Raw genomic sequence first — 71,688 nt, 5'->3', positions numbered from 1 at the left:
CTATCATAAAACCTATGTGTATATGTAAAAATAGAAAGAATAAAACACTCTTCCTTCCAGAGGCTCACAAATCAGAAGCCTTTTAGTAATATAAAGTAATTATACCTTAGAATGCTTTTCAAAGGCACAAAAAAACATGAATTCCAAGTCCATTTTATAGACTTTAAGAAATATAGTACCCCTGGCTTTTCCTCTAGCATCTTTCAAACTTGCACCTGGGTTTATAGGCAGTGAAGGGGACCAGTTGTTAAGAATTTACTTTCTTCAAGTGGAAGAGGCCAGAAATCCATGAACTGAGTGGAGATGAGCAGCAGAAAGCACCAGTTCAGCTGGCCAGTGGAGAGGGGTCCCCATGGAGCCTCCTAGCCTGGGCCGCTTCGCTCAGGCTCCTGCTGCCTGTCCAGAGCTCCAGACTCCCAGTGGACAGCAGGCTGCCCTCTGGCTTGTTGGTTCTGCACACCTCCTCCCAGGTATCTTCAGCAAGGTTCACAGGCTGCATCACCCACAGGTCTGTCATCAGCTTCTCCTAGGTGGTGCGCTGCTCAGGGGCAGCCTGCAACAGCCCAGACACAAGGCTCATGAGTTCTTGGGACACCAGGTATGGGGGATGGATGGCGGCCTCCATGGTCTCCTCCACCTCACAAAAAGGGGTTCTCCTCAAAGATCAGCATGTACAGGGTAACACCCAGAGACCACATCTGCTGCTCTGGCCCTCTGTAGACCCAGCAAGATGAACATCATCTTCACTTTGCACAGAAGAGCAGTGCCGAGATAGCTCTTTCTTGATTGAGAAACAATAATAACTCATGTAGCTCTCAGGTTCACAGCTATTTTGTGATCACCCTCAACAATAAGGTCATCAGGAGGTTATACATAAACTGTACTTGTAGTCTTATTAGTTAGAGGAGTCAATGGACTATTTTGGTTTAATCTACTGTGTTTTCTTTTCTTTTTTCTTTTTTTGCTTGTTTTTTTGGGTTTTTTGTTTGTTTTTTTGGTACCTCAGATTGAACTCGGGACCTTGCGTTTGTGAGGCAGGAGGCAGAACCACTGAGCTAAATCCCTAGCTCTACTGTGTTTTCTTACAAGTTACCTTGAAGAAGGAAAACTAACGTTGTATTGGTAATGAAAGATGAAAAGAAAGAATATAGGTACTGGATTTCTTATGCAGGTATACAGAAGAAGTTAAGATAGGACTGAGACTGCTATTCTTAGGTCTGCTTGCAATGTACTATGGTTTGAATGATGGTATCCCCTCCAATCTCCAAGCTGAAACTTAATTCCCTCTTGCCTTTCCTCCTTTCTGCCATGTGAACACTGTTCCCTCTGAAGGATGCAGCAACAAGGCACCATCACAGAAGCAGAAAGCAGCCCTTACCAGACACACAACCAGCCAGAGCCTTCATTTTGAACTCCCCCACCTCCAGTACAGCGATAAATAAATTTCTATTGTTTATAAATTACCCAGTCTGCGATATTCTGGTATAGCAACACAAATGGCCTAAGAAATAAGGTTAGCCTTTGATTGGTGTCTGGGTACCTGGATTTGGGGAGGATTTCCACACTTTCTTGATAAGTTACTTACAATGCCTAAGCTATTTGTACAATGTGGTTGATGCTGAATACCAGTTGTCCTTTGGGGAGTCTAGAATTTTAGAATGAGCTTAACAGAGGTTGCCTAAGTCACCATTTCCTAAAAAGAACCTAGGTCACTAAGACTCTGCTGAGATTCCCTGGTAGATATTTTTCACAGATTTTTTTTTTTTTTGTACCAGGGATCAAACTCGGGACCTTGCGCTTGCGAGGCAGGCTGCGGAACCACTGAGCTAAGTCCCCGGCCCAGATTTTTACAATCTAATGCTGAACTAACTTAGTAAATCATGTGTAACAGGCATAGGACTCTTGCAACCTTGCACCTGATTTTCCCCAGACTACATCCAATGAGCATTTTCCCTTTGCTAGTTTACTTTGTATCCTTTCACTCTAATATCATTATAGTGAGATATCAGTCATGAGTATGAAAAAATAGGGTGTCTTGAGTCCTCTTTGTGAATGACAGAATGTAGAGGTGGTCTTGGGAACAACTCATGCACCATGCAAATTGAGACAGCATGAACCTTAATAGGTACTGAGCATTATGCAAAGAGATGCTCCCGAAAATCAAGTGGGGGAACTGGTCTCCCGACTAGATGTAACTGATCGAGTAAAGCTCTTTATTCAACTACACTGAAAATATCACAATCATGTCTAAGTCATATGAAATGACATCCAAACCCACTTTGTCCTTACTGGCTCCACATTCCAGGGAAGGCCCACTGCTATTATGCTATGCTATGTCCTCTCCTTACTCATACCTTTCCTTCAGGGATCTTATTCTGGAATCCCTCCACAACATATGGATCTCCATTTTGTTTCTATTTCCAGGATATGCCTTCTCCCTGTTATGGATTGTAGCATGCCTTAACTGCAAAAATAGAGTTGTTCATACTCATCAATTTATCTGCATAGCCAAACAACCAGAAAATTATGTGCATTTGCGCAATTAGCTTCCACAGCACATTATTTAATTCTGGGATCTCCTGTCCCACATAACAATATGAAATGATCATATTTTGAGGCTCTACTTGTAAGGGATTATTTGGTACTTTTTCAAATACTATTGTACATAATTTATTGCTTTAATAACACTGTTCAATACAAAGCCAAAACAATTAATGAAATTACAAAATGGAAAAACTACCACAAAGTGCTCGTTGCTAAAGAAAATTAGTAAGGAAGAGTATCTCTTTACCCATTATCTTATGCATGTATACACATATAGACATATACTCACGAAGATTTAAGTTTGGATCTGCTACAAAAGCTACAATTTATGATCTTACAAAGCTCACATTATAGATATTTTCCATTTCTCCTGACATTATAGATATTTTCCATCATTTGAATGGCTTCAGATTAATAACATAGGAAATATATATATTTATTCATCAATTTCCTACAGATGAACACATGCTTCAACTTAAAAACAGTGAGATCACTGATATGTTGTTACATAATTTTTGGTATTTTAATTTCATAATAAAATTCTCCAGTTATATGATTTCCAGATCAAAAAGATGTACAATCTATGTTCTGATATATACTTTCTAAAACTGTGTTTTATTGCTACCAAGAAGGAAAAGTATGTGAATGTTGATTTTGCTTCAATGATAAACTTCATAAAATCATAAAATTTCCATAAGATATTTTGTTATTTACTTCATGGGTGTGGCGTAAGACTATGGTGTAGCACTTTCCTGAGAAGTTTTGATAAGAGAATGCTACAGTAATTGGAAAGCAATCATTTCAAAAAGTCTGTGTAGAAATTCAGAGAATTAGAAATCAATAATAAATCAAAGTCAATAAAGAAAATCTTGCCTTGGGTAACTACCTCTGACACTTCCAAACTGTGACATTAAGCCCCTTCCTCAATATTGGTGAATAAAATTCAGTTGTGCAATATTCAGTAACCTATAATTGTAAGGTAAATGAACATTCATTTGGCACTATCTAAAAATAACAGAGGATCGTTCAACTTATAATATATAAAACCCTTGGAAAACCAGGCATCCTCCAACTACTAAGAACCTAACCTGAGGGCAGAGGCTGGAAGTGGACAGCAGTCAACTGCAATAGGGTGATATCACATCAACATCAAGGGATGCAGCATTAAGTGGTTTTCTGCATGTTAACAAATATTCATTTTCCTGAATAATTTTATTTTGCAAGTTTCCACCTCTATCACTTTCAAGTTTTGTGCATCTTCTCCTTTTGACTCATTTAATAAACAAGTACTGAGCATATCAACAAGAACTTGTCAACGTTGACTGTACAGATTTGGCTGCAAAGTTCCTGCCCTACAGAGCTAACACACAGCAGACAGGAATTCTGGAATGTCTGTCACAGTACTTTTGCTGAAGGCCTGTTATAACTCAGTTTCTTTCTAGATCCTGTCTTAAGTGACGTATGACCAATGTTAAATTTCAGACAGTGCCACTTGGAAGGGTTCTCAGCTGTGTGGGGATTATTGAGCTGTTGCTTAAACACTGATTTAAGTAAATTAGATATTTTCTGTCCTATAAAACCTGATGACTATGAGAATTCAGGTGAGACCTGAGCTTTTCAAAGATATCACTTTGTACCACTTCCTTCTTCTGATGAGTCTCTAATGTTCTTACCGCTCTTATCACTTTCACAGTATATCACTAACATGAGTTTTGTGATGGCTTTCAAGATTTGCTCTCCAGCTGAAGGTCTTAGCACATATCTCACACGTGTAAGGTTTCTCCCTGTGTGAACTTGCCTGGGATACTGGAGCCATGAAGACTGACTGAAGACTACAACACACATCACATTTATATGGTTTCTTTTTTAAAAATTAACTTTATTGGTACATTTTAGGTATACATTATGATCATATTCATCATTGGGAATTTGTACCTGTATGAGATATATCTTAATTCTTGTTTTTTCCCATTCCCCTTCCCTCCCTTCCACCTCTCCACCGCTCCCTATATACAAAAGCTTTGTTTTTGTTTTTTCTAGGATTAGAAGTCCCATTTGACCCAGCTATTCCCCTGCTGGGTATCTTCCCAAAAGAATTAAAAGCATCATACCACAGTGATATATGTGCACCCATGTTTATAGCGGCACAGTTTGTAATAGCTAAAGCTTGGAAACAGCCCAAATGCCCATCAACTAGTGACTGGATAAAGAAGATGTGGTTTTTTTCTAAAATGGAGTACTATTCAGACATAAAGAATGATAAACTAGAGACATTTATAGCTAAATGGATGCATATCAAGGCCATACTCTTAAGTCAAATAAATAAGACACACATGTGTAAATACTGAATTGTCTCTCTGGTGTGAGAAACTGAAAGTGTAAATGAGGACCAAAATGTATAATAGATAATGTGAAATAGAAAGCAAAGGTTCAAAGGGGAAGGGGAAGTGGGGGTGGTAGGGGAAAGGAAAGAAGGGAAAGAAAAAAAAATGAGGAAAAAAAAGAAAAAAAATATATAAGAAAAGAAGGAAAAAAACCTTTATATGGTTTTTCTCCAGTGTGGACCCTCTATTGCACTTGGAAACAAACTGCAAATGAAGCCCTTACAACACACTTTACATACATATGGTTTCTCTCCAGTAGGAGTTCTCCAATGGGCCTGAAACTGTGAAGGCCGAATAAAGCATTTACCACATTCTTCACACTTATAACATTTCTCTCCTGTATGGACCCTCTGATGCATATGAAGATTTGAGCTATGAGTGAAATGCTTCCTACAGTCCTCACATTTTATGGTTTCTACCCTGGGTGGATCGTGCTGAGCTAAGGCAGAAGCTCTTGCCACATATATTACATTTGGACACTTTCTCCCCTGTGTGGAGTCTCTAATGCTCCTGCAGCTGTGAATCATGAATGAAGGCCTGCCCACATTCTTCACAATCACAATTGTAAGGTTTCTCAATGGACAGTCAGTGTCGATCTATGAATGAAGTTTTCCCACACTGGTCACATTTGAATGGTTTCTCTACAGTATGGACTTTCAGATGAGTTTGCAGGCAAGAGTTCTGACTGAATCCCTTACCACACTTATAATACTTGTAGCATTTCTCTCCCTGGTGAACATAAATGGGTTCAACTCGGTTTGCAACAAGAATTGTGGAAAGAATCAAGTTCATGAACCCAGGTACCACTGTACATTTTTGTTCTTTAATCTGCTAAATTTCTGGGAATTTGTTAGAGCAGGCACAGGAAATACAGTGTCCTTTGCAGGTATGAGAAACAGCAGAAAGACAGGGTGTCTGGAAAAGACTGAGCAAGAAAGACAAGATGTAGTCAAGAAGGCAAGATACCAGAACTCAGGGGTCTCTAAAAGCCATATAAAGGGTTTTTTTAACTTTGAGAAAAATAAGAAGTTATTAAAGGCTTTCAGCAGAGGAATGGAAATTGGATGCACATTTCCAAAGGATCACTTTGACTGTGATATGGTGAATAGGATTTAAATCCTAGGGGTAAGCACACAGGAGCCAGTATGAAGACTACTGCAATAATTCAGGAAAGAGACTTGGCAATTTGGAAGCATGAGACAGCAAAAGGGTGGTAAGAAAATAAACAGGTGGACAATCCAGGAGTGGTGTCACACACCTGTAATTCCAGCACTCTGGTAGGCTAAGGCAGGAGGATTGTTTCAGCCCAACCTGGTAAACTTAGCAATATTTTGTCTCAAAATAAAAAAGATGGGGGACCGTGGAATGTAGCTCAGTGTGAAAGTAGCAAGAGTCAGCTGGGGTGAAAAGAAAGCATGAACAGTTATGCCCTGATCAGTTCTACCTGAGGTGGTTGGACTATCTCTTTGAAAACAGAGTGGGAAAAGATATAGGATGAAGATAAATAGACTTTTATAATCATTTTCCAATTGTAGACTATAAAACTTAAGGGAGCTTTGAAATCAATTTAAAAACTTATAATAAGCATCTAGAAGAAAGAACTTGAGTACAAAGTATCGGAGCATTATGACTAGCAGGAAAAAGTGTGTATGAAGTCACTCATGTACATCACATGCATATAGAAAGTGTTTGACCTTACTATGATGCAAAATGCATTTTTCATGTTCATAACTTTGGTTAGGATATTACTAAGTCCTGAATTAAAGTTTTCAAAGGAAAAGTCAACTTCTAATGGTTGCATACTCAAACTTGAACATCCAAGGATACAAAGGCACTCCTGGGCACTGACATTCCATTATGGAGGGCGCCTCAGTAATGTCCTCACCCACGGAGAGCAGGTTCCTGAAGTTCTCCGGCATCATGTCTCGGTACAGCTTCCTCTGGGCAAAGTCCAGCAGCCCACCTCCTCCTCACTGAAGACCACAGCCACGTCCTTGAAGGTCACTGTCTCCTACCACATCAAACACATATAATTTCAATCATATGACCAATGCTTACTGGGAGACAGGTAGCACTGAGCAGACAGAGAGGATGAGTGGGGAGTTGCTCTGGATTTTGAGAGACTTCGGTAGGCTCACAGACTCCACTCACTCTGTCTGTGTGACACATTGATTTTCCTGAGCTTCACTAGAAGTGTAGTGATGAAAATCTTTAATCTTTAAGTCTTCCATCTTTACTCTGCACACTCACTGGTACTAATAAGCAACCCTCTAGAACTCTCAATGCACATTGGGGGCTACATATATTTAGGTTTCAGTGAATCTTACCAACTGCTCCAGCAGCATTTAGTGTTTTAGTCCTAACAACGTTTGATAATGCCCATTGTTCTTTTTCAAAAAGAACCCTACATGCAATCACTTTTCTCTAGTGTCTGCCAAATTAATGAGCTACGGTAACTCCAGGATAGTTTTCAGGATAGCCTTGAACCAGTTCAGTCCTATCGTTTTCTTAAATGTACTTCTCACAAGTAACCATAGAATGTCCAGGAAGGCAATATCCTGAGATACTGCTGAAGCAGCCTGGGCTTTGTTCCTGTCCCTCTTGTGGATACGACATTTGGAGGTAGGGAGGAACTTCCCCGTAGTCATGACAACACTGACATATATAACCAAGGCAAACTGCATTTTGGGGTGTCTCAGTTGTGGTGCAAGTGGGGCACGAGCCATCAAATGTCTACCCACCCCAGGTAGCTTATTTGGGGGTTGGGAGACCAGCTCAATGAGTCCTTGGCTTCTTTTGTCCCTTCCGGCCATCTTTTTTCTGAACTCACTATGTAACCCAGACTGACCTCGAACTTGCAGCAATCTTCCTGCCTCAGCCTCCTGAGTGATGGGATTACAGCCATGCACCACCATGCCATCCTGCCATCTGTGAATAATAAATTGGCTTTACATAACTTGCTGTATATGAGTGTGTCCCATCTCACAGGCTCACACAAGTTGGTAAGTGGTAAACCTGTTCTGCAGGACTGACACTGTGAGTGGGGTCTGGTCTAAAAGACTATGGCTGGGAGAAGAGATGCACCCCGTGCTTGGCCCAAGGTGGAGACATCGGCCTGGGAATGCAGCAGCTGGATGACTTGTGGGGAACTACTGAATGGTGCTAAGCAGGAACCAGGTCACCCCTGGACAGATGTTAATAGAATGAGATAGAGAAAAGAATATGGGAATAGAGCAGCATGGCACAAAATCCCCTGGTTGCTGGGCACACACATGATCATTCATTCCTGGGCCAGGGAGCTCAGGAGTGGGTGGTCGGCTGGATCCTGAGGCATCTGAGAAGGAACTAGAAAGATATCTTCAGACGGTCCCTGCAGTATCTGAGAGGAAACCAATATTCGTTCACTACTTTGGTCTCCACAGAGAGGAAGACTCATTACCTAAAGAGTCAGGCAGAAGGACAGACATGAGCAGGGCTGGAACACCCCCAAACGCAAGCAGTTTCCTGCAAAAAAAAAACCCTAAAACTGCTGCTCTCAACATTCCTCAATCCTGCGCTCTCCGCCGACGCTTCTTTTCTCCTAAATCGACAGCTCGGTCATTGAGGATGCCAACATAGGTCCAAGAAATTGGTAAGGACCTGCAAGACCTTAAAGTGACTCAAACCACCACGGACAAAAAAGCCGCAACTTCACACACCCGAAGTTTAAGCGTACAAAGCGTCAGAGCGCTCCTGGACTACAACTCCCAGAACTCCCGGGAATCCGTGCGCGTGACAGAAATACGCAGGATTCCAGGGAGCATCTGGACTACACTTCCCACAATGCCACAGAGGAGCTTGTCTCTCTGTCAAGAGGTATTGGGCAATGTGGAAGATTTAATTGTCTTTACTCTTACCTCAAGTCTTCAAAAGAAAATGTCTCATAGATAGCCCTTCTTGAAGTGTAAATGCTTTAAATTCTCTAACAGGACTGTAGCTGGAAAGGGAAAAAGTGAGGAGATATAATCTTCCAGGAATTAACAGGAAACGACTTTCGAGGTCAGTGGATGTCTGAAAGGAAGCTAATATTCGCTATAATCTGAAGTGACGAGGCTAACACTGATAGTATAAAGAATGGGGGTAGAATGGCATCTAAATATAGTTTTTAAGAATGCACATTTCTGTTTTGTAAAAGAAATAGAACATCGTTTTATATTTCCCAAGGCCCATTTTTATATATTTTGTAAATTGTTCAAATTGTTTGCCGATTTTCCCTCAACATTTAAGAATCATTTATGTATTCATAAAATTATTCTTTTTTCCTTCCTAATACTTTATTTTTCTTTTGACTTTACAGTATTTCCCTTTGCCATAGAAAATATTTTAACATGATGTTATTTTTGAGGTGTAATTCACAAAACAAAATTATCCATTTTAAAATGCACACTTCATTGACAATGACATCCCTAGTACATATGAAAGCAACACTTCTTAAGTTTCAAAACATTTCCATAGTGAGGCTGGAACTTTCAGCCCACCCATCTTTAGGAAGGGAAAGAAGGGCTGCAGGCAGATTGAATTCGGTTGTAATGGCAAATGATTTCATCAGTCATGGTTACATAATAAAATTGCCACAAATATCCTTTTACCAGGGTTCAGAGATCTTCCAAGTTGGTAAAGGCATCCAGGTTTCCACCCTAGACAGGGAATGGAAACTCTCAGTGCCGCCCACCCCCAACATCTAGACTTATGCATCTCTTCCATGTGGCCATTCCTGAGTTTTGTCCTTTATAATAAAATTAGTAATACCAAATTAACTGTTGCCCTAAGTTCTGTGATTTGTTCTAGGGAATTAGGAATTTGATGAGAGCCACTTGGTCAGGAGATATAAAAATTGAGTCTGAACTGGAAGCAGTTTTGTAGTACTGAGCCCTTAACCTGTGAGATCCGAAGCTAACTTCAAATACTTACTGTCAGAAGTGAAGTTAATTTCTTGACACCCAGTTGGTGTCAGAGTTGGAGAAATGGTGTAGAAAGCCCCTCTGCTTTTGGTGTCGAGGTGTTGAGAGTAAAAGTGAGAAGCCCAAAATAAATGTCCTCGCAAATGACAACTCTGAGTGGATCTCAGAGAATGTTATTCCCCATTACAATTGTAAACACCCCACAGGGTTACAGTAAAGAAGGTCTGAAGGAATTAAGATCCTTTTTTTTTTTTTGGTACCGGGGATCGAACTTGGGACCTTGTGCTTGCGAGGCAAGTGCTGGAACCACTCAGCTAAATCCCCAGCCCATAAGATCCACTTTTAATGATATGGTGGCAAAGGGATACTCACATTATTTTTTCTTTCAATGGCCCCATTTGGCCTACCCTTACGACAAATAAAAATGAATGGTGCCGTACTTCAGAGGACCAAATCTCAATGTGTGCTATCTCCAATTAAGGGCCTTACAATAAATGAGATTAATAGTTATTGACCTGTTTTATTCTGACCTCAATTCTCTAAAATCAAAACCACAATTCATGTTGCTTTTGAAGGACCCCAATGTAAATGCACTTTTTTCCTAAATCTCTGTAGCCTACCATTGCTCAAAACTTATGCAGACAGGACACTCAAGGGCTTACTGTCCCAAGCACTGATGATACTGTGCTAAGAGGAAAAATTTATGAAGCCATCATAGAATACATTAGAAATGTTTACCAGAATTTGGCCATGGCTGAGCTATCATGACTCACAATGTCCAGTGTCCTACTTCTCTCAAACTTGGGGGCAAAATTTGGCCGGAGGAAAGCAGCTGTATGCCATAGCCAGCGAAGCAGTATTTGCTCTCTTCATTCCCATTTCTTTCAAACAACCCCAATACCTACTTATCCTATTTGGCTGGTAGTGGCAACAATTCCTTCTTTAGTCTTTAAAAACCTTTTGTAAATTTACTAAATATATTGGGTCAACTTGGCCAACTTGCTCTCTCTCAAAGATCAAGAGATTGTTGTGCTAACCCAAATATCAGGGGCGAATTGTGAAAATAATAGGAAACTTGGACTTTGTTTTAGCGTACTGGCAACTGAACCCAGGGCCTCATGCATACCAGGCAAGTGCTCTACCATCGAGCCACACCTGCTCCTGGACTTTTAGTGTGAACAACCCATAAGCTTCATCTCCTTCCCAATCCTGATAAGGGTCACCCACCATCCCCCAAGTACGTGTGCCCTCCAACTATCTTTTAGACTTCCTGCTGGCAGGACCTCCCCTCTATACAGTGCCTGAATAATGACTATTCTTTACTTGTCCTGGACCTTGTCCTGGACAGCAACCACCATCCTTTACCTTTCTTTGATCATCCCTAAAGACTACCATCATGATTTTTGACATCCAAACCTAAACTTGGAGTTTCTCCATGTCATAGTTGAATTGCTATAATAGGTATATTATATGTTGGCAAGGAAAAAGAAATCTTTTGCAGAAGACATGATTGTCTACATAGAAAACCCCAAGGAATTCATAGAACACCCACTTAAACTATTTGGTTTGGCAAGGCTGTAAAAATACAAGTTTAACATAAAACAGTCATCAATATTTCCACATACTAGTAATAAATAAATGGAAATTGAAGTTTGAAAAATAGTACCATTTAATTTAGCCCCAAAAAACATGGAATTCTTATGTACAAACCTAATAAAATATGTACAGTATCAATATGCTGAAAAGTATAGATTTTTGATGGAAGAAACCAAAGGAGTCCTAAACAAATTATACCATTTCTATGGTTGGGAACATTCAATACTGCTACATCAATTGTCTCCATACTCATTTATGTATTAAATGCAACCCCAAGAAAAATCTCAAGAGTTTATTTTAAAAATCAAAAGCTGATTCTAACAATTACTAAAAGGCAAATTAAGATAGCCAAATTAATTCTGAAAAAGAATGGGTCTGGAAGACACATTGTTAACTTTGAGATACTAAAGCTACAAGAGCCATAGTTGTGCAGTATTTGACCAAATAATAGGTGCAAAGACTAATAGAACCAGGGGTCAGGGAGAAAAACCCTACACACTGGATTTTTCACAAAGATGTGACAGCAATTCAACCCTGAAAGATATTTAAGAAGCTGGAGTCCTGGGCTGGGGGTTTAGCTCAGTGGTGCTGCTGCCTGCCTCGAAAGCGAAAGATCCTGAGTTTGATCCCCAGTGCCAAAAAAAAGCAAAACAAAACAAAAACCAAGAAGCTGGAGCCCTGAACATCCATACTGGGAGGAAGCCCAAACTCACTGTGCAGAGGCCCACTTGGAGGGGTTCCAAGAGCACATAAGGAGAGAGATGTCCCAGGCCTAGCCACTATGTAACCGCAACTGAGAGCTGAACAAACTATCTGAGCCTCTCCCCCAGTTTTCATGAGAGAAAAGATTGTTGTCTTGAGACAGGAGAAAGAGAGCGCAAGAGAGAACAGTTAATTGGACGTCCATATGCCAAAAAGGGATCCTGACCTCATACCCTATAAAAAGATTAACTCAAATGGATTATAGTCCTAGATGTAAAACTTGAAACTTTAAAATTTTAATTAAAAATCTTGGATAAGAGTTCTTACATCACAAACTAGAAAGCATAATCCATTGAAGACAAAAATTGACCATCAAAAATTTAAAAACACAGGCCGGGGACTTAGCTCAGTGGTGCCACTGCCAGTCTCGCAACCACAAGGTCCTGAGTTCGATCCCCAGTACCAAAAAAAAAAAATTTAAAAACAATTCGACCTCTGGTACCAAAAAAAAAAAAAATGGGGCCGGGGATTTAGCTCAGTGGTTTCGCCGCCTGCTGTGTAAGCGCAAGGACCAGAGTTCAATCCCCGGTACCAAAAAAAAAAAAAAATTAAAAACACTGACTCCGTGAGAAATGGACAACCATTTTAAAGTTGTCAGTTTTTTGTAAAATAAAACATATCCTTACTATACTATCCAGTAATAATCCTAGATATTTATGACAAATGAAATCTTGGATTGATAAAACTATACACAAATGTTTATAGTTGCTTTCTACATAATCACCAAATCTGAAAACTCAAATAGTCAAGTGGTAAATAAATAAATAAATGTGGTACATCCATACAACAGAATACTAATCAGCAATAAAAAGGAGTGACTGAGATCAGGGACACAGCTTAGTGGTAGAGCACTTACCAAGCATGTGCAAAGCCCTGGGTTTGATCCCTAGCACTACAAAACTTTTTATAAAGGAACGACTGATATATATAAAACATGAGTAAATCTCAAGAGCACTACACTAAGAAATGAGACTGAGCAAGCTACATACTGTAAAACTGCATTCATGACATACTGCAAAAGGCAAACTATACAAACAAAATATTTCAGTGGTTGTCAAGTGCTGGTGATGAGAAGTCCTCACTGTACACAGGGGAATTTCAGGGCAGAGGACGTTAGAACTGTTAAATGTCTTCATTGTGGTGGTTACCTGAGAGTAAGCATTTGCCAAAACTCAATGATATACTAAAGGCAGCCTCATATATATATAAATTATATAAATTCCTTAATTTAAAAAAATTTAAAAGATATTAGCTTGTAAGATTTTCATATACACCTTTTAACTAATTTTTATCTGGAATGGATGTTGAATTTTGTCAAATGTTCTCTCTGAATCTATCAAGATAATCCTAAGAATCTATCCCAAAAATGTACATATAGAACCCATATGAAGTTCAAGAATAGATCTAATGTATAGTATAGAAATCACAATATTGTTGGCACTGAACATGGGACTGACTGGAAATGGGCCTAAGAAACCTTTCTGTTTAATAGAAACATTGAATACACTGATCTAGTGATTATTACATATGTGTATACATTTGTCAAAATTCAGAAAGTCATAAAGTTGAGGTTTATGCATGTTATTGCATGTAAACCTTACCTCAATAAAAGTGTTAGAGTTCAAAAATGCTGGTCACAACCCGCTGAGCTGATTTTTGGATCCATTAATGGGCTGCAACTTCCAATTTGATAAATATTAGTCCACAGGACTTGTAGTTTGGAATATGAGCCCACTTGTCTAACTTAAATGTCCTCCAAGCCTTACACAACACTCTTGAGGACAATTTTACAGAAACTGAATAAACAATTTCAAATATGACTGGTCTCCTTTCTGCTCATATAATAATTATTGAAAGCATATAATGTGTTAGGCACTGAAAAGGCAGAGATTTGGCAGTTGGCAGAAGTTCCTACCCTCTTGGAACTTATATTCTAGTGGGATAGATTTTGGCACTTCCATCTTGGTATTTTTAGTTAATTTCAGGTCAGAGTCACCCTTCCTGAGCATCCTGTCTGTGTACCTGTGTGTTTGGAATGAAATCCATTTAGCTAAATTTTTATACAGTTTCTCTGCTATATGACCTCCCAACTACTGCAATATATCAAGCTTTAATTAAAATGCTGACCCTTTATGAAACAAATCTTTTGTTTCCTATGACAGCACTCATCATTGGAGTATTTAAGCACCCACTTGAAATACTAAAACAATATTTTATAGTTTATTTCCTGTATAAATGCTCTGATGAAAGGAAGTCTTTGTCACTTTCATCATCAGCATGGACTCGCTGATGAATTATAAGACTTGAGCTCCAACTGAAGCCCTTCCCACACTCTTCACATTTGTATGGTTTTTCTCCAGTGTGAACTCGCTGATGGGCCTGAAGGTATGAGCTCCAACTAAAGACCTTCCCACATTCCTCACATTTGTATGGTTTCTCCCCAGTGTGGACCCTCTGGTGGGCTTGAAGATAGGATCTCTGTCGGAAGCGCTTTCCACACACATCACATCGGTATGGTTTTTCTCCTGTGTGAACTCCACGATGAGCGAGAAAATTTGAGGCCCGACAGAAGCCCTTGCCACACTCCTCACATTGATATGGTTTCTCTCCAGTGTGGCACCTCTGATGGGCTTGAAGCTGTGACCCCACACTGAAGCCCTTCCCACACTCTACACACTGATACGGTTTCTCTCCTGTGTGGACTCTCTGATGTACTTGAAGACTTGAGAACTGACTGAAGGCCTTACCACACTTCTCACATTTATAGGGTTTCTCTCCCGTGTGGATTCTAAAATGAACGTTAAGATCCGAACTCCGACTGAAGCCTTTCCCACATGTACCACATTTGTATGGTTTTTCTCCAGTGTGGCCTCTCTGATGGGCTAGAAGATTTGAGGCCTGGCTGAAACCCTTACCACACTCCTCACATTTATAGGGTTTTTCTCCTGTATGGACTCTAAAATGAATGTTAAAATCTGAGCTCCGGCTGAAGCCCTTCCCACAAGCATCACATTGGTATGGTTTCTCTCCTGTGTGGCCTCTCTGATGGTCCAGAAGATTTGAGGCCCGACAGAAGCCTTTCCCACATTCCTCACATTTGTATGGTTTCTCTCCAGTGTGGCTTATCTGATGGGCTTGAAGGTGTGAACCTACACTGAAGCCTTTCCCACACTCCTCACATTTGTAGGGTTTCTCTCCTGTGTGGATTCTACAATGAATGTTAAGGTGTGAGCTATAACTAAAGCCCTTACCACAGGCATCACATTTGTATGGTTTCTCCCCAGTGTGAATTCGTTGATGGGCCTGTAGTCGTGAACGCCAACTGAAGCCCTTTCCACACTCTTCACATTTATAAGGTTTCTTTCCAGTGTGGATCCTCTGATGAACTTGAAGATATGAGATCTGACTGAAGCCAAGCCCACACTCCTCACATTTATAGGGTTTCTCTCCTGGGTTGACTATCAGAGGAGCCTGGCAATGTGAGCTTTTCCCAGTAGTCTTCCTACACTCCTCATATCTGTATGGATTCCCTCCTGTCAGGAGTCTCTGATGGTGGTGAAATTGTAACCTTTGACTGAAACCCTTGTATGATAAATCAGGTTTGTATGGTTTCTCTCTACTATGCACTCTCTGATGGGCTTGAAGACTTGAAAAGCGACGGAAGGTGTTATCACATTTTTCACATTTGTAGGGCTTTTCTCCTGCATGGGCTCTCTGGTTAACTTGAATATGAGAGTCCCAAACGGAACCTTTCTTATATGCCTCCCCTTTGTAAAATTTTTTACCACCATGGACTCTGTGGTGAACCTGAAGATGTGAACTCTGATTAAAGTGTTTATTGAAATCTTCATCTTCATAGGGTACATCATCTAGTTTTTTCAACTGAGAGCCAGTTTCTTGATTATTCACCATAGTCTCTTGACATCTGGTTAACTCCCTTGTAACTTGTTGCAACATTTGTGAGCAGAAAGGCTCTTCATGTGGCAGGTACCTTGAGCCTACTTCTTGAAGAGTCTCCATCTCATTTGGATTCTTGTCTCCTAAAAGGATAAAGAGAATTCAGAGATAGGGCATGAGAATGCTGTATTCAGAGATATCAGTTATATTCTTAGACCCCCAGACTAAAGTTTTACTGAACCAGGGAGAAGGTTCCATTTTTCTTTTTCATCATGAATTGTATTACCTGACTTATATGCTCCCACAAACCAACGAGTGGTCTGCCAGGCTCCACTGACCACACATTAATGAGACTAATAATTTAGAATCTCACTAAGTTTCATAAGTGAGGTACAGGTTGGAAATTTGGGCTAAAATATTTTCTAAAAAATCTACCAAGAAGCTGCACCTCACTAAAAACCTTGTCTCCTTTTGCTGCAGCAACTGTTTGACAAACATCTTCCACATAATTCTGCCTACTGCATGGACATCTGAATGAACTGGCCCTGCTGAAAATGTCTAGTAAAATCCCTACAGATTATCAGCTATCCTTAGACAATGCTGAAAATCTTTGCCTTGGACTACTTCATTGGAAGTTGACTGCAATGTTAAGAGCTCTGAGACAATGGACTGGTTAGAAAGATACATATTTGGAAGAAAATACCTCATCCCCTAAATACCTAAAGTTCAGAGTGTAAGCAGGGTGCTTACCTCCTTCTAGGAAATACCCTCCACAATAACAGCTAAGGAAAAGGTTTCCAGTAATAACACATTATTCTAAAACTTGATGGCAATTAAAGTCTTCACAGGAAAACAATGAAAACCTGGAAGTTAATCTATAACAGATCAAGAACTCTGAGGAAGAAATAAAGCAACAGAACAGATTTCCAAAATCAATACTGGAAAAAAAAATGTTAATGTTCCCCTTGCAACTCAATTCCACCAATTTCCCATATGGTTTGCTATGTACTTCTGTTTAGGTCTCCAAAGAACACTGTAACAGCAAGGCCTCTTTTCCCACCCAATATCAAATAGTAAATTCTCCCCATCTATTATATACCCTTGGCAATCTCTATTTACCTTACTGTTTTGTTTTCACACAGCTCACAAAGCCCTCTGACATACTACATGCCTTTATCCTGTGTATGTGTGTGGGGGTTTATTTTGGTAAAGGGGATTAAACTCAGGACCTTGCGCTTGAGAGGCAGACGGTGGAACCACTGAGCTAAATCCCCAGCCGCCCTCTATCCTGTTTTATGTCTTACCCCACATGAATGCAATACCCCTGAAGACACGGTTTGTACTGTTCATACTTTATCACCATTCCCAGAGCACTGCCTAACAGTGTTCAATAAATATATGCTCAGTGAACAAACGAATTCTAGTTTGACTTCTTTGTGAGTTTGAGCCCAAGTTACAAAAATAAAAGCTTTTTTCAAGTGAGTTATCCATAATAGGAAAGAGATTTAAACCATTTTGGCTGAGAAGTTGAAAAGTATCATAAAACTGAAGGGCTAAGCAAACTGAATGTTGCTGGTGAGAAAATCAGGCTGATCACAAAACCATGGCAAGAATCATTCAAAGGAAAAAAAAAAATCACAAGGCAGGAAGTGGCCATGGGGCTTCCAAGGATATTGACAGCTTCTGAAATTTTTGTACTCCTTCCATATATGTGTAAAATACTTCATTTTAAAGGTAAGAGTCAATATTTAGAGCTCCAGGAGTAACAAGAATAATGCTATGTCTTAAAGCAGATTATATAAAATTGATGGAAGTAGGTAGATTGCTCTATATGGCCACACCAGTGTTTTTCAAATTGAAGGCCGAGGTTCAATGACTTTAAATTTAGTAGCCAATGGAAAGTACTGACAAAATAGAAAAATATTAGAGATACTTTGTAAAGAGTAAAGGTATCACCGCAAAAATGCTTGCATACATACACATTACCTACACACACATGAATATGTTGCCTATAAATTTGTGTATGTGATGTTGGATATTGAATCCAGGGCCTTGTTTATGCTAAGTGTATGTCCTACTGCTGACCTACACCCCTAGATCCTAAAACATATTTCTTATCAGCTATATACTCAAAAAAGCCTAAAAGCCAATGGCCTATAGTTAAGTATCAATTCCTTAAGCATTTAAATTGTTCAAACAAAAGTTATAGTAATGACATACACGTGCAAAAATAACAGGTGTGTTTCCCTTAAATTTGTGACTACATAGTTTGTCATTTCTATATATATTTTCCAAGTAGCCCTTCTAGATGTGATCTTTTCATCTCCTGGTGATATGTCAGTTTTGAGGAGGGCAATTTCCTTGTTCCAGTCAGTTTATGTTACCCATGACATGATGTTAATCAGGTCCTTATTAGAATGAAGGAAAGCTCTCTAAGCTCTACCTTCCTTAGCATGTGCTTTTTTAATAACTATGAATCATCTATAAAACTTGTTTAATGCTAGATTTTGAGGCAATAAAGACATGGCTATACATAATAATATTGGCATTTCCCCCCAGTACTGAGTATTGAACCCAGGGCCTCTACAATGAGCTATATCCTCAGCCCTTTTGTAAAAGAAATTTTTAATTTTGAGACAGGCTCTCACCAAGTTTCAGAGACTGGGTTCAAATTCACAATCCTCCTGCCTCAGCCTCCCAGAGTGCTGGGATTATAAGTATATACCACTATTACCAGCTTGATACATTTTTTAATACAGAAGACTAAATTATAGGTAATAGTCTTTTCTGTAAGTCTCTTTGGAAGAGGTAAATGGCTACAACAAGGAAAATCTGTGAGGGGAAAGATTAACTTGAAAGCTGAAAGTTCCAAAAGTTCTCTTTCTGTAGGTAAAGGGTAGGTATTTTGTTTTATAGAGAACCTAAAAAGTGGCTTTTAGAATCTCCACTCTAAAAAGTAGTTTCTCCCTAAGTGAATATGCATCATGACTAAAGAATACAGGAAACCCACAGGGGAAAATGACACCCAATTTAGTTATAACTGCAAAGCGAAGCTTTCGTGAGATGTGGAAGCTATGGTCTAAGTGTATCCCTCCAAAATTCTTAGGCTGAAATCCAAACCCCCAAGGTGATGGTATTAGGGGGTAATTAGACAATGAGGGTGCAGCTCTCAGGAATAGGATTACAGCCTATAAAAGAAGCCTGAGAGACACTGCTTCCCCTTATACAAGTGAAGACAGCAAGAAGGTGTCACCTTCAGCTAGACAGGCTCACCCAGACATCAAAGCCGCTGGTGACTTGAACTGGACTTACCAGCTTCCAAAACTGAGAATTTTCTGTTGTTACAAGCACCTCAGTCTATGGCATTTTGTCACAGTAGCCGCAACAGACTAAGACAGTGAGTTACTGCATATTAATGTATACCTACATATATCGAAAGGCACCTAGTAAATTAAAACTAGACACATACCAGGGAAAAGATGTTCTAGACTATGCTTTCATCACACATTTTTATTTACCAAACTTTAAGTATCTCTACAACTAATGGAAAAAAGTTCATGTACAATGATTAACTCATTCACTTCTTTATTCAACAAATACTTATAGTACAACTGCCCTTGGGCAGTTCTGTACATTGAGGATAGAGCAACAAACAAAGCAGCCAAAATTTCTTTTCCTGAGATCACATTCAAGTGGGAATGTAGTGCTATAAGTATGTAAACAAGCAAGTATAGTGGTGCACATCTGTAATTCCAGCTACTCAGGAGACTAAGGTAAGAGGCTCACAAGTTCAAGGCCAGCCTGAGCAACTCAGAGAAACTCTTATCTCAAAATAAAAATACTTTTTAAAAGGATAGAATGTAACTCAGAGTTACAGTACTTGCCTACTATACAGGAGGCCTCAGGGTCAATCCTCAGTACAAAAAAAAAAGAGAGAGAGAGAGAGAAAATAAATAAAAATATAAGTTAATATTGTAAATGGTGATCAGGGTTTAGATGTAAAATAAAACAGGGTAAGAAAAAAAGTGAAGAAGAAAGCGTAACTAACAGAGTGGACATGGGGAGCTTTTCTTAAGATGCTACACCTGAGAAGAGACACAAGCAAAGCAAGGGAGGAGTGAAAATAATGATGGAATGAAAGGCTGCTCCTTCCAGAGAGCAGTCACATGACAGGTGATGAGGTAGGAGCATGCTTGGCCTGGAAGAGAGGCCAGTGTGGGTAGCACCTAATGACAAAGGGGAAATCACAGCTGTGTTTACAGAGCATTGAGGGAAGAAGCAGGAGCAGAGACATATGGGACATTGTAACCCACTTTAAGCACACAGATTTTACTCTAAACTAAATGAGAAGTCACTGGAGGTTTAGAGTAGGGCAGTGACCTGATCCAACATTCAAAGGGGTCGATCTAGGTGGACAGCTGATGATGGCCACAGGTATCTATGGACTAGGCCCTGACCTAGACCAGCATGAAGCTAGGGGGTGACGGAGGAGCAGGACAGGCTCAGTCACTCACTCGGCACTCACCTGAGGTGTCACCTCTCCGGGTTGTCGTCTTCAACATCCAGAGCTTTTCATCTCTCTCTAACTGGGGTAAAATATCTGGTGTGATGAACTGATGCCCTGTGAAAAACCGAGGATATATATTTAAAATAAACACACCAGAGATCAAATTACTAAGGATTGCATGTATTCTCATTGTATCATCTTCAGGACATCAAAGCTAGTGTTTTCCAAACTTCTGATCACGACTGAATGGAAGAAATGTATTTTATGCAAAAACCCAAAACCAAAACAACAAAAAAAGGAAAAACTCAAAACATACATACATTTATAAATTACTGGAAAAAAGTATCTGTTTTTACCATGTCTTCTCTAATGTCTCTCACACTGTTGCTGGCAACAGAGCTATAGTTTTTGCAGTTGTTGTCCAGGGCTCTGATATTTTCTACCCCATTTCATTTCATTAAAATGTTGTAGGGCTGGGGATTTAGCTCAGTGGTTCCGCCACCTGCCTCGCTAGTGCAAGGACCCAAGTTCGATGCCCGGTACAAAAAAAAAAGTCGTAAAATTCACTAAATATGTACCATGAGCCACTAATTAGAAATGAGTATAATTTGTGAAAAGACACAAATATATAGCAATCATGCTGTCAGCTTACATGACAAACACATTTGCCAGGGGAGAGAGACTAGAAAAATTCCAACTGTGTATCTCATGATGATTAGAAACTGGAAACCACTTCAAGAAGTCCAAGGACCTGCACATCCAGGGATGCAGAGATACCAGAGAGCAGATGATCAGCCAGAGCACCCAGCCTCACCCACGGAAAGCAGGTTCCTGAAGTTCTCCAGCATCACGTCGCAGTACAGCTTCCTCTGGGCAGAGTCCAGCAGCCCCAGCTCCTCCTCACTGAAGACCACAGCCACATCCTTGAAGGTCACTGTCTCCTACAACACAAAATACACTCCACTTAATCTTGCAAGAAAAGTCCACTAAAAGAAGGATAGGACTAAGAACAGTGGGAAGGATGTGCAGGAAGTAGTTCCAGATGCTAAGAGAACAGAGTCAACTTTACTATGGAATATGTTAAAGATTTTTTTCAGGTGGGCATGATGAAGCATGCCTGTAATCCCAGCTTTTCTTTTCAGCATATAGGTAGCAAATACTTTTACTCACATTTGCTACTGTTTTTGTATAGCTCTGTGTATCTCATCTTCAGCACTACTGACATTTTGGGCCAGACACTTCTTGGCTATCAGAGCTATCTGGTACACTACAGGATGTTTGGCAGCACCTTAACGTCTATCCACTACACACAAGTGGCACCCCCAAAGTGTGGTAATAAAACTGTTGGCAGATGTTGCCTGGTAAGTAAAATCACCCATGATTAAGAATCACTGCAACTGGACCCGGGGATTTGACTCAATGGCACCGTGCCTGCCTTGCAAGTGCAAGGTCCTGAGTTCAATCTTGGTACCAAAAAAAAAAAAAAAAATCACTGCAATTAAGATTTAAGCATTGGGCCGAGGATTTAGCTCAGTGGTTCCAGCGCCTCCCTCGCAAGCGCAAGGTCCCGAGTTCGATCTCCGGTACCAAAAAAAAAAAAAGATTAAAGCATTGTTTTAACTTCTCATATGAAACTATTGATCCCTGGAGCACTGCACATTCAGGGGCCCTAAATGAAGAGAAGGGATCACAGAGAAGGGGCCACCAAGAGCGAAGCAGGAAGGGGCAGTATTATCCACAGCATCTTCTACCCCTCAACCACAAGCTCAGCACCCACCAGGAAAGCAAGCCTAAGAGAATTTATTTCTCTTGCCCCTCTGTCTATCCAAGTAAAAATCCTAGAAGTTTTAAAAAATTAGTTGCTTCTTTGGTCTTCCGTGTTAACTTTGGCATCTTTTTGAAATTCTACAATCCTGCTTTTTGTAGTGTAAATGAAACAAGTACTGGCTCCTAAGGTTGACCTGAGGACTAGATGCAGTACAAAAAAAATGTACTTGCCAAGTACATTATTACTTGATAAAATAAATTAATATAATGATGAAAAAATATAGATTAGTAAGCACATCCAAAGTATGACTCGGGCATAGGTTAGGGAAACCTAGCTTTTGGTCAGGCTTTGTGGTAATCTTGTAATCCCAGCTACTTGGGAGGCTGAGCCAGAGGATACAAGTTCAAAGTCAGCCTGAACAACTGAATAAGTCCTTGTCTCAAAATTATAAAATAAAAAGGGATGGGGATGTAGCTTAGTAGTGTGGCACTTGAGTAGACTCTGGATTTCATTTTTTGGCACTGAAAATAAAAATCTAGCTTTCTTATATGAAAATATCTAATAACATATTCTCTGATCAGATCATGATGCTACGTGCTGTGTTTGTATATTCCACATACAAATTATCCAAAGCACCACATCAAAAATACAATTTGGTATTCCTAAAACATTAGGAACAAGTGATAGGAAAACTTCAAATCCTTTTTTGGGGGAAAATCTTGTATGCAGGAAAACTTTACCACCATGATCCTCAACACAGTAAAATATCTGAACTACCTTAATGTCCATGAATAAGGAAAAGTTATCCTTCACACACTCATACACTGCCCACTGCCCAGAGTACATCAATTTAAGGAAATATGATGTTATTAAAAGATGTAAGGCATATAACATTTCTTAGGAGAAGCATAATTAAAAAATTTTATCTACACTATGATTACCAATATACTGTTATGAAAGTATATGAGGGAAAGAATATGGAAAGATAATCATTGTTTTATAAGAGAAAAAGGAGATAATGGGAGTATTTAGTCACTATTACTGACTTTTCTATTTTATGCTTATTTATCAAATTATAAAATGATAAAACAATCAATAAACTACATGAAAAAAAAGTAGCAAACACTACATCAGAGATTTTCAAATGCCTACAGTTCTCCTTAATGTTTCCTCAGAAAAGAGAAACAAGATGTGTGTAACCTCTGAGAAAGGAGATGAGAGTTTAAAACCTAGAAATGTAAGCCCAACTCACCTTGAACTTGGGCATTCTGTCCTCCTCCTTCTGGGAAATGGCTGGGTCCTAGGAAGGCACAACGGGGGAAGAAGAAAAGAGCCATAAGAGTCTGGCCAAGGGTGGCACTAACCTATATGGCTGCTTTCTGTGAAAGGGCGACCTCTCCTTTGGGGTGACTTGATGAGCAGAGTCTGGACTCCAGAGATTCCACTTGCTCCTTCAGCTAAGAGCCCCTGGGAACGAGTGACTCCCTACCACTCAGGGTGCCCCTAACGCTTGTTCTCCTCACGGGCCTCACAGAGTGATTCTGATCATAAGCGGGACAGAAATGGAAAGTACAGCACAGGTTAAGAGCGTAAACTCTGGCCAAAAGGCCGATATTCTTGGCACTGCTATTTACTAGCTGTGAAATCCTACGCAAATTATTATCTCCATATGTCAATTCTTTCATCCATAAAATGAGAGACTTAACAAGAGAATTAACAATCTCAGGATTAAGAATTCAAAGAAGGAAAAAAAGCTCAAAGAGCACTTTTAGGGTAACTTATTCCTTAAATGGTGAAAAGGAGGTAACATTCAGTAACATAAAAACCTGTCTTCATAAGTGATTTCTATCAAGAGAACCTTTAGAGGTTGCTGCTGTGTCATACAAAAATTACCTTTAACTAGGGCCGGGGATTTAGCTCAGCGGTTCCACCGCCTGCCTCGCAAGCGCAAGGACCCGAGTTTGATCCCAGGTACCAAAAAAATTAAAAAATTACCTTTAACTTCTGAAATATCATTATTCTTAGTTTGTCATACTTAATGGATACCTGTCTAGTAATATTTAAGATCACATATGAGGCATAATCAAAATATATAGTGAATGTTTACATTTCAAAAATTTATTACAGTAAAAAAATTGCCATTAATTCCCCTCTAAATATTTCCCCTTGCTTTGAACACATTTATCCCATTGTTCTTGACACTTTCTGAAGCAGTTCTGGAAGTCCTCTTTAGTGAGTGTCTTTATGAGGTGTGATTAAAAAATATGGTGAATGCTACTGCAGAGTGCCATCCAACAGAAAGGCAGACTTATAAAATCTACAGTGTCCTCTTCTATAGTAGACCCTCAAGTTATGACCGGCCTGACATATGAACAGTTTGGGTTAGTTAATGGAAGATTCATCTGCCTCTTGTTATCTATAGCATGTACCCAGGTAAACATCCAGATCTCAGCTGTATTGACTTACAACCAACCCTCCCTCAGGAACTGATCAAGTTCGTAAGTCAAAGGCCTACTGTATTTTAATCATGTATCTGGCTCTTCTCCAAAGTCAAAATGACCACAAAAGGCAAACATTTTGAATCAATTCAGAACACCTAGGCACCCCATGCAACTAAAGATGCTCATGAAAGAGATTTCTAGAACTACTTCAGAAAGTGAAAAGAACAATGAGCAAGATAAGTGTGTTTGAAACAAGGATAAGTACGGGGGGGGGGGTTAAGACATTATCTTTTGCTGTAATAAATTTTTTTTAAAGAATTTTTTTAACATTCACCGTGTTTTCTGACCATCTCATGTAGACGAATGGGACTTTTTAGGTAGTAAAATGCACCATGTCAAATTTACCATTTAAGCATTATTAAGTGTACGGTTCAGTAAGTACAATTACACTGTTATGCAACCACAGCCAATGTTCAGCTCCAGAATTTTTGCATCATCCAAAACTGAAACTTTGTACAATAAACTCCCCATCCTCTCCCCATCCTGGTAACTATTCTGTCTCTATGAATTTGACTATGTTGTTGACTGAGTTTTCAAAGATGTAAGACCTTGCAAGGCTTTTCAACATGAAAGAGATAAAAGAAAATTTCATAAAAACTCGTGTCTCAAAAAAACCAAACCCTTGTCTCTATACTATATATTTAACCATACATTTGATAATCAGTATGCCAGTGAAATAACAAGCTATGGTAATCATTGCAAGAATAAAAATAACAGAATTAATGTTTAACACTAAGTACCTGTTAGGAGCCCTGTAAAGCTCTTGGCATTTACTGTTTCAGTACCTCAAACATACCTGTTATGCTACTGCTGAGCCAGTCCTGTGACCTTGGTCCAACCACCTAAACCTGTGTGCCTATCCTCAGCTACAAAAGGAAAAGAAAAAGAATGTTCGTCATAGGGATATTATAGGAAATGAACAAATTTATGCAGTAGCCTTGGCAAAGTACCTGACATTTTAGGAAGTTCTCAGCAACTGAAAACGACAACTGCCGCACCCATTAAGCAGGTGAGGTTGAGCGGCAGGAGCAATCCCTGAATCCAGCTCTGATGCCAGAGCCAGTATTCTGAATCTTCTCTCTCTGTTGTTTCTATGGGCAAAAATAAGCAGATGGGAGCTTAAGATCTCACAGAAAGAGAGCTGGGGATAGAAGACCGACACAGGAAAGAAAAGAGAACTCTAAAGATATAGGATCTACTTGAGGGAGAAGAGACTGAATTGTGAACAAGATAGGCTCTAAAGCCAGCTCTCCAATATTAGGATACTGGCATCTCCAACATGATGGCTCTTTTGCCTCCATGTCTCATCCGTAAGCGGGGAATAATGATGGTAACACTAAACTCACAGGAAGGTCAAAGTGACTAAATACACACAAAACATTTGGAACCGTGCCTGACAGATTAAACATTCAATAAAAGTTACCCACATACCCATTGGGCTGCTGTTCCTCAGTGCTAGGGATGGAATGTTAAAGTCCTAATGTGATGGTACTCCAGAAGATAAGTGAATTAGGAGTTAGAGCCCTTCCAATGGGATGACTGCCCTTATAGAGACAGTGAGACACCCATTCCCACACCCCCAGGATGAGGACAAAAAAGCAAGCATCCGGAAAACAGGAAGGATGGCCTCAGCTACACAGCACACAGCCTGATGAGCAGAGCAGGGGCTGAATTCAATATTGCTGAAACTCCCAACTCAGGGCCACTACGCAGCGAACAACCCACCCATCCTACACAGTGGCCCTAATATAAATTCTCCTTGTGGGATCTGCCTCTGACTCTAGGCAGGATGGAAACTGAAGGTAAAATAAGCTGGGTTTGGTGGTGCACACCTGTAATCCCAGCTATGTGGGAAGCTGAGGCAGGAGGACTGCAAATTGGAGGCAAGCCTGGGCAACTTAGCAAGATCCTGTCTCAAAATAAAATAAAACAAGGGCTGGGGATGTCAATCCCTTGTACTACAAGCCAGTGGGGTGTGGGAGACTAGATGGGAAGACTGAAGCTTAACTGGCCTCCTCAGCACTAAGAAGGAACAGGGCATGCAAGCATGCAGACATGCTTCGAGGAAAAGTAAAAACACCTGAAACCCTGTTGTTTACCTGGACAAGTACCATGGAGTGAGAGACAGATGAATCCTTCGGAACTCTAATTGCTTGTGCCTATGTTGAGTGAATAATGCCAAGGTGCACCAGTCACTCGAGGCTCTCTGTTAAAGAGAGACAAGAGCCCCTGACCTTCCACATTTTAACCTGGTGTCTCTTTAGTTTTCATCCCAGTCACCCCATGGTCAAGTTTGAGCTCATAAGCTGGTTCCTACAGTGGGGGACAGGTCCTGATAAAGAGATTAGTATTAGTTAATTAGTAGTAAGTCCTCTTATTTCAGATAAAAGAAACTTACTACGGAAGCATGCTGCTATAGTTCAGATGCTGAATGGCCCCCAAAGCCCCATGTGTTAAAGGCTTGGTCCCCAGTGCAGTAACACTAGGAGAGGCTTTAAGAGGTGGGGCCTATGGGGAAATCTTTAGGTCGTTTTGAGCACAGCCTCAAAGAGGATTGTGGGATTCTGGCCCTTTCCTTCTTCCTATCTTTTTTGCTTTCTGGCCATGAGGTGAGCAGGTTTGCTCTGCTACACACCCTTGTGTGCAGCCTTCCCACAAACTCAAATTTAGGAGGCCAACTTATTTTGGACTGGAACCTCTAAAACTGTGAGCTAAATAAAACTTTTTCATAAGTTGATCCCATGATAGTCACAGAAGGCTAATAGACCCAGTATGGCTTTCTTCCCAATCTTAGAATAAATCCCTCTTGAGAATTTGTGATTCACTTGGTTCTAATTCTATATTTGCCCAGAAATCTCTAGTAAAAGTGTTTTGCAGAGAGATCCTTCCATCCCCTCTGAGGGAAAAGGGATAACCAGTAAGTCAACCACCTGTCTGGTAATTAACACTTATTCGGATTTACTTTCCAGAAACCTAAAACAGAGCTTATAACAAAGTCATTGCTCAGCAGAGCTGACAGAATGAATCTACCACTTACAGATGGGCAGAAGCTGATGAAAGACTCCACAGGTGGCACCGCCACACCCAGCTAAGAATCCACACTTCTAACATCCCAGCTAATGCTGATGTGGTTGGTCTCTGGATCACAATTTGAGACGCATCAGTCAAAGACAGCTCTCCAGAGTTTTTCAGACAGGGTAATGACTTTGGGTTTCCACCTCTAACATTTCTACCACCCCTAAGAGAGGACCAAGATCAACCCTAAGCACCTGATGTTATTCACAGGGAACTCCAAACCATTCATGAAAAACCCTCTTCAGTAGTTAGGTCCTGACATAGTACCTACTGGGCAATCTTCATAACAACCCTAAGGATTGAGAAGACAATTCTGCCCGTTTTACAGATCAGGAAATTGAAGCACAGAAAAGTCACTTGTTCATGATTTACCAGAAAGTCAAGATTTTCACTCCATGCTTTAATCAATTAGGATGACTGGGGGTCAATGAGACCCTGGGTGCACATGAGACTCAATGGAACTGAAAAATTCTCAAGCCTTATCCACACCCAATTAAATCAGAATCTGCGGAGGAGAGATGCTGACATCTGAATTGTTATACCCCTCCTCACAGCCAGGTCACCATTTCATTGTCCAGAAAGGACAGTGCACCAGGCAGTGAATCCAGGCAGTCTGACATTTGTGCCTACATCCTTAACCACTAGGCAATGGTTCTCCAACTCTGGTATTCATCTGAGCCTGAGAATCCAAGCACTGCCTTAACATCTTTGAATCTCTCAGGGTGCCAAGGCCTAACCATGAGTTCCCCTGTCCTCTCTAGATGTGCCCCCTCCCCAAAGTTACCTATGTGTTCACTGTTTTTTATTCTCTACTGGCTATTTGACATCTGTTACTCCTAACCTCTCCTTAAGTCTCCTGAACCACAGGATCAGACTTACAACCAAGTTACTTCCATCTTTCCCTAAGCAGTTTTCACAGAGGACTTACTATATTCCCAGGATGAGTCTAAGCATTTTATATATCATATCTTTTTAATCACAGAAACCTTAGGAGGGATATACTGATCGTATTCCTACTTGATAGGTAAGGAAACTGAGGCACCAAGAGGTTAAGTAACTTCCCCAAGGCCATCCAGGTACTGTTCTCAAGGTGGGTTTCCAACTTAGGTGCTGAGGTATGATCTGGGCTCTGCTTCTTTTGGAATGTACTACCAAATCACTTATTTAATTAGGTTGTCTATGCCTGTTTCTTCCTCTCTAAAATGAGAACATGAATAAGATCGTCATGAGAAATAAATGGGTTAACTGAAATTCTCCAAGTCATAAGGGACACCCAACAAAAGTCAGCTGTTCTTACCATTTCCCTGATCTCCATGTAATAAAGCAGCAAACATTAATGTTCACTTGTCTCTAAAGGAATTTGTTTCAATCATGACAATACTATCTACAATTGTACATCAACTTTTGAATACTCCAAAAAAGTTGATGGATTCTGTCACCACCCAAAATAAGCGAGATAAAAGACAAGGGACATAGTCTTTCAGTTTTGTTCTCTAAGCCCAAGCTGTAGCACCTTATTCTCAGCTACTTGTTGGACAGCTACGTGAATCAAATTACTCATTGAATAACTCCTCTTTGTTAACCTGTTGGGGGCACTCTGAGAATATGATGAAGTCCATGAAACACAGAAAACAAATGAAGAAAAGAGAGATGAAAGGAAAGAAGAAAAAGAAAGTGAAAGAAGGAAAGGAAAGAAAGCAAATAAAAGAAAGAAAGCAAAGGGAAGAAAAGAAAAGAAGGAAAGAAGGAAAAGAAAGATATGAGAGAGAGAGACCAAAGTCACACGTCAGTAGCTAGCACAACTCTAAAGGAACAAAAAAATAATCATCTTCTTTTCCCCAATTCCCATTTCTTTCTAGCTTTCTCACATAAATATACTGTATTCTCCTAGTTGACAAGAGTGAAAACCTTAGAAGTCGCTATTAACTCTTAACATCTGTTATGGGCCAAATTGTGTACCCTCCCAAATTTGTGTGTTAAAGTTCTACCCCTCAGTGTCTCAGAATGTGACTTTATTTGGAGATAGTGCCCTTACAGAGGTAAGTACGTTAACATACAAAGGGACTGTCAGGCCTGGCCTAAGCCAACAGGACAAAGCAAACAAGCTGCTTTTAGAAAACAGCAGCAGCTTCTTAGTAAGTAGGACAAATGGACTCCAGACGAAATATACAACCTCCCTGGCATGGCGATTGTCTGCACACTTCAGCAGACTGTCCTTGGGCATCCAAGTCATAAACATTTCACCCCAGATTCCTTAGCCCCTTCAATACCTACATAAGACTAATTCCTTTCCCAGTTGCTAACATCCCTCTCCTGGTGTTACCCCATCCACCCACAGATGAAATTTTTCCCTGCTAGTGGCTAGAATCTCCTAATTTTAGTCCCTATTTACTGGAATAAACTTTTCTTTCAAAAGCCTTTTTAAAAATTTTTTTTGGTACCGGGGATGGAACGCTGGTCCTTGTGCTTGCACAGCAGGCGGCAAAACCACTGAGCTAAATCCCCGACCAATCAAAAGCCTATTTTTGACAAGTGGATTCATTATAACAGGGGCAGCACAGGAGTTCTTGCACAGAAAAGAGAAAGCCCTCAGATGAAACCAAAGTCCCTAACACCTTGACCTTGAACTTCCAGCCTCCAGAACTATAAGAAAATAAATTTCCATTGTCTCAAGCCACTCAGTCTGTGGTATTTTGTTATGGCAGCCCTGCCAAATGAATACAATCTCTCTTCCCTTAGTCTTTATACACAATTTATGTGGGGTTTTTTTTTGTCATACTCCTTCTCACTGAAGTACATCCCAATCCTTATTTTTGAGATAGGGTCTCATTAATTCACTAAATTGCCCAGATGGGGCTCAAACTTGGTTGAGATCCTCCTGCTTCAGCCTTCAAAATGCTGGGATTACAGGCATGTGCTAACACATACCTGGCTTATGACAATTTTTTTTTTTTTGGTACCGGGGATCGAACTCGGGTCCTTGCATTTGTGCGGCAGGTGGCAAAACCACTGAGCTAAATCCCCGGCCCTTGGCTTATGACAATGTTTAAGTCCTACTTACTCAACACCTGCATTTGCTATAAAATACTCAATGGAAAATATATGTGTGTAGGGGTTGAAGCAACAATATTAGCAAGGTTAACAGAATAGTTATTACATAGGAGCTCATTACGTAGTATTATAAATTGGGTATGTTTGCAAATTTCCATAGTAAAGAAGCAAAAACTCACTATCCATAGTGTGACAATTTCATAACATATAGACAAATACACATTAAAAACTGCTAACAGAGCCGGGGATTTAGCTCAATGGCACTACACTTGCCTTGCAAGTGCAAGGTCCTGGGTTCGATCCCCCCCAAAAAAACCTGCTAACAGAAATCCATGAAAATGTTAATATAGATAGTCCTCATTTAATGACCTACCTATTTAACGACTGAGCAGACTTAGGACCAAGGTGCACCATTTGGACCTACAACCTGTCTCTTTTTTTGAACAATTCTGGACATCTTGTTCATACAGCCTCAATGTAGAGCCTCAATATAGAGACTTTTTTTTTTTTACAGTACACCTTGTTTATATTATACTGTAATTTTTTCTGGTTGTACCGTACAGTACAGTACTGTAGTTTTATGTTGTCATACATTACAGCATTGCATGTAAGAGTTATGGAAATAAAAGCAAAGTCATCAAGTTGGAGTTTCCTTTGACCATGTCTTTGTTCTGAATATTGTAATATACATACTATATACAATTCCTCATTTAGCAACCTAGTTGCAGGAACACAATTCAGTTGTTAAATGAAGAGTGTCTGTAACTGTATCTGAATGTTATAGGTAATTCTAAATGTTTTTCTTTACGTATTTCTATACTTCCAGAATTCTATAAAGAGCTTCATTTTTTTTTTTCAGTACTGGGGATCGAACTCAGGACCTTGTGTTTGCGAGGCAGGCACAGCACCACTGAGCTAAATCCCCATCAAGAGCTTCATTTTTCTGATTAAATTTATAGATTAGAATATTGCTTAAAATAAAGTTTTGTTTTGTTTTGTTTTTTTGGTACCAGGGATCGAACTCGGGTCCTTGCGCTTGTGCAGCAGGCGGTGAAACCACTGAGCTAAATCCCTGGCCCTGCTTAAAATAAAGTTAAATGAGAGTACTTTAAAATTTTTACAGAACAGTTGAAACTCACTAATCATGCTTTCAAAAATCCTCTACACAAAATACAAATAAAACATTTTTTTAAATCCTTAATAAAATTCCAACCCCATTTCCAAATTGATGCCAAATAACTGGTTAGATATTTACATAGATGGTTTTCCTATTTTATTTCCTAATTACAATTTTGGGATTCCAAATTGTGTGACCAACAATATCGAAACATAGAACACAAGCACTAGATGCAAATTCCACCGTTCTTACTAGAATTGGGACATAAATAACTTGTTCTGTTTTCATTTCCTTTTCTGTAAAATAATAGCACTAGCAGTACTCAAATCTGGCAGCTTTGTGAAGGTTAAATATGCTATTTTTCATAAAGTCCTTACAAGGCAACTTAGCACTCAATGTTTAACTATTACAACAGTTACTCCTCTGACATATCTTCTCCAATATTCAACAACTGAACATCTGTATATCACAAACATCTAATGAACAAAATATCTTCTCCCACTGGGAACAAAAAAGGAAGGAGAATGCTAAGTTCTGCCATAATGGCATCTGATGCCAGGAGCCCAGGGTTCATTCCCCTCCCTCTTTGCAGCCTTCTTTCTGAAGGAGGGGCAGGGAAAGGAAAGGAGGCTGGGGGATACCATGAGCTTGTCTGCAGTCTTGGGAAATCCAGATGATACCCCAAGAATCCACCTGTAAGAGATGCATTCTTTCTTTAAATTTTTTTTTCAGAAGTAGTATAGGAACTGAAGCGATCCTATCTGATGAATTTATCAAAGCCTTCTGCTTTCTGAGAATCCTTTATCATCAGATAGTAGTTGGGGATATATGAGGAGTTAAAGCATGCTGTTTTGTATCTGACCAGAACATTGCTTTTTCAGCACACTTTTTAAAAAAGGGGATGGAAATTGAAGATTCTCAAAAGGGTTCATAAATTTATTAAGTATTTCAGCCAATATAATAAAACCTGTTAAAAATAACAAAAAGAAGCTTGGGATTTAGCTCAGTGGTTCCGACGCCTGCCTCGCAAGCGCAAGGTCCCGAGTTCGATCCCCGGTACCCCCCGCAAAAAAAAGCAAAAAGAAGAGGGGAGAGGTAGTAGTAAAGGAACATCCTCCTTTCCCATCAGTATCAAAAAGAGCCTGTGGTACTTTGAGGAGCTTCCACAGAAAAGAATTCTTTTCTGGTTATTATAATAGTACTAACACTAACAGCCAACACTTTGCCACACGCGCGTACTGTTCTAAACATTTTACTTGTACTCTATCCCTGAGTATGAAAATACATGTATAAGGTGAGTGGGTACCCGTAACACCCCCTTTTACTCGAGAGGAAACCAAGGCACAAAAAGATGCTCACTCAATGTCACACCGCTACCCGCGACAGGACGGGAGGGAGGTGAAGCAGAGCAGGTTGGGCAGCGGGGAACCGACGAGATCCACAAACTCAGCCGGATCCAGGTAGGGGAATCTGCAAACGACCCCAAAGGCTGGGGCTCGGGAGAGCGGATGCCAGACAGGCGCTCAATATCCCGCAGTGCCGCCCTCCGCCCTTGGCCGCAGCTTCTTCCGCAGTGACCAAAGTGCGGGTCTCGCTGATCCTACCAGCAGGCCATAAAAGTCAAAAGATGTCGAGGGGTTCCCAAGACGCTTACCTCCCTGAGAGAAACACAGGCCGTGGGCTTAACACTGGACAGCGGAAGTGTCCGGGCTTCACGGCGCTCTGGAACTACAGTTCCCAGGATTCCGCGAGGTTCCGCACCGCAAACACCCCCCCCCCACAGGACGTTAGTGCACGCGCGCACTCGCGCAGCCTGAGTCGCGTTTCCCAGAATCCTCCAGCGGAACGAGTTTCCTATTCTTTCTTTCTGGTAGCAGGAATGCCACCAAACATGCAGGCACTGGATTATACTGTAGTTTCTTCTTTCCCCAGTGGAGCAGTGATCATAGTCGCGCTTTGCTGGCAAAAGTGCGGCGATCATAGAAAGCCTTTGGACTACACATCCCAGAATCCTGTGTAAGCCTGAGCTTCCCGCCACCCTGCAATTTTCTTTTTATATTAACAGGTGGAGTCTCCTTCATTACTTGGAGAGCTCAGCCTGCGTTCTCATTTTCTCATTGTTTCCTTGTCCACGTGTCAGAAGTTAGAAATATGAAAAAAATGGAAAATAACTATAAAGGAATGCTATGTATAAGCTAATAAGCAAAACACGGAGCGGTTTGAGCAACACTGAACGAGCTTTATTATATGGCCCCAACTTGGCTTGTAACCCACCCTGGTTCATCGACTTTCCTCATAGAAAAAAGAATTTCAGGACACAGCAGTGAGAGGACAAGGTAGATTTATTGGAGTTACAAAGTAAAGAAAATTGGGCTGGAGATGTAGCTCAGCGACACAGCACCTGCCTGGCAAGCAGGAGGTCCTGAGTTCGATCTTGGTAGAAAAAAAAAAAAAAAAGTAAAGGAAATAAGGAAGGGGCTTTAGCTTGAGGAGCTAAAAGAGTCACTGCTCTGAGGGAGAGGATCAGACTGACACATTAACAAAAGAATGGGGGTGGGTTTTATTGCTTCACTGGTGTGGGCTAGGGGCTGGTACTTTTCTATTAGATCACGAATATAACATTACTTTAGATGTCTTCCTCATGTTTTAGGTGATTTCACCCCTATAGCAAATGGACTAGTGGCTGATCTCATCCTTGGAGAGAAGCTGGTGTCTTGCCCTGTTAACATTACACTTGGTCCTTGGAATAGGAGTAAGGATACTGGGAGGGTGCATTCCATACATTGTTAGCAAAGGAGATAGAGAAAGACATGTCTCCATCTGTAGTGGTTAATAGATTAAGGCCTGAGAGCTGCATGGGAGTACCTGATCTATTTCACAACCATGGAGCAAAACATGAAATAGAGACAGTAAAATTCTCCGCTTCTCTCTAACATTAGTGTCCTTGCATTGGCAGGGAGTTGGAGAAAATACTATTGAAGTTTTGGGGCAAAAGCCCTGGCTCCAGGGGCCCCATCAGACCAGATTTAGCCACCAATTCCAGTGTCAATCAAGGAGACAAGCAGGGAAAGGCAGGAAAAGGATTTTAATCATCTTGGCCATGATGGAAAGGACAGTGTTTCAAGATCTTGGGCGAGGGATTTAGCTCAGTGGCGCCATGCCTGCCTCGCAAGAACAAGGTCCTGAGTTCGATCCCAGGTACAGAAAAAAAAATCTGTCTTCAAGTAGTTTAGAGTAACTTTGAGGTTTTATAGAAAGGGAGAACAGAGTGGTCCCGGGCTGACTGGAGCCCCACTTCATCCGGCTTGCCGCAACCAGGAGACGGGGCACAGGGGGACATAAAGGCCATTGTCCTGAGCTGCAGAAGTGAACAAAACAGAAAGAGGCCCTCTCTCAGGCTCCCTGATGAAAACTGAGGCCCACTGGAAAAGTGAAGAGAATCTCTGCAATAAAGGCACATCAGACCACCGTACTTGGTAAGTTGGAGGGATGATCACCTCCCATCAGAACCTGAACTGTCTTCAGGGGAAAGGCAGCTGGAACCTGCAATAGAACCTTGCAGAGTTCAACCCTGCAGGAGTACAGGGAGCTCAACTTGGCACATGCAGCCAGAAATCTGCCTGAATCTCACGGGTCTGTGACTGGCTTACTGAGACTCATTGACTTATAACTGCGCACTGCTGCCTATGTTGTCTATTGTGACAGCAGAGACATACCCTTAAGGAGGCCTTCATTTTTATCTTTTATTTGTTATTTTCAAAATTATCACTATTTTTTGCTCTTATTTTTAATTTTTTTCTTCTTTTTCTACTCTTTTAAAATTTTTATTTTTCTTTTTTCTTTCTTTTCTCTTTTCTTTCTCTCTTTCTCTCCCTTGCTGTCCCATATAGTTCTTCATCTCCCTTTGTGTTCCTGTTCTGGCTCTAATTCATATTTCTTCTTTATTTTTCTTTTCTTCTCTTTCCTTCTCTTGCCTGTGTCCTCTGGCCTCACTGCTAACCTTCCCCTATCCTTCTGCCTACCTATTCTTCCCTCCCCAACTCCTTCTAACTCCCCATCCTGAAGGGGACAGTTGCTATATTGAAGAGTTTATTCACTATAAACATATGTTGGGTTGGTCCTCAATTTTTATTTAATCCACGCAGTTAAAGGTGATAGATTAATAACTACTACAAATTGTCATTTTTTAGAGGTACTTGATGCTATTGTGTTGCTGATTGTAACACTTGGGCTAAGGTGTTGTGAGTGATCTAATCAGTTGTCCTTCCTGGTATAATGAAAATGAGATAGTCTCAGAGTCATTAGAGACTCAAAACATAAAGACCAGCCATATCTGGAAGACACCTCTGAGAAGCAATCATTCCATAAGGGTTCTAAATACATCAACAAAGATACTTATAATAAGCAACTTCAAAGTATCAACTGAGGAACTAAACCAAGGACAGTACCTAAAACAAAAATGAGGAGACATTTAAGCAAGGCACAAACTCAGACTTGCACCCCACCAAGGGTAAATTCTGGGGGAAACGAGGTGGAAAAGACTGATAATCAACCACCTGGACACCCTGAACTGATAGCACAGGAAGTAACAAAACAGATGAATGAGGCTCTAGAAAAATTCAGAGCAGGGCCAGGGATTTAGCTCAGTGGTTTCGCCACCTGCTGCTCAAGCACAAGGACCCAAGTTTGATCCCTGGTACCAAAAAAAAAAAAGAAAAAAGAAAAGAACAATTCAGAGCAGAAATAATCTCCCAGATAACTACAGAGATGGTGAGCAGAGTGAGAGACATGATTAGAGGCTCTAGAACAGAAACAGATAAAAACATAGATGAGCTCAGAAACATGCTGGAAGCCATGAATGCCCAGCATAAGAAAGAAATGGAAACCATGATCGCCCAATATAAGAAAGAAATGGAATCCATGAAACAGATTCAAACATATATTCAGGAGATCAAAAACTCCATTGAAAGTATCCACAGAAGATTAAGGGAATCTGAAGATAGAATATCAAATATAGAAGACAGTATTGTGGTTAAGGACTGTGAAAACAGAGATTTCCTAAATATAGTAAAGGACCACAAGAAATCAATCCAGCAGCTGCTAGATGTTGCAAAGATGAATAACATAAGACAGATAGGAGTCCACGAAAAAACAGGAGAAAGTACAATTGACATTAAAAAAAATGTTCACAGAAGTAATGGGAGAAAACTTCTAAAAATTTTTAGAGGCTTTCAACTTAATGGAACATCAGACAGTTAATACTGGTGAGAAGCTACATGAATGGAAAGAATGTGGGAAGATTTTTAAGCTTCATTCACATCTTTTTCAACATCAGATAATTCATACTGATTTAAAACCATAGGAATGCAAGCAATGTAGGAAAGCCTTCAATCATGTTGGAGAACTTAAAACACATCAATTCATGTCAGGGAGAAAACCCTAGAATGTAAGAAATGTGGGAAAACCTTTAGACTTAATTCTAAATTAATTTATGATCAGACAGTTAATTCTGGTTTGAAACATTATATATGTAAAGGATATAAGAAGGTCCTTCATTCTAACTCAGAGCTTTCTCAAAATAAGAGAATTCATACTGGTGAAAAATGCTATAAAAGTAGAGCATGTTGGCTGGGGATTTAGCTCAGTGGTTTCGCCGCTTGCTGCCCAAGTGCAAGGACCCAAGTTCAATCCCCAGCACCAAACAAACAAACAAAAAAAAACAGTAGAGAATGTGGGAAGGCTTTTAAATGTAGTGATCATTTTATTCACCATCAGAGAATTCATGCTGGTGTGAAACTACACAAATGTTTTGTTTTGTTTTGTTGGTACCGGAGATCAAACTCGGGACCTTGTGCTTGTGGGGCAGGTAGCGGAACCACTGAGCTATATCCTTCACCCAAAACTACACAAATGTAAGAAATGTGAGAAGGCCTTTCATCAGCACTATCAACTTACTCAATAGCAAAGATTTCACAGTAGTGAGAAACTCTTAATGTAAAGAGGAGGGAAACTTAGTTGTGGAACATCCTTTACCATTATGGCTAGTCCACAGCCTAATGGACGTGGCTTGGCTTAAGTCTTCACAAGGGTTTATGCATGGCCTTCTTGGAGATCCTGTGTATGAAGTACAGTTTTTTTTTTTTTAAGTTACCTAGTGTCACACTCGCTTTGTTAAAAAAAGATGTGTTGGCAATCTCCTTTATCAGTGGTGTGTATCGAATAGCTGGCCAAGAAATCACTTGAGTTGATGGTTTTTGTGATATGTAAATCCCCAAGACCAAACTTGAGGTTTTATTTAGGGTTTTGTGTGTGTCTTTTGCATTTTTTGTCTGTTTGTTTTGGTACAATATCTCCATTTATAGCCAAGTCAGTTTCATGATGTTTAAAGCTTCTACTGATATCAAATGGAAGAAAGTATCAAGAAAAAAAATATTTTTACCAAGTAACAGAATTTAAAATTGAGCTGTTTAAATGTTGCTGTTTTCACTTGTCTGTTCTTGTCAAAAGGGGAATATTCCCTGGGAAGGGAGGAATGTTCTACCTGGTTCCTTAAGTTGCCAAAAGCCCCAGCCCAGGATTCATTACCTGCCCAGACCCGTGAATTCTCACATTATTTCCCAGTTGGTTGATGCCAAGGCAAAAAGACATTCTTTTAATGGTTAGAGAGGATCAGTTGCTTAAATGATTCATGTCAATGTTGTATTTATAATTTTACTATAAAATGACCTTTAGGAAAAATATACATAAGCTACTTAACATAAAAAGATAAACCCTTGGAAGGGCATCTGGCACATGGTACTTGCTTACTGTACTATTTTTGAGGCAATCAGTACTACTAATAGTAAAGACAGTAGATATTTAATATTCTCAAAAACTTTCTATCATCACTTAGTCTCATTCACGCTAAACAAAATTCTGTATATTAACCAAGGAATGTTCTTATTCAGAATTTATCCTCCTAAAGGGGGGAAAGAAATACTGTCTTTATTGAATGTGGACAGTATAGCTGGTGAAAAACTAGAGCATGATTTGAAATTTTCTCATAATAAATTCTGTAACATAACAAGCAATCTACATGCCCTGAGATATGAAGATATTAGAAATTAATAGATGGGTAGTCAAAAGACTGATGTTGACTTGGAAAAATTTTCTCCAAGTTTATGAATGTTTTCAGACTTATATATTTAGGAGAAAGGTAGCTTTTCAGTGGCACAATGAAAGCTTATTTGCTCTCCAACTAGTGGCAGTGAATCTGATGTCTCTTCTTTGTGTATATATATATATAGTCACAAACATATAGACACGTGCATGTCTCATGTGTGTGTGTCGGTACATACAGACATACATATCTCTTTCTTAGATATATATATATATATATATATATATATCCATATTGTTTTAAGTGCATTCTTAGATACTACTTTACCTATAAAAAGTGAACATACAGGCCTGGGATTTAGCTCAGTAGTAGAGTGCTTGCCTAGCGCTTACTTTGGCAGCACATATACTAAAATTTGAGTGCTTGCCTAGCATGCCCAAGGCCCTGGTTTCATTCACCAACACTGAAAAAAAGTCAACTTGTAACTCCTAGGATGAAAGATAATCTACTACATAACTATTAAAATATTGTCACTAAAAATAACAGTAGTCCCATAATGTCCTCTAATGTTCAGTCCATTTGCAAATTTCTCCAATTGTTTAAAGATTGTCTTTTTTTTTTCTGGTACAGGGAATCGAACTCAGGACCTTGCACTTGTGGGGCAGGCACTGTGCCTCTGAGCTAAATCCCTGGCCCAAAGATTGTCTTTTATCACTGCTTTTTAAAAAAAAGCTAAGAACTAAACCAAGCTCATATATTTTACATAATGAAGGCTTATTAAGTCACTTTTGGTGAAGAACCCATCTTCCACCATTATATGATATGAACTCACTTGAAAATTTAGGAGAGCTGACCTATATTCTGTTGCACATCCTTTATTTGTCCTGTTGTTTCTCAAGGTATATTTGTCTTCTATATTTACTGTGAACTAGAGGTTATGTCTAGAAGGTTAAGTAGATTTCTGATTAAACATTTTTGATAAGACCACTTCACAGACAATATTCCATACTTAATATTGCAAAATGTTAGGGAACATACAATGGAATGATGTATGATCTCGATTCATATATTGACCACCAGCTCTTCCCATTGTATTGGTACATTTCTTATTTAGAATTAAGAAGTAACTCAGGGAAAGTCACATTGTCACTCCAGTTGGAATTTTAAAGTCATATATCTTAAATAAACTGAGATGAAAAACCTCATCTTTGCCATTTCCCATGCTCTGTGTTCCTTCTCAAAGATCTGAATTTCCTTCTTCTACCATTTCCCATCAGTTTGGAGAACTTAATTTGCTTGTCTGCATGTTTACCAATGGTAATATAAATATTTAGTTTCTTTTTCCAGAAATGCCTTTATACTTTTTCTTTTCTCAGTGCTGAGAATCAGAACCAGGGCGTCACATTGTAGGCAAATGTTTTACCACTAAGCTATACCTACACCTCCAAATGCCTTTATTTGTGATGTCTTTCTGGATATAGAATTGTGGTTGAAAGTTTGGAAAATATATGCGCACATACAAGTAATGAAATTATGAAAAAAAGAAATTATGGAGTTATTCGAGTTGCTTTTCCTCTTCTGTAGGAAATGTATCCTTTTCCTTTGGGTGCTTTCATAATTTTGTCACTACCTTTGACTTTCAGCTGTTTGAGTATGACATTCCCAGGTAAGATTTTCTTTGTGTTAGTCTTGTCTAGGATTTTGGGAGCCTCTAAAATCTGTACTTATTTATGCCTTTTTTAAAATACCAGAAAATTTTAGCTATTATGTATTTATATATTTTTTCTGCATGTAACTCTTCCTTCTGGGATTCCAAGTACTCATAGTTTTTTATTGATTTCAATGTATTGGTGCTGAGAAAAAAGAATCTGTCATTATAAATTATCACATTAACAAATTAAATATTACAGGGCCAGGGATTTAGCTCAGTGGCACCATGCCTGCCTTTCAACTGCAAGGTCCTGAGTTTGATCCCCGGTACAGAAAAAAAAACACACTACAAATTAAATATTACATAACTCCAGAAAGAGATGAAATAGCATTTGATAAAACTTGGGAGCCAGCTGAGCATGGTGGCCCATGCCTGTAATCTCAGAACTATGGGAGACTGATGCAGGAGGATCACAAGTTTGAATCCCTAGACAATGTAGTGAGACCATGTCTCTGAAGAAAAAGGGCTAGGCATGTAGCTCAGTGCAAAGGCCTTGGGTTCAATATCAAGTATCACAAACAACAACAAAAAATGAACGACAAAAACTACAAACAAGAAAGAACCAAAAAAAAATGCCTCTGGAGCCATTCCTGCATGGATACAAGAAGTATTTTTTATTCACAAAGAAAGGAAATAGTAGCAGAAGGCAGCCATTTGAAAGCAAGTTGCTAACTGCCATTCAGTCATACCAAACAAGACTTGATGATTGCAGTTTCGAATGCTAGACCCTCTTTTGGTTATGGCAGCATTCCTAATGCTGTTTCACATACCTAAGGTAATAATAGATACTGGGAACTGGTATTTCCATCATGATGGAATACATCAGTTTGAACAACTTTGAGAAGCTAATGAAATGCTTTTGATTGTTCCTAAAAGATTTAGTAGATGTTATACATCAACTTCCTTAGTCAAATAATCCCCCTTCCTTGTCAAGTATTAGTAGGCACTGGTGATTCTTAAAACATCATTTCAAAAGTGCTGAGACAAAGCACCATCTCCTGGTTAACATGTAAATATGGTACTGGGGCAGACAGAGATAGATACTATTTAAGAAGGATAGATTCTATTAAAATTCTAAGTTTTCTGCTTTGTTCTTTGTTTTTTGGGGGGTTTTTTGGTACCAGGGATAGAACTTGGAACCTTGCACTTGCAAGGCAAGTGCCAGAACCACTGAGCTAAATCCCCAGCCCAGTTTTCTGCTTTGTTTTACACTTGATTATTGAAACTCCAGTTGTGTGAATGATTTCAACCACTAGATGGTGAATGACTGAACAGTGATGTCATAGGAGCTCTCTCTGCACAAAATACACATGGGGTGAGGACGGTTTTATAATGATGAACCTCACACATGTGGTTGTCAAAGCAGTTTTGATGGAATTGTCATTTTTTTTGAAAGGAATACTTTTCAAAGGGCTGTTGTCTTATTGTGTGAGAACATAAAGGCATATTCTGTTTCATAATAAACATGCTTTGATGCTGGCACTAAGGCACAACAGCCACCTGGTGAAAGTCTTTTCAAGAGCCATCAATTTTAAGATGCATTCTTATTTCCAAATATTAAAATACATACATATAGTTATATATTTCCAAGAGTAGCTGACCTAAGTTTGCCAGTTCTACTAGTTGTATAATGGACCTTTACAATGGAGAGCTCTATTGTAAAGATTCATGCTACAACTATTATAATTAATCAAGTGATCAAACTTAGCATTGGTAATGGTTTGAAACATGGGTATAATGTTTCTGATGTGCTGCAATATGAAGTACACATCACCATCTATGAAGTGTTCCAGCCAAATATGTTTAAGAGAGCCATTAGCTCTCACTCCATTTTATGAAAAATATAAAGGATGGAGGCAGATTATTAAATTTCACCATGAGGTAATTCACCATGAGAAAAAACACAAACATGCCATTCTAGAAACAGCTTTCTTAAACTGTTTTTTTTTCCAGATTCAATTTTTTGTGCAACTTAAGGGATAAATCCAAAAAAATCCTTTCAAACTTTCATTTTATCAATTTTTCCAGAATGAGTGAATGGTTAAGGGAGAGTTTTCTAAATGCACTACACCAAATGGCTTTCCCTAAGAATCCAACAGTAGTAATATTAATGATGAAGAACAACTAATATGTATTGGTCATAAGCTCTATGCCAGATACTCTTCCATGGATCTGGGACATACTAAATCCATCCAATGTCTACAACAGCTCGAATGAGATAGTTAGCATCATTAGCACTTAATTTAAATATAAAAGAGAATAAGCATTTGGTCTGACATCCCACAAATAGTAAGGAGGTGCACTGGCAACAAGTATGATTTCTGTCACGTATAAGGGTTTCCCTATTTGTTACATTAACAGGGTGGTTGTCAAAGACAAATTTATTAATATACAACAAAGATTGAATGGTGTTGCTAGGCCTCTGCACATACACATCTGGTATAAATTCTATGTTGTCATGGGCATAAGAAAATTGATTCCCTTATTTTCTGTATCTTCCTATACTATGAACTTTCTTCTCGTCTCATCAGAGAGAAAACAAATAAAGGATTATTTGAATTAAATCCTATTGTTGGTTTATCTCATGTTTTAAAAAGTGTGAATGATGTCTCTAAAATTATTCCCAGAGAAGGACAAACGTTTTGTTTTCAATTTCTAATCACTCATGGGCTGATACTTCTGTAAAACACAGTTAAAATGTTATGATAATACCAAAGTGCGACAAGTTTCCAAAAAATTGTGTGCATTTGTCTCATAGTGGACAGGTGAATATTTTGTGAATTGGCATTAATCTCTAGAAAATAATTTGAGCAGTACCTAACTAAGAGCCTTTCTATTCTCCCAATTCAAAATTTCTCTTTCAGATGAATTCTCTGATGTACTCTATGTTGTTTACCACATCTACGCCCCTCTTTTTAGTTCCTTTTTTTTTTTGGTACCAGGGATCAAACTCAGGACTTTGTGCTTTCGAGGCAGGTGGCAGCACCACTGAGCTAAACCCCTGGACCTATTTCTTACATTTCTAACAAGTATAAATGATGTTCATCAGACCTTGTGCCAATGGATAAAAATCTTCACATATTCCTTACCTTTAAATGGCTTCACATCTATATATTGATTTTGTTTTGTTTTGTTTTGTTTTGTACCAGGGATCAAACTCAGGACCTTGCGCTTGTGAAGCAGGCACCAGAACTACTGAGCTAAATCCCCGGCCCTACATATTGATGTTTGATAAAATCACACAGGCCTTTACATATTCGTTATATTCAAAATATTTCTGACTAGTATATCTTTGCTATTATCCATACACAAGAAAAACTGCACATTCCTTACATTCATAGGCTTTCTCAAGAGTAAGATTTCTTAGGGGCTGGGGATTTAGCTCAGTGGTTTTGCCGCCTACTGAGCAAGCGCAAGGACCCGAGTTCGATCCTTGGTACCAAAAAAAAAAAAAAAGAGTAAGATTTCTTCTCATTAAGTTGTCCATACACAAAAATGTTCTTTTATCTTTCTTCATCATAATGTTTCATCAGCATAAATTTTCTTATTTGAATAAATTGTCCATATAGAGGCTTCCCTACATTCTTTATATCCACAGGGTTTATTACTATCAGTTCTCTCCAGCTGATCAAAATTTGAACCATTAGTAAAGATGTTCTTAAATTCTTCACACTGATGACATTTCTCACCAGTATGAAATCTCTGATGAACGCTTAGTTAATAGACATTACTAAACATTTCCCACATGGTTCAGATTCATAGGATTTTTTTGTCAGTGTGGACTCTTTCATGTTTAACAAGGCTTGGACCCCAAATAAAGGCCTTCCCACACTCTTTACATTTAAAAGGTTTCTCACCAGTATGAATTTTCTTATGTTGAGTAAGGTGATAGCCCTGGCTAAAGGCCTTTCCACATTCTTTGCATTCATAAGGTTTCTCACCAGTATGGATTCTTTTGTATTGAACAAGATTTGATCCACAATTAAAAGTCTTCCCACATTCTTTACATTCATAGGGTTTCTCACCTGTATGGAATATTTGATGTCGAGTAAGTTGATAACCCCAACAAAAAGCCTGTCCACATACCTTACATTCATAAGGTTTCTTACCAGTATGGATTTTTTGATGCTGAGTTATTTGATAACCATGACTGAAAGCCTTCCCACATGCTCTACATTTATAGTTTCTCACCTGTATGAATTACCTTATGTTTAGCAAGGCTTGAGCCCTAAAAGAAGGCCTCCCACATTCCTTACATTCATAAGATTTCACACCAGTGTGAATTTTCTCGTGCTGAGTAAGATGATAACCACAACTAAAGGCCTTTCCACACTCTTTACATGCATGGGGTTTCTCACCAGTATGAAATCTCTGATGCACAGTAAATTGATAGGCACTAAAAAAGTTCTTCCCACATTCTTTACATTCAAAATGCTTTTCAGCTGTGTGAGTTCTCTCATGTTGGACAAGTTTGGAGTCATGGCTATAAGCTTTCCCACATTACTTACAAACAGAAGTTTTCTCTCTATTATGAATTCGTTGATGTGGGATATGAGATTTGCTTTTTTTGTATGCGTGTATTTTTTCATTGCTTCTTAGCATCTGATGAAAGTATCCCTCTTGATGTTCCTGTAGTCCTTCAACTTTGCTTTTGTATTTCCAATTATCCCTGAAAATGAATGCCTCTAGGCCAAGGGTTTTATTTTTTTCCTTTATCTCCCATTGGAAAAAATTTATTTCAAAAATATTCTTTCCAGAAAACACATTTTTTGTTCCATATGTTGACTCCAAATCTGAAACAAAACAAGAAAACCACACATTTTTTTTCCTTTACTAGGAAAAAAAACAAAACACCTCTATAGTAGAAATAAAACAGAAACAGAAAATACCTACTGGGAGTGAACTGAATTAGGAGACTTGCTGATCTCACTCATGAGCATCAAGGGTCCCCTGTTACACAATCAGCTCAGTTTTGATTTTCCAGCTCTCATGATCTTAATGGTCTGACTTGATAGTTTTCTGAAGGACTCACTGAGAGCACTTCAGCACGGCTTATTTTCTCATGGTGATGATAGCCTTAAACCAAAATGTGAGCTTCCATCAACCAAGGGCTGTGTCTAAAGATGTAGTCATTCAACATCCCTTCTATGTATGTCTTTCTTTTTTTTTTTTTTGGTACTGAGGATCGAACTCAGGTCCTTGCGCTTGTGAGACAGGTGGCAGAACCACTGAGGTAAATCCCTGGCCCCTACGTATGTTCTTAACGGTGATCAAGTTCTTACTGTTATGGACTTTGGCTGCTTATAGTTTGTCTAACCTAGTCTAAGCTTTCTATGATATGTAGCATGTTTCCTTTACCTCTTGCCAAAAGTTTCCTATAAGATCTGAGTTTAACTCCAGAGTTTATTAGCTAAACTTCCAACCTTGATATATTGTCTGTTTGGTTATTTGTATGTGATTTGTTGGGAGAAAAGGAATGATCTCTACTTTCTAATTGACTTTAATACATACTGGGTCAAAAAGCCCAACGTATGGGCCGGGGATTTAGCTCAGTGGTTCCGCCACCTCCCCTGCAAGCACAAGGACCCGAGTTCGATCCTCCGTACCAAAAAACTAAGCCCAACATAGCTGATCTACAGGAAATTATGTCATCACTTCCCACACCTTATACTTCTCATAAGTCACTAATGGTGGGTTAATGTGTATTTTTGTAATGGATTCTCCAGGTACCTCGTGGTTTGAATCATGCCCTATTCCACAGCAAGATTACAATCTAATGATTACCAGATTCTAGACTGACTAGTCCTGACTACACAACTGGTGAAATGGGCTTCGCTATTTTACATCACTCTTGAGTATCTTTCAGGCACAGAAACAGTATCTTCTGTGTATGCTCTGATTTAAATAAAATATTTGCAAGCATGAAACAATGAAGTTTCCTCTTCAGAGAATTCAGTTTCTATATGTATATTCACTATTATCTAAATTTCCAGGCATACCCAACAAAGTGGCAGGCTTTTCATTAAAGATAATTTAGAAGTACAGGGACCATTTTGGCAGATTTTCAATTTTCTCAACTCCAAATAGTTCTAGAATGAAAAAAAGAAAATTAGTAAATGAGAGTTTAAAAATCTAAGGATGTTCTGTGGTAATAGTTTATAAGTATAGGGACTAAAAAGTACTTACATGTGCTTTTACAAAATACAAGTCACAATTTTTAACAAAGAAAAATTATATTCCCAATGCTTTAACTGTTGTAGCTCTTTTAAAAATATAGACAAAGGGTTTACTTCCAAGTTAAAATAATGGCCCTGTTTATCATGTTACAAGATAAAAAAGAAAGCACTACTATTCAATTTTCAGTGTATTTAAAACACTTTTAAAAGTTGATATAAAACCAGGTGTAGTGGTGCACACCTGTAATCCCAGCACTCTGGGAGGCTAAGCCAGGAAGATCACAAGTTTAAGCCCTGCCTGTGCAACTTAGTGATCTAGCGAGACCTTGTCTCAAAATAAAAAGTAAAAAGGGCTGGGGATGTGGCCCCCTGTGAAGGTCCTGGGTTCAATCCCTAGTATTGAAAACAAAAAAGTTTATGTGATATATAAATATAATAAGAATTCAAGTCATATAAAATAAATCCTTGAATATTAGCCTAGTATGATAATGTCATCTTCCAGATTTTATCACAACTTTAAAACTGTCTTAGAAAAATATTATAATTTATGCTAGCCTTGGGCATATTTTAATCATAGAAATATGTCCTGAAATACCTGAGTTTTCTATACCTGTGGTACTCGTCAGATAAGCTATGGTTTAGGAACGTTGTTCTATATAGGGCCACACAGTTCCCACTACTCAGCTCTGCCCTTTTATCAAGAAAGCAGGCATAGATGTGATATAAACATAAACAAATGGGCATGGCATGTCCCAATTCTCCTTTAATCACAAAAACAGGTGGATTTGGCTTCCAGGTTCATTCTTTACCAACCTCTGAGAAAACTTAACATTAATTTCATAAATGTTTACAATTATAAAACTATTATGTTCAATTAAACATATATTTAATTTATTAGCTATATTTTTATAAAAGGATTGATTCTATAATTTCAGAGAATGTTGCAAAGTATGTGAGTCTACAGTTACCTTATTTAAAAAATGTTAAGTGTCTCCCCATTTTAAAACTCAACAGTAATTATACTGCTGTTGAAGGATCACTGTAAATTATAAGATCTGTAACAGGCTTAGAAATAATGATCTTCATAGTAAATTATTTTGCATATGAAAAGCAACTAAGAAGATATTCATAAAACAGGTAGTAAACATTTTGAGTTATCATTCAATTAACTTCACTTATTTCTCTACTATTTTTAAGTACACTTTCATTCAGTTAAGCTCAAACTGATATGGTGAGATCAGTGTGACCCACACATAATCTTACACCACATTAATACTGTGAACTAGATTTTAAAATTGAAAATGAAAGCTTAAGCAATATCGTCATTCAGCCTGGAACGTTACGACAATACTGTACTCCCAAGTACATGGGAAATGCTATATCATGTCACCATGTAAGAAAAAAGTAACTTAGGTACAAGATGATAGCAAAGCTAAAGGAAAACAATGAGCTCAGTGTCTCTATATGAGGAAATTAATGTTCATTATTTTCAGTATATGGAGAAAATAAAAGGTTAATCTGCCATGCCTCTATGTAGACTTTAAATTTCAAGATGCAAATTTTTGTGCTTTTAGCTCCCTTTTATCATACATCTAAACTACATTTAAATAGGACAGTATTTTAAATTATTTTAAATTGAAATTCTTTATTACTGTTATGTTTATTGTTTGAGTACTGTTTTGACTGGGGAGTCAAGGCAACTCTGTCACTTTCAAGCTCCTGTGACAACTCCTTATGACACTGTTTTTTCCAAATTAAGGATAATGTAACAAATCATAGCAGATTATGTTTTTTATTTTATTTTATTTTTTATTTTATTTTATTTTATGTTTTTGGTACCGGGGATTGAACTCGGGGACCTTGCGCTTTTGAGGCAGGCACCGGAACCACTGAGCTAAATCCCCGGCCCCAGATTATGTTTTTTACATAAAATCTACCCTTTGCTCTACTTAAAGGCCCACTGGGCAAGCACACAGATTTGTCCCTTTGCCTTACAAAATAACAGATACTAGAAATAGCTAGTTTTGTTTGACATAATGCAGAACTCAATTAGCTCAAAATTATTTGGATAAAATTTTTGTTTACATAACTCACTGGATGCTAAAAACAAAAACAATAAAACTTTATTATCTACTCATTGCCTACTTTTTTTTTGGTACCGGGGATCAAACTCAGGACCTTGCACTTGTGAGGCAGGCAGTGGAACCACTGAGCTAAATCCCCGGCCCTCATTGCCTACTTCTAAGACCTAATTTGTTTTCAGTACTGAGGATTGAACTCAGGACCTTTGCATTCCCAGCCCTTTTTTATTTTTTATGTTGAGACAGGGTCTTGCTAAGTCACTAAATTGCCCAGTCTGGACTCAAACTTATGATCTTCCTGCCTCAGCCTCCTAGTATGCTTGGATTATAAGCATACACCACTGCACCCAGCTATGACCTAATTTCTTAGTACATCCTCCCTTACTACCTGCTCTGGCCTTATGAACTTTCTTTCCAACCACAGGTCCTTTGCATTTGCTGTTCATTAAAATTAATGAACTCCTCCTCCAGATGAATATCTTACACAGCTTACCCCCAGACTCTGTCTCTGTTCTAGAAAGCTTTCCCTGGGCATCTTTTCTAACTTATCCCTTTCAATCCCCATCATTTTCTATTCATTTTTGCTATTTATCTTTCCTAAGGAACATGAGTTATTATATTATTTATTCACTTACTTATTTTATATTTCTCCCCTACTATAAAGTGCATGAAAATTGGCAAGTTATCAATCTTGTTCATGAGTCCTCCTCCTTCTCCTCCTCCTCCTTCTCCTCTGTGACCTGTGAGGCTGTCCCCTGAAGAGATGGTTCCTGCCTCCACCTTGCTTTTCCCTCCAGGGTTCCAAGTTCTTGTCTTTCCCCTCACGCCATCCCCAGTGCTCTCCTTGCCCTAATAATGCCCTCACATCTGGCTTAGGAAAAGGGAGTCGGCTTGCAAAAAAAAGAAATGCCAAATGATCTAGGCATTTTTTAAGTTGTAAACTCAAAAACATTTAGTTCAATTTGTAATAAAGGTAAAAATAATATTGATAAAGACATCTGAGAATAAAAAGATGAGATCACCTCAGTAAGAAAATGATCTTGTTTTAGACTCATTCAGAGCTCCATCTCTTCAGAGTAAATACAACACAGAAGTTGAAATCAGACTCTGGAGCCAGACTTTCTAGGTTCACTTCCTGCCAACACCTCCCACCAACTCTGTGAGCTTGAAGGTCATTTAAACTGCGTGTGCCTTAGTATTCTCATCTAGAAAATGGGAATGTGGTACCCACATCCCGAGGATGTTAAGATTAAATAAGTTAGTGTATTTACACTGCTTAGAACAGAGCCTCGTATAAAGTAAGCACAGTACTAACTACTGAAATTACATTTGCTACTGCTGTTCTTTTCTTTTTCTTTTTAAACTACTGCTGTTATATTGCTAGGACAAAAACAGGACATTTCATGAGACAGTTTAGGACTTAACTCAATGTTAAATGCACAGTTCATAGGGTGTAACTTTCAACTTCAGATCTCTTGTAAGGAATGTGTTCGCTTTAGTATTAAATGCATTCTGTCCATGTTATCCACCCCTATATACAGTGCAAAAGCTCTCGAAAGTTACAGCATATCAGGACTCTGTTGCTAGTAGTTCTCCCTGCATGTGGGTCAGGAAAGAATAAAGAACAGTGTTTCTCACTTCAATGGGTACAGGATCATTTGGCAGATCTTGTGTAAATGCATTCTTTGGGGCAGGTCCAGGATAGGACCTGACATGCTGTATTTCTGGCCAGCCCTGGAAGAACCCAATGTTATGCAATACTTTACAATACAAAGATAAATTTAACACACACCCACACTGGGTAAGCCAAATCATGGCTTCTAATCACAGAGAAAACAATGCACATACATTCCTGCCCCAAACCAATGAAACTGCCTGTCATCTGGGCTCTTCTCTCTCCCTTTCTGAATTTTTGGTGTTCTCTCCTTCATTGACTTTTGTCTGGTGGCTCCTCAGACAAAAGAGCCACACTACGAGTAGCAACAGTGTAGAAAGTCTGAAGGGAACACAGCATGTGACCCGGTTTCTTTGACAAAGGTTAGGAATACAGACCCTACAGTGCAAATATGGCACCTTGGTCATTAAAGAGTCAGCTACAGAAGGGCCAGGGAAGAGCTGAAGATCTCTGCGGGATGGGGAAAATCAAGGTGCTCAAGGAGCCTGTTTTTGGTTTGTTTGGTTTTGGTGGGATTTTTTTTTTTTTTTTTTGCTTTGTTTTGTTCTCTTTGCTTTGTTACATCTATGTAGTCCAGGGTGGCCTTGAATTCACAGTGATCCTCCTGCCTCAGCCTCCCCAGTTCCAGGATTATAGGCATGTGCTACCACACTTGGCTCAAAGACCCCATTTCTAGCCCAACAAAGAATTACAACATTCCTTTGAGAATGAAGAGAAGAAATTTCTTCAAAGATAGCCCTATAACTTTGTCGGGGCCCACAATCTGTGAATTAAAGCTAGGGGAGTGCAAGGCTGCTGGGTACTTTGCCTTGTGGGCCAGTTGGTATGCGGAGACTCCACTTCCTCCCAGTAGAAGAGGTATGAACACCCATAAAGCCATGATGTTCAGAGCAAGACAACATTGGCTGAGGACCTAACTCCTCAGAACAATGCAGGAGAGGTTAAAAATCCCACTTCAGGGGAAGACTCAGGTTCCCTACTAACTTACATTCAGTCCTTCCGAGAATACTTTGTTCTTCTTTTACTAGTCCATGGCACCCACTGTCTCTGTCCCTTGAGTCACCACCCCTCTGATTGCTTATGTGTACTCAATAAATAGTGGCAGGCTTGGAGAGTCTTGTGTCTTTGCCTAACGTGAGGCATTGATCTCCCACCCCACCATGTAGCTACAAAATTGTCTCTCTGTCTTTTATCCTTTGCTGTACCCCTCAAGCAGGCAGCTGTGGGACTCAGCTGGTCCCCAGGGTAACTTCCCATGTGGAGAGCTGAGGTCACTGAGAGGTGGTTTGCCATACATTCCAGGCAGGTGACCTTACCCAGTGACACCAAGTTGTGGTAGTTCTCCAACATCACATCAACATACAGGTCCCTCTGACCAGGGTCCAGGCACCTCACTCCTCTGGAGAGAAGTCGATGGCCACATCCCCGAAGGTCACCGATTCCTAAAACCAGAAACCCACCCATTACTTGTGAAATGAAAGAATATATTTCCAAGAGGAAAAATGAGCGTATGAAGGACAAACTGCAACAAGAGGGAAAATATAGCAATCAAGTAGGCTGGAAGCCTGTGGTTCAGGTAGGGAAAAGTAAAAACATTAGTGCAACCAAAGAAGAAAGTCAACAGGTTCTAGACGTAGATAACTCAGCTATCTACATCTATCTGGAAATGCATAAAATAATCCTAGTTTCTCCTCTATCAAATAAAGACTGTGTGCATGTGTACATACAACTATGTGCTTGTTTCATAAATTCTTTTTTTTTTTTAATTTTCTTTTTTGGTACTGGGGATCGAACTAAGGACCTTGTGCTTGTGAGGCAGGTGGCAGAACCACTAGGCTAAATCCCCAGCCCTCATAAATTCTTTATAAACATCAATTGCTGTCTTTTCTTTTTAAGAAATAGGAAAAAACTACTTTTCCAAATGTACTTTAAAATCTCTATTTTAAAACATTTATTTCCATTAAATTAAGAATTACTATTAAGCTGCATCTAAATCATTGTTAGATTACATCATAAACATTGTTATTATGATAGATAAAATATTTATTATTGGCTGCAATTTATTAATACCCTAAATATATAAATCACCTTATCATATTTATACATTTAGATAGAACAAAACTTTCAAGGATTTTCATAATTCCGGGAATCTAGGATCATGTAGGCATCTGGGTCATCCTCTTACTGCTCCCACCAACCACCTCTCACCCAACACCTCCCTGGTCCCTGAGTCAGAGGATGTCACACATGACACAGATGCCACCCAGGACAAGCAGGACATTGATGATGGTGCTCACCTATCAGGGAATCCCTGGAAAGAACCACTCACTCCCATCTCTATCCCCAAAGCCTCCTAAAGCAGGCACTCTCACATAAACTGAGGTGGTAACCAAGCAATCCCACATTCCATCCCATCGCCCCTCCACTATGTTTGCCCAAAGTTCACAAAGTGAACCAAAAATTGTAATATAAATTATAATTATAAACCAAAACCAATGGGAGGAGCTACCTCCCCAAATGGCAAAGCACAAGGGGTGATCGGGCCCCTGCGCTATGTTTGCCCAAAGTTACAAAATACAAATTCACAAGGCAAAACTGAAAGTTAACGACTAGGGGTTTTCCCTGGGGTTTCTCACCCAGCAAAGGAAAGAGACAGACAAGACACCAAGAGCAGCAGTCCTCCTTCTATAGTCTTCTCGGGTTCGGGCGATCCTCCACTGGTGAGCGGGTCTCTGAGTCCTGTTGGGGAGCCTAGGAAATTAGTCCCAGGGGCACACTTTTCCTCTCGAGGAGACAGAGAGCCGCTCCCTCCGGTGGGGTTCGGCCAATGCCCAAAAGTGCTATTTCATTCCCGATGCCTGGCCAACGCACCAAATGTTGCAGAAATCTCGGAAAGAAACACACGAAAACACAGAATTCAGATAAAATAATAAAATTTCTTCTCGAGAGCGGGCAGGAACGCCAGAAACAGGTCTGGTTACTATCCAAGCCCCCTTTGTTCAGCGGTTCCCCTTTTATATCCTTTATAGCCATTATCTCATCCCTAGTGGTCTTTGATGTATAAATACAATTCCAGCTCCTATTTACAAGTCACAGACACAAGATAGGCACATATACATTGTAAATTCACCCTGGCATGGTAACTTTGTTAGGTTAATGAAGTTACTGGTTAAAGAGTCAGATTACCGTCACCTTAAACGAGATATGGGAAAAGCAAATCTTACAAGAACACATTACTTATTTTGCTTCTACAACTACCTTAATATTTAATCTATTAAATTATCTAAAACTTTTCCCTATCATTATTGTGTATTACTTTTACAAATATGGCATAAAGCTAGTCAACTGTGCTCCAAAAAATGCCCCAAGTAGGTGAACAGGTTACAGTCTTGAGTCCCAGTCCAGAAGCTCACACAGCAAATAAAAGGCAGGGCCAGGATTTAAGTACAGATACTCTGGTTCAACCCTTACTCTGACCACAACACAGTGCTGCCTCTCACAAGCCACACAAAGCCCGACCCAAAACAATCCATGTCAGGCAATGTTACAGATTTCTATCCACAGATTATCTCAAAGTTCCTGCCCTGATTGGTGAAACTAAAAATCCCTGAACAGAAAAGCTCAATCACATTTCTGTGGCTAAAAGCCTCAGAAAGAAGACAATATTATCATTCATTGGCTGAAACCTTGTCTTCCTTTAAAACATCTTCTAATTTGCCTTGCTTAAAAGTCATGACTGGGGGCTGGGGATTTAGCTCAGTGGTTCCAGTGCCTGCCTCAAAAGTGAAAGGTCCCAAGTTCAATCCCTGGTACCAAAAAAAAAAGTCATGACTGGGGTGGTGGCGCTCCTGCCTGTTTGCAAGCAGAAGATCCTGAGTTCAATCCCCAGTACAAAAAAAAAAAAAGAATAAAGTCACGACTGTGGGAAAGACTTGTTTTCAGAGTTTGTACACAATACCACTTAAGTATTAATCTCAAGTGATCAGAGTCTAAAATAAAGCTCTAGCATGAATCTCCCAGAGGTGTATTTCTACAACACAATACAGTAGAGTGAACAATTTGCCAATGAACAAGTGGCTAATAATGGAGGAGAGGGACAATATGTAGCCACTGAGGAGAAGGATGTACTAGGATAGTGGGTCATTCACAAGAAGGAAAACTCAGAATAGACCATAGAGTCAAGATATCTCAGGCCAAGGAAAGTACTGTTCTCATGACCTAGAAGAAAAAGTAATTATATAAATAAAAAAGAAACTCAGAATCCTGGATTTCCAAATAGGCAAAAATTCTTTCCTCCTCCTCCAGGTCCTCTTAGGAACCTGACAGCACTGGGGGAAATCATGAGATGCCAGCATTTCTCTTCTTTTTTGTAAAAAAACACCTAGGGCCATATCTGTCTTCATCCACACAATTAAAAAGGCAGCTGGAGTCTGTCTCTGAGTTGACAGCGATTCTCAAGAATAGTGATCTAGTTGCAGTGACTCTGAAACATTTAGCTGGCTCCTAAAGAGCTCCTAGAAGAGCCTTTTCTAGGAATCCCATCTCTAGATCCTCTTTGTTCCGTCTTCCCAGGAGTTTGTCATGAAGACACTTTCAGTCAGTGATACAAACAGCCCGCTGCTGCATGCATGCCATAGGTTTGCCACTACTCTCTTGGACTTAGTAGAGAGTCCTTTCTTGGGGTCATGTAACTGTGGCAGGCCCAAAGACAGCCTCGAGATAGCCTTGAGCAAACTACACCTAGGAATAAGACCACACACCTCATCCCAGTCATACATTCCCAACCGCACCCACAATCACAAAGACACCCCTCGGCCCTGTCACACCATCCTCAGCCCTGGAACACACTATGCCGCTCAGCTATTCAGGTACACTTGAGGCTCTGGGTACAGCATACACTATGCCAGCCTTCTTACCACCAGTCACCCCGCCAGGGCCACCACCGTCTCACTCATGGCCAGTTCTGATCTGGCTCGGTTGGAGACCTCTGAGCTCTCCCACCCTGCCCAGGCTGTGCTGACCAACTCACCGCTCGGTGTCCAAGAACTTGAGGACAAGGGAAAGGAACCCCAAAGTCCGATGTGTGTGTGGATACAGAGGCTTATGGGAAATGAGAGCCGGGAAACAGTCCGGAGTTGGGAACCAGGTCCAAGAAAATGCTCTCCTCCTGCAAATTCGCCCCGCGCCCGAAAGCTCTGTGCTCCTGAGACTTCTGGGAAATGTAGTCCACGTCCGTCACTTACCCGGAAGTTGGAACTCAGACTGCAGGAAGGTTCCCAGCGAGCAGTTGTTCTGTCAAAAGCATTTTTCCGAAGCCGATCAGAATTCCCTATTCTTTGCTGAAGGAAGGAGTTGCTTGGGCGAGCCAGTCGTTTTGGTTGTCTTTGATGTAGCTAAGAGCAAATTCAGAGGTTCTCAGCAAAGGCTGAGGAACGCATTCTGGAATTCAGAGAGGGTGGTGGGAATGAGGGTGTTGGGGGAGTCAGACTTGAGCAAACAGGAGCATCCCTGGGGGAGTCTGTAGGACTCCTAATGGAGATCTGGAGATTAACCGGAGCGAGCGCTGGGAGCAGTGTCTGGCAGTTGAGCAGATAGATGTGTCTTGCCCGGAGTGAGTTTGGTGATCTGATGATGAGTTTTGGTGATCCCCGGCCCATCTTCATTATTTTGAAAACAAAAATTTTTGGAATTTTTTTTTTCTTGTGTTATCCCTTAATTGCAGAGTATACCTGATTTATAATGTATTGCAATCATGTTCCAGCAGATAACAGTAAAGTGTCTCATTCCAACAGGGCTAATAGCTCCCTTCCTGCTTCCACTTCCTAAGATGGCATCGCTTTGGAACTGGAAAGACCTTGTTGATCTCATAGCATCTAAAATATCTTGTACTGGGCCAGGGATTTAGCTCACTGGTTCCACCGCCTGTCCTGCAGGCGCAAGGACCGGAGTTCGATCCCCAGTACCATAAATAAATAAATAAATAAATAAATAAATAAATAAAAATAAATAGGCCCCTCCTCCGCTAGCGTCAGGAGTCGGCACCGCCACCCGGGTTCGCGCTCTCGGCCCGGCGGGTCGGTTTTGCGTCCCGCTCTCTGCCCTTGGCGCACGGCCTGCCCCCCCTGCGCGGCCCTCCACCCCGCAGCCCTCTCTTCGTGCCGAGCCGGCGGTAGCAGTAGCAACAGCAGCAGCCGGGAGGCAGCGGCCGGGCCCCTGGCCTACAGTCAGGGAGGTGGCAAGAAGAAAGTCTGCTACTATTACGACGGTGATATTGGAAATTATTACTGTGAACAAGGTCATCCCATGAAACCTCATAGAATCCGCATGACTCATAACTTGCTGTTAAATTATGGTTTATACAGAAAAATGGAAATATATAGGCCTCACAAAGCCACTGCTGAAGAAATGACGAAGTACCATAGTGATGAGTATATCAAATGTCTACGGTCCATACGACCACATAACATGTCTGAGTACAGTAAGCAGATGCAGAGGTTTAATGTTGGGGAAGATTGTCCAGTGTTCGATGGACTCTGAATTTTGTCAGCTCTCCACTGGTGGCTCAGTTGCTGGGGCTGTGAAGTTAAATCGGCAGCAGACTGATATGGCTGTTAAGTGGGCTGGCGGATTACATCACGCAAAAAAATCAGAAGCTTCAGGATTCTGTTATGTTAATGATATTGTGCTTGCCATCCTGAATTACTAAAGTATCATCAGAGAGTCTTGCATATTGATATAGATATCCATCATGGTGATGGTGTTGAAGCTTTTTATACAACAGATCGAGTAATGACCGTTTCAGTCCATAAATATGGGGAGTACTTTCCTGGCACAGGAGACTTGAGGGACATTGGTGCTGGGAAAGGCAAATACTATGCTGTCAATTTTCCAGTGAGAGATGGTATAGGTGATGAGTCTTATGGGCGGATATTTAAACCTATTATCTCAAAGGTAATGGAGATGTATCAGCCCAGTGCGGTGGTTTTGCAGTGTGGTGCAGACTCTCTCTCTATCTGGTGATAGGCTTGGTTGCTTCAGTCTCACAGTCAAAGGTCATGCTAAGTGTGTAGAAGTTGTAAAAACTTTTAACTTGCCGTTACTGATGCTTGGGGGCGGTGGATACACAATCCACAATGTTGCTCGCTGTTGGACCTACGGGACTGCAGCAGCTCTTGATTGTGAGATCCCTATCGAGTTGCCATATAATGATTATTTTGAATATTTTGGACCGGACTTCAAACTGCATATTAGCCCATCAAACATGACAAATCAGAACACTCCAGAATATATGGAAAAGATAAAGCAGCGTTGATTTGAAAATTTACGCATGTTACCTCATGCACCTGGTGTCCAGATGCAAGCTCTACCGGAAGATGCTGTTCATGAGGACAGTGGCCATGAAAATGGAGAAGACCCCGACAAGAGGATTTCTATTCGAGCATCAGACAAGCGGATAGCTTGTGATGAAGAATTCTCAGATTCTGAGGATGAAGGGGAAGGTCGTAGAAATGTGGCTGATCATAAAAAAGGAGCAAAGAAAGCTAGAATTGAGGAAGACAAGAAGGAAACAGAAGACAAGCAGATATAAAGGAAGAAGATAAATCCAAGGACAATAGTGGTGAAAAAACAGATACCAAAGGAGCCAAATCAGAACTACTCAGCAAGCCTTGAATTGGAAGGTCTTCCCAATTTTAGAAAATCATTAAAAATCGAGGAAACATTGGGACAAAAACTTTTCTTTTTGAAGACTTGGAGTTTCATTTTATACTACTTTGGCATGGACTGTGTTTATTTTCAAAATGGCTTTTTGTTTTGTTTTTCTTGGCAAGTTTTATTGTGAGTTTTTCTAATTATGAAGCAAAATTTCTTTTCTCCACTATGCTTTATGTGATAGTATTTAAAACTGATGTGAGTTATTATGTCAAAAGCTGATCTATTAAAGTAATTGGCCTTTCTGAGTGATTTTTCCATCTTTTGTAATTATCTTTATTAAAAAATTGTACTTGGAAAAAAATAAAATAAAATATCTTGTACTTCTAAACAAAGAGCTGCTTTTTCACCTGATACACAAAGCATCTTTTAAAAAATATATTAATAAAATAAATAAATTAAAAAATTAAAAAATATATATATTAATGTTTGCACCTTGGCTATATTTAGTATTTCATATTGCAGTTCATATGTTCAGCTACTTGTTTACTGATACAGACTAGAATTGTTACATTCCAAACTTAAACCTGCAATTCCTTTCACTTAGCACCAATCACTGTACATTAACTAATATCCAATTCCATTAGTAATGCACAAAAAATGTGGGTGGGTGGAAATTAAAGAGTATTATGTAATAGTTAATTTGTTAGATTCTTATGCCAGTTAATTATCGCCTTAGAAATTTCATCATTATGAAATAAGCTATTATTAAATTCTAATGACTTGTTACTTCATATTATTTTAAGATATGCATCTATCAGGAAGGAAAAATAATTTGGATCAGAAAATGGGAAGCTATTATAAAATTAACTGGGTCATTGAAGAACTTTTTTGAGGAAATAAGGTGGGAGAGGAAATAAATTTCCACAGCTGCTATTCAGCCAAATGTATCACAGATCCATTAATAATTAAGCAGAACAGAACATGAATTTACCTTCCACTTCATGTAAACAAAGAAGTAAAAATTCAAAAGCTGGCTGGGAAAGGAGAAGATGAACAATCTTTTAATTAATTAAATACAGACAGTCTCCAACTCATGTTCCTGTAATAAAATGCCTAATACTGGGTACTTTATAAAGAAAATAGGTTTATTTGCCCGACAATTCTGGTGGCTGGACGGTCCAAACGGCATGGCATTGGGGTCTTAGCAAGGGTCCCATTTGCATCAAAACATGGAGAATTGGGCATGATGGTGCACACCTGTAATATCAGCTACTTGGTAGGCTGAGACAGGAGGATTGTAAATTTCAAAGTCAGACTGGGCAATTTAATGAGACCCTGTCTCAAAAAAATGAAATTAAAATAAGAGCTTGGGGTGTAGCTCAGTGGCAGAGCACTTACCAAGCATGTGCAAGGCTCTGAAAGCTCCCTTTCAAAACAAAACAAAAGCCATGATGGAGGAGCAGGAAGGGAACTGGCTTCATGCAGAAGGATCAAATGCATTCATGAGAACTACTGCAGTCACACAAGACTGACCCACCCACAGAGGCGGCACTAGTCCATCATGTGGGCAGAACACCCATGGCCTAATTACTTCCCCTGGACCCCGCCTCTTAAGGTTTCCATCACCTCGATGCACCACACTGGGAACCAGGTTTCCAGTGCAGGAGCCTGTGGGGAACAAACCACATCTGTAGCAGATGTGCAGCACTGAGATACATTATTTGAAAATGAGAAGGTGAAGGCTGCATCCACAATAGAAGATCTAATCTGATGTATATCCAAAGAAGCTCAAAGCAGGGTCCCAGATATTTATACATCCATGTTTACAGCAGCATTACTCACAATAACCAAGAGGTGGGACCAATCTAAATACCCAGTGATGGAGTAATGGATAAACAAAATGGGGTCCCCCCGATACCATGGGATATTCTTCAGTCTTAAAAAGTAGGAAGTCCTTGGGGCCGGGGATTTAGCTGGGGCCAGGGATTTAGCTCAGTGGTGCCGCAGCCTGCCTCACAAGTGCAAGGTCCTGAGTTCAATCCCCCGTATCAAAAAAAAAAAAAAAAAAAAAAAAGGAGGACGTCCTCCTACCTGCTACACCATGGATGAACTTTGGGAACATTATGGTAAGTGAAATAAACCAGTTGCACAAAACCAAATACTGTACGGGTGCACGTGTGAAGTGTGTAGTCTATCCATAGAGACAAAGTAGCATGGTAGTTGCTAGGTGCTGTGGTTGGAATGCGATCCCCAAAATTTCATGTGTTGAAACCTTAACTCTCAAGTTCACAGGTGAGTGCGTTTTGGAGGTGGGGCCTTTCCGAACTCATTAGGATGCACGAGGTCACCAGGATGGGGCCCCGATGGTATCAGTAGCTTTATAAGAGGAAGTGAAACCCTTGCTAGCAGTCTGATTTTATCGCCATATGATGCCCTTTATCTTCAGATGCAGGAGAAAACCTCTCAGCAGTGCCAGAGCCAGAGCCTCGCTCCTCTCTTCCAACTTCTCTTTTTCGGTACCGGGGATTGAACTCGGGTCTTTGCGCTTGCGCAGCAGGCGGCGAAACCACTGAGCTAAATCCCCGGCCTCTTCCAACTTCTCAACCTCTGCTCTTTATGAATTACCCAGTGTGTGGTATTCAGTTATTGCAAGAGAAAATGGACTAAGACACCAGGGACTAGGGAAGGGTGGGTGAGAGGAAGAGGAGCTGTTGTGTAATGAGTATAAAATTTCCGTTTCTGGATATTGGTTGTATAACAATATGAATATACTTAACACTACTGAATTACAAAAATATTAAGATCTGCTTTGAGAAAGAAATATTGACGCTGCAGGCAGAGTCTGTGAAAACAACAAAAGCAAACATTGGCACACAATATGCGTGATTCAATTTTTAGCAAGGCAATGATTAGCGTTCCAGAAAAAAAATATTCACCATTCTGATAATGTATGGAAGAACAGTCTCGCAGAATATAGAGGCAAGGGACTCACACATTATTAGGGGTGAACACGTTTAAAAGGCATTTCAATGATGATATGTTTGATTAATGGAATCATCTCATATAAGACAAGAAATACTAAATGTTTCTCAACGATTCGCGCCACAAAGACTACTTATAGTTTAAAAGTCAGTTGTGGGGGATTTAGCTCAGTGGTTCTGCCGCCTGCTTCGCAAACGCAAGGTCCCTAGTTCGATCCCTGGTACAAAAAAAAAGTTAAGGACGCGGTGGCGGCGGGGTCTGGGACGAGCGCCCCCGCGCGGTGAAGGGGTGCACGGGGCCCAGCGCTATCTGCTGCGCCTACATCCTCTACCTTTGGTTCTCTGGTTCCTCCAACGTGGGCAGCAGCAGGCGGCGGATTCTTCTGCTATTTTTCTTCCTACGTCCAAGTCTTCTTTTTTTAATTTTTGCTTCAGTGTCTTGAGGATCTTGATCCCAATCTATGAAAATTCTATTCTCTCCCGTTTGTGATTCGTAGACAATAAGCAGATGTGTTTCCCTGGCTTTTCAGGAGTGGGATATTACTAAACTTTCTGTTGAGTGCGATTCTGAACCCTTTGGGCTGGAATTGGATGCAGCTATTAAGGAACTGACTGCTGAAACTGGAGTAGGAGTCATTGTACGAACTACACATACATTATGTGCAGCTCCCCTCCCCTGTCTTTTATGGGCAACTCTTATGGAGTGAAGTTTTCTATACAGCAGCAACAAATAATCCACACTTTGATAAAATAGAAGGAAACCTATCTGTGTTCAGATTCCCTGGGGTAAGAATCCCAAGGCTTTAGCCAAGTGGGCCAAAAGCCTGGCGCTTTCCATGGATTGTGGCCATCATGACTCAGTTTCCTCAGGAGGGTTGGAGTCACCACAGCCAGACATGCAGTCTCGTGCTTCCTGACCCGAGGGGACCTGTGGCTTAGTTGAGAAACAGGAATGAAGGTATTTGAAGAAGTACTGCTTGATAAAGATCAAAACATAGATGTTGGAAGTTGGATGTGGCTGTCTTGTAGTTCCTTGTTCCAACAGTTTTTTCACTGCCATTTCCCTGCTGTCTTTAGTAGGAGAACCGATCTCAATGGAGACTATGTCAGGCATTATCTGCCTGTCCTAAGAGGCTTCTCTGCAAAATATATCTGTGATTCCTGGAATGTACTGGAAGGCATCCAAAAAATAGCAAGGTGTTTGATAGGTGAACCAGGTGTTTGATAGGTGAACCAGCAGCCAAAATATTGAAAGAATGAAGCAGATCTTCCAGCAGCTTTCACCATACAGAAGGTGAGATCCTCTTGCATCAGTCCCTTCCAATGCTAAAGGGAAGGGAGGGCTAATGGTGTACACACCCAGAGAAGAAATCCCAGCTGGTGGCAGCAGTGGAAGCTGCTCTCAAGGGAGCGGCATCCAATATCTTACTCTGTGCTCACGGAGACTGTGAGTGGGCTCACCTGTTGAAGCATGGACAGAGCTCCGTGGGCCCCCAGCTTGGTAGTGAAAAGTGGCCCAGTCAGGTGGAGGACAAACAGAGCACCTGTCCCAAGATCCAGTAGCAGAGCACTAACTAACTTGAGAATATATGCAGAAGGAATTTTGTTGCAGCTGAAATTGATGGGAGATTCAGTCGATTTCAATTAAATTATTTAGAAATGTTCTTCATTGATGGAAAGCATTTACATTTTGAATGCATTCCTTCTAATGACACTTCCGTGGTTTGTAACTTTTTAATGAATTTTACAGAGGACAAGTGGTAATTTGTACATAAAGAACTTGGTAAAAGAATTTGCTTAATGTAAATATAGTCACAATTATCATAGACCCATCAATGTATTTTTTTTTCTGGTACTGGGGATTGAACTCAGGACCTTGAGCTTGTGAGGCAGGCGCGCTGCCACTGAGCTAAATCCCTGGCATTCATCAATGTATTTTTGATAATTTTCCACATATGGCAAAAGTTTTTGTTTTTTTGGTACCAGGGATCAAACTCGGGACCTTGCACTTGCAAGGCAGGTGGCAGAACCACTGAGCTAAATCCCCAGCCCATATGGCAAAAGTTTAAGTTGCAAAGTGATATTCTGATAGAAAAATGCAAACGTTTTGAGAGTCCATGTGGGAAAATAGAAGGTTTTTATACTTTCTTAAAAGATTTTGTTAAAATTTTGGGAAAAATGTTCCTGACAACTATGTTTGGTCTCACTTTGCACTCTTTCATAATAATGTTTTAGAAAATATACATGATCAGAATTAGTAGGTGTAGCCTCTGTTAACACTGTTTTTTGGGGGGATACCAGGGATCGAACTCAGGACCTTACGCTTGCGAGGCAGGTGGCGGAACCACTGAGCTAAATCCCTGGCCCAACACAGTGTGTTTTAAAGTCTCATGTATGACTGAGCTGTGGAAAGACCATGTGTTAAGTTCTCCTTGTCTCCCTGTGTCTGTTCATTTACAGCTAAAGTGACTTCGTTATTAATGTATATGCAAATACTGAAAAAAGATCTGTTAAAAATTATTGCCAGAGTAGTATGGTTTGGCTCTGGAATGTGCCCCCCAAAAGCACCTGATCCCAATGTAGCAAGATTCAGAGGTGAGATGATCAGACCATGAGGCCTCCAACTCCCTTAATAGATCAATCCATTGACAGATTCGTGATTTGATGATGTTATTGGAAGGTAATAGAAATAGGAAGTGGAGCCCGATGGAAGGAAATGGGTCATGGAAGTGTGCTCTTGGGAACTGTATCTTCTCCCCAGTCCCTTCCTCTCTGGCCCTCTCACCATTTCTGCTTCCTTTCCACCCTGAGGTGAGCAACTTTCCTCTGCCACATCCTTCCACCATGAAGTTTCTGCCTCACCACGTTTAAAAATAGTCCCATAAGGTGGGCATAGTGGTGTACGCCTGTAATATCAGCACTCAAGAGGCTGAGGCAGGAGGATCGCTGCAAGTTCCAGGCCAGCCTGGGCTACACAGTGAGTTCAAGGCTAGTCTGAACTACATAATGAGACCCTGTCTCAAAAACAAAAAAAGGGCCGGGGATTTAGCTCAGTGATTCCGCCGCCTACCTCGAAAGCGCAAGGTCCCGAGTTAAATCCCCAGTACCAAAAAAATTAAAAATTACCATAATGACTACAAAAAAATAGTTTCAGTGTCTCCAACCTGTTAAGTAATTACTTAATTACTTAGTTTTAATTACTAGCTAGTGATTACCGAAAAAAGAATCTCTGGGTTCCTGGGGAGCTTGGGGATTGCTGTGTAGGACTCAGAAGATGCCAGGTCCCACCAAAATTCCTAACATCAAATCAGGTATTTAGGAGGCCACTTGTTTGGACTGAGCTACTGCACTAGGTCCAACCGGCCAAATCTAAGTGGGATCACTCATGCTGAAGGTGCACGCTACTGAGTGGAAATTAAATTGCTTATCTGACAGAGAGAGAGAGAGAGAGAGAGAGAGAGAGAGAGAGAGAGAGAGAAAAGCTGAATCTCCAAACACATCATTTTAGCCAGCATGAGAGGCTATTTTAACCTTTATAAGAAAAGTTATTTTGAGAGGCTGAGGCAGGAGGATCACAAGTTCAAGCCCAGCCTGGGCAACTTAGTGACTTAGTGAGGCCCTGCCTCAAAGTCAAAAATGGCTGGAGATGTAGCTCAGTGTGAAGGCCCTGGGTTCAATCCCCGAAACCACAGTTGATAATAATACATTTGAAGTGACTGCCCTGCCTTTTTGTCCTCTGTCAGTGCTTCTGTCTATAAAGCCAGCCTCCCTAGTCAGCTCATAGGAACCCTCATTCTGTTTTGTGGAATCAACTGTGAACAATTTCAGAATGGCAAACAGACAGTTAAGATCTTTAAATTGGGCCTGGGATGTAGCTCAGCAGTGCAGCGCCTGCCTGGCAAGTGGGAGGCCCTGAGTTTGATTCCTAGTAACTCCCAAAAATCTTCAAATTAAGTTTATAGCAAACTTTGTCTTTTGACATCAGTAATGGTCACTGGGCCCACACTGGCTTGGTGTGTTAGGCCTAATGCTAGGGATCTGGGCAGGGCTCTTGCATCTGCAGAGGGCTATAGGATGAACCCAGGGATTACGTTAGCACTACCTTCTGTAATTATTACCGTCTGTAATGGGGAGCTTCCTACCTAGTTCTTGACTCAGTCTCCAAAAGTGCCTGAAGGTTATCAGAGTCACAATCACACACACACACACACACACACACCCCTGGCTGTCTGTTCTGGCTATCTCTAAAGCTCAGCCCCTGACATTATGAACCGCTATAGGGACTTCCAACTCCTCCACCTTCCAGAGAAGCTTCAGAAAAACCCAGCCTTCTTCTTCCTGGTTGGACACCATGCTCCAAAAACCCAGCTTCTCCATTTCCCCAAATCTGGGCAGGAACCGGAGTAGCAAGAATTTAAATGCAAAATAGGTTGTGGGAAGTGAGGCTTCCCCGGAAGGGTGGAGACCTGGCCAGATGAGGGGAAGAAGGTGCAAGTCTGTGAGGGCCCACGGTGTCTGGGTGTCTCCTGTCAGAGAGGAATTGCACCAGCCAGTGAAACAGGCCAGGGAGACTTTCTTTAGGACTGTCACCATAGGGGGTGAGAAACTAAACTCAACTGCATTGAAATGAAAGAAAGGCAGGAGGATTTTTAAGCCCCGGATGAGCTAGTGGACCAGTCCCAGCAGACAAGAAGAACTGGTCAACAGGCTGTGTGCGCACATGGAGTTATTCATGAGATTGCAAAAGTTTACCTCTTTGATTCAGCCAACTGTGTTTGGTCACTGTCACTTACCGAACTCAGGCCTACCCTCCACAGAGCTCGGGAAATGGGGCACTAACTCTCTTCACGACTGACTTCACGGACATGGCTCCCAGGTCACTGAGAAAGACATCCCAAGGTTGAAACCTGGCCAGCAGAGGATTCACCTCCATCTCAAAGGAGTGTAATCTTTTTTATTGTTTGAGTTTTTGAGACAGGGTCTCACTATACAGTTCAGGCTGGCCTTGAACTCACTATGGAGCCCAGGCTGGCCTCAAACTCACAGCAACCCTTCTGCCTCAGCCTCCTCAGTGCTGGGGTCACAAGTGTGTGCCACCATACCTGGCTAGGAGTGCAAATTTTCTAAAGTAAGTGCTTGTCTTAATTTGTTTTTCTATTGCTACAATCCAAAAATACCACAATCCAGGAAATTTATAAAGACTAGAGGTTAACTTAGCACATGGTTCTGGAGGCTGAGAAGTCCAAAAGCGTGGTGCTGGCATCTGGTGGGGGCCTTCTTGCATCGTAAGATGGCGGAGGGATCACGTGGCAAGGCCGAGCAGTTGTACTAGCTCTTCTCTCCTCCCTCTTCTTCTCCCTCTTTCTCTCCTTCATTTCCTCCTTATCATCATCCTTCTTCTCCTTTTTCTTCTCCTTTTCTCCTTTTCCTCTTCCTCCTCCCGCTTCTCCTTCTCCTTCTTCTCCTTCTCCTCCTCCTCCTTCTCCTTCTCATAAAACCACCCTGATGTCCTCCTTTAACCCTAATGACCTCCCAAAGGCCGCACTCACAAAATCTGTTCTCATATGAATTTGGGGATTAAGTTTCCACCACACTGAACTTTTAGGAGACATTCAAATCATAGTAATGCTCCAAGAAATTAGAGGTCAGAGGCCTAGAGTAGGAAGTTTTATTTTGAGGCAGGGTCTCACTAAGTCACTAAGTTACCCAGGCTGGCCTTGAACTTGTGATCCTCCTGCCTCATGCTCTTAAAATAACTTTTGTTATAAAGGTTAAAATGGTCTGTCATGCTGGCTAAAATGATGTATTTGGAGATTCGGCTATCCTCTCCATTCTCTCCTCCTCTCTTTCCTTCTCTCTGATTCTCTCCTCTCTATTTCTCTTAATGCCTCTCTGTTGATTGGCTCCTTTGTACATTCACTCATTTATTCATTCATTCATTGTCACAAATATCCCTGGAGGCCCCCGGGATATCACAGCCTGATGGAGAGCACAGACACCCGCCCAGACTACTTTGATGGGGCTGGGAGACAGGGAGGTGTCTGAGGTTGAGGAGGGTAGCTGAGTGCGGACAGTGGGGTCAGAGAAGGCTGTGGGAAAGGACAGTGCCTGTGTCTGAGGGTCGGACACATGGCCCCAGGATAGGAAACTGTGCCTGAGTGTTGGGGAGGTGTGTGTTTGGGCCGGGGGAAAGGAAATCAAGAGGCCAGATGTGGGGAGGAGGATAGGGAGAGACCAGCAAAACACAAATCCCGTCAAAAGTAAAGGTTATAGGACCTTAACCCATCCTCAGGGCCAGGCCCCAAGACCCCTCTCCTTCAGGACCCAGGACTCATCTGGGGCCAATTGAGATTACCTCAAGAAACCAGCCTACAAAAGGGAGGGTGGGGTGAGGAATCCTGACCCAGCCTGATGGCTTAGCAGGGAGAACCAGCCAGACAGCAAGTCAGAGTCGAGGCAGCTGTCCTGGGTGTCACACCTCAGCTCCACGCTCGCAATGGGGAGTCCCAGGGACATTCTGCTCTGTCTCTTTGGAACTGTGCTGCTCTTCCTGACAGGTACCTAAAATTTGAGTCCAATAGTAAGAAGGGCGTGTGGCCTGGACCCCCAGGTCTGAGGGAGGAGGCTGGGCCTGGACCCCTGGGTCTGAGGGAGGAGGCTGGGCCTGGACCCCCAGGTCTGAGGGAGAAGGCTGGGCCTGGACTCCTGGGTCTGAGGGAGGAGGGCTGAAGCTCAGACTCCTGAATCTTGGTGAGGAAAGCACCTAGAAACTCTCTCCACTTCATTTCCTCCATGCACATACACACCACATTCCTCCACTGTCTGTCATTTTCTCTGGCATCTGTCTTCCTGTGTACAACTAATTTGTGTGTCATTGTACATCTGTGGGACAGTTTGGTTCTTGCATGTGTCACTGTGTCCTTACAAGTTTCCATGCTTGTGTTTGTTTCTCTGGGCCAGATTTCAATGTCCATGTTTAAGAAAGTGCTTTAGGGGGTCTGTTTATCTCTGAACTTCACTGTCTCTATAAATGGTTTTAAACCATATTTTTATGGTTTTATTTCCACGTATCTCTAATTTTGCATAATCGTGGCCTCTCCTAACATTTGTGCATTTGTGTTTCTTGGGTCTGCGTTTCTCTTTGTCTCCATGTCTCGCCATTTCTGTCTCATTCTCTCCGGATATGTTTCCGGGTCCCTCGTGTTGTTACTGTTGTCACACATTCGAGATCGTCCTCCCAGGCCCGCCTCAGCTTCTGTGTGGCCAAGTGCTCAGGGCTGGGCCTGCGGCTGGGCATCCTCCCTGCAGGGCCCACTGAGTGTCTGGTGTGAGAACCCGGACCACCCAACAGCCACGTCCTGCTGTGTATTTGTGGGCTTAGCAGGAGCTGTGTCCGTTGTGAGTTTGCCCTGTGTCAGTGTGTGCTCTGTGTGTGGTGCTGGGGTAAGTGTGTGTGTTGTGGCCCAGCTCGCAGCTCACTCTGTCCTTGGTGGCACCGTGTGTCCCGGTGGCTGTCGTTTAGTGTCACTGTACCTTGTCGAGTGTGTGGTGGGAAGGATGAGCAGAGCAGGAGTGAGTGAATCATTTCCTCCTCCCTTATCAGCTCCATCTCTGAGACCTTCCTGGAGGAGGGTGGAGATCTGGGACAGCCCAGAGGAAAGAACTGGACTGGCAGCTGCAGTCCACAAGTCCTGGTGACACAGCTGCAGCTGTGACCTGCTGCAGCAGCGGACTCTATTTCCTGGCGAGCAGGCCTGGCACCCTCAGAGCAGGGCGGGCTGGCTGTGTGGCGGCATCTGCAGGGTTGAGCCATGTGCCAGGGACAGGCTCGTCACTGGCCCACTGACCACCCACACCCTCCCTTAGGGTCCCGAGCCCTGCAGTGCTACCGCATGGAGCATATCTACTTTGGCCACTTCGACCTCAGTGCCATGCAGTTGCCCAACGTCTCCTGTCCCCATGGATGCTCGGAGGTTGTCATGTCCCTGGACACTGGTGAGGGGCTGGAAGGAAGGGAGGAGAGGCCCAGGGATTTAGCTCAGTGGTTTCAATGCCTGCTGCGCAAGCGCAAGGACCGGAGTTCGATCCCCGGTACCAGGAAAAAAAAAAAAAAAAAAGAGAGGAGAAAGGGAGGAAAAGGGGGAACAGAGATGAAGAAGGGTGGGGGTTGGTACAAGTGGAGGGAAAGGGGTGGGTGTGGTCACACAGGCCTGTAATCTCGGCACTCTGGGAGGCTGAGGCAGGAAAATCACAAATTGGAGCCCAACCTCCCCAATTTAGCAATTTAAGGAGACTCCCTTCTCAAAATAAATAAAAATGAAGCGCTGGGGACTTGGCTCAGTGACAAGTCCTTGTCTTCAATCAGCAGTGCCACAGAAACAAAGAGGAAAGAAAGGATAAGGCTAGACAGAGGAGAGAGGAAGAAAAAAGTAGCTGAGGGTCCAGAGCTGGGGAGAGAAGAGCGCGGGAATGGACGGAGCAGAGCGGGGAGAGGGTGGACCGAGCCAAGCCCAGGGCCGCTCCCCCTGCCCCAGGGTACCGCACGCCGCTGACCGTGGTGCAGAAGGGCTGCTGGGAGGGCCCGATGACCGGCCAGATGCAGGAGCATCCGGAAGCGCTGCCGCCTGACTACTCAGTGGTGCGGGGCTGCGCGGCTGACTTCTGCAACTCCCGACTCCAGACCCACGACAGCCTCCCGGACCTGAGCCGAGGTGCGCGGAGGGCGGGGCGGTCAGAGGTTAGTGGGCGTGGCCTCCGCGGAGCACCTTCTCCCGCTGCTCTAGCGCTCCAGCCTCTGTTTTGAGCTGGGCAGGCACCCTGGTGCAGTGCGCAGCCCGCACTACCGTGCAGAGAACAATTAGCTGAAAGCGCTTGGATCCACTCTTTGGCAGCGCCGTCCCCACAGACCCTCAGCGGCACGGAGTGCTACGTGTGTTTGGGGGTCCACCCTGAGGACTGCTCAGTGGAAAAATCCCGCCGGGTGCAGTGTCATCGAGACCAGAGCGTCTGTTACCAGGGCAATGGCCGAATGAACACCGGTGAGGGGCTGGGAAGGTGGAAGGGCGGGGCAAGGGCTGGGGAGGTCGGGCAGGAGTGAGGGTAGAGGCGCCAGACAGGCCTGATGGGAGACCAGGACCCGGGCCTCAGGAGGAGACCTGGGTCGAGTTTGCGGGTCGGGGGCTGGCCCTGGTGTCCAAGGTGGAAGCTCAGACACAGATGTCCCTCGGTCTGAACCCTGCTCGCGGCCCGCCCCAGGCAACTTCTCAGTCCCTGTGTACATCCGAACCTGCCACCGGCCCTCCTGCATCGCCATGGGCACCAGCAGCCCCTGGACGGCCATCGACCTCAACGGCTCCTGCTGCCAAGGCAGCCTCTGCAATGGGCGCTCCCTGAACTTCAACGCAGCCCCGGCCGCAGCCCCTCCCCGGGCACCCCACGCCCTGGCCCTGCTCCTCACGACGGCCGCGCTGGCCAGTGCTCTGGGGGGACCCCTGGGGCTCTCCGCGTAGAGGATGCTGGGACCCGGACCTGCACCTCCTGCTCACTGTGCCAGCCTCTGTCACGGGTCTGCGGAGAACGGTGTGCAGACAGGAGGGCGCTCCCGTCCCTCCCGCCAGGCGCCTTCACCTCCCTCTCCCCTGCTTCCCCACCCCCCACGCTGCCTGCAGCTGGGCAGAAGGCCTGGAAGCAACTGGGCCGTGTCCCTGCCTCCCAGGGTAGGGACAGTCAGCCCGTCAGGCCCACCCAAACAGCCCTTTGTGTGTCACTCACAGCAGGCACTGCCAGGCCCTCCCTTCGGGGCCCTGTCACAGCTTCGGGACAGCCAGCATGGTGTCTCTAGTAGCATCTCCATGAGAGGCACCGAAAGCCGCCACCTTACTGTGAGAACTGGAACTGGGGGACCTCTGGGGGATCCCAGCTCTGTTCTTCAGCCTGGGGGTGGCCGGGAGCAAGTTGTTTAAACTCTCTGTGCCTCGTTTCCTCGCCTGTCAGGTGGAGGTGAAAATAAAGTCTAATGATGACAGGAGCTGCTTCACAGTGGTCGTGGAGAGGACTTAACGAGATCTACTTGTCATGCCTGAGGCACAGAAGGTGCCCAGTACAGTGGGCCCTTGACTTACAAACTCAATTCATTCTTGAGGGCTGGTTGTAACTCAAGTTGGTCAGCTG

At 41.3% G+C, this 71,688-nt stretch overlaps 2 protein-coding genes, 1 long non-coding RNA gene and 3 pseudogenes across 8 annotated transcripts in view; 4 read left to right on the top strand and 2 right to left on the bottom strand.

The window, feature by feature from the left end:
• The window catches only part of LOC110347251 (uncharacterized), a 4,521-nt gene extending 3,058 nt beyond the window's left edge, over positions 1 to 1,463 (top strand). The window contains exon 4 of the long non-coding RNA XR_002391740.2: positions 1,333 to 1,463. This is a non-coding gene — a long non-coding RNA (uncharacterized LOC110347251). The remainder of the gene's footprint in view (positions 1 to 1,332) is intronic.
• Positions 1,464 to 14,424: 12,961 nt separating this feature from the next.
• On the bottom strand, positions 14,425 to 33,917 carry LOC101711431 (uncharacterized). 5 transcript variants are annotated; one of them, XM_013068585.3, is made up of 7 exons: positions 33,797 to 33,859; positions 25,850 to 25,990; positions 25,696 to 25,765; positions 23,651 to 23,698; positions 21,445 to 21,571; positions 20,649 to 20,744; positions 14,425 to 16,266 (listed from the first exon to the last, which is right to left on the bottom strand). In XM_013068585.3, exons 4-7 carry the CDS (start codon positions 23,663 to 23,665, stop codon positions 14,447 to 14,449), a joined length of 2,058 nt encoding a protein of 685 aa, XP_012924039.1. In that variant the 5' UTR covers positions 23,666 to 23,698; positions 25,696 to 25,765; positions 25,850 to 25,990; positions 33,797 to 33,859; the 3' UTR covers positions 14,425 to 14,446. The 5 variants fall into 5 exon arrangements, with proteins under 5 accessions (XP_012924039.1, XP_012924038.1, XP_087056617.1 ...); XM_013068584.3 differs by lacking the exon at positions 25,850 to 25,990 and having other exon boundaries at positions 33,797 to 33,864; XM_087200491.1 differs by lacking the exons at positions 25,850 to 25,990; positions 33,797 to 33,859 and adding an exon at positions 33,502 to 33,790.
• Positions 33,918 to 34,584: 667 nt separating this feature from the next.
• On the bottom strand, positions 34,585 to 56,390 carry Znf283 (zinc finger protein 283; annotated as a pseudogene). Its single transcript, XR_015447137.1, has 3 exons — positions 56,373 to 56,390; positions 55,914 to 56,277; positions 34,585 to 45,745 (listed from the first exon to the last, which is right to left on the bottom strand). The product of XR_015447137.1 is annotated as a zinc finger protein 283 (transcript).
• A 641-nt stretch (positions 56,391 to 57,031) lies between these two features.
• On the top strand, positions 57,032 to 58,842 carry LOC101704830 (histone deacetylase 2 pseudogene; annotated as a pseudogene).
• A 1,800-nt stretch (positions 58,843 to 60,642) lies between these two features.
• On the top strand, positions 60,643 to 63,184 carry LOC101704474 (cryptochrome-1 pseudogene; annotated as a pseudogene).
• Positions 63,185 to 67,921: 4,737 nt separating this feature from the next.
• Positions 67,922 to 71,545, top strand: Lypd5 (LY6/PLAUR domain containing 5). Its single transcript, XM_013068588.3, has 5 exons — positions 67,922 to 68,075; positions 69,385 to 69,513; positions 70,053 to 70,229; positions 70,410 to 70,556; positions 70,774 to 71,545. The coding sequence occupies exons 1-5, from the start codon at positions 68,015 to 68,017 to the stop codon at positions 71,025 to 71,027; spliced, it is 768 nt and encodes a 255-aa protein (XP_012924042.2). The 5' UTR covers positions 67,922 to 68,014; the 3' UTR covers positions 71,028 to 71,545.
• Positions 71,546 to 71,688: the final 143 nt, after the last annotated feature.

Source organism: Heterocephalus glaber, unplaced genomic scaffold, assembly GCF_053883595.1.
Source record: "Heterocephalus glaber isolate CG9 unplaced genomic scaffold, H.glaber_assembly_v1.0 deba00001744, whole genome shotgun sequence".
Taxonomy (NCBI): Eukaryota; Metazoa; Chordata; class Mammalia; order Rodentia; family Bathyergidae; genus Heterocephalus; species Heterocephalus glaber.
This window is presented reverse-complemented; position numbering and strand designations above follow the sequence as displayed.

Bases quoted from the DNA above. Each gene is read 5' to 3' on its own strand.
- Lypd5 (XM_013068588.3), top strand. From the start codon at position 68,015: ATGGGGAGTCCCAGGGACATTCTGCTCTGTCTCTTTGGAACTGTGCTG. The intron at 68,076-69,384 runs GTACCTAAAATT...ACCCTCCCTTAG, and splicing joins TGTGCTGCTCTTCCTGACAG to GGTCCCGAGCCCTGCAGTGC. The intron at 69,514-70,052 runs GTGAGGGGCTGG...CCCCTGCCCCAG, and splicing joins TGTCATGTCCCTGGACACTG to GGTACCGCACGCCGCTGACC.
- LOC101711431 (XM_013068586.3), bottom strand. The intron at 20,745-21,444 runs GTGAGGCTGGGT...GGTTTTTCACAG, and splicing joins CAGGAACCTGCTTTCCGTGG to GGCATCAGTTCATCACACCA. The intron at 16,267-20,648 runs GTGAGTGCCGAG...TTATCCTTTTAG, and splicing joins CCGGAGAGGTGACACCTCAG to GAGACAAGAATCCAAATGAG.